At 41.5% G+C, this 72089-nt stretch overlaps 2 pseudogenes across 1 annotated transcript; one reads left to right on the forward strand and one right to left on the reverse strand.

Annotated features, from left to right (window-relative positions):
• Positions 1 to 11313: 11313 nt before the first annotated feature.
• LOC696937 (keratin, type II cytoskeletal 8-like) lies at positions 11314 to 36028 on the forward strand (annotated as a pseudogene). The gene is made up of 5 exons (XR_013399691.1): positions 11314 to 11532; positions 13903 to 13949; positions 21485 to 21549; positions 31346 to 31421; positions 34381 to 36028. The product of XR_013399691.1 is annotated as a keratin, type II cytoskeletal 8-like (transcript).
• On the reverse strand, positions 21953 to 22997 carry LOC100430852 (carboxy-terminal domain RNA polymerase II polypeptide A small phosphatase 2 pseudogene; annotated as a pseudogene).
• Positions 36029 to 72089: the final 36061 nt, after the last annotated feature.

Consider the following 72089-nt stretch of genomic DNA (forward strand, 5'->3'; position numbering starts at 1 on the left):
AGTCCATTTTTACATACTTGTAGAATTATCAGAGAAGGCCTTTGTGTTGTTTTTGCTTTGCACTAGGCTGTATTTATTCATATTACTACAGTTTGTATTGTTTTAATTATTCACACCTGGTATCATCTGTAGGAGGCAGTTTCACTGTACTGCCAGACCTCCTGCAAGACTTAACAGCCACCACTATCACTACTACGTTACAAAAATAGGGAAGAGTTTACATGAAAAAGGGGTTACATTGTTCACTGCATTTGTCTGCAATGTGTCATCTCAGAGAACACATCCCTGTAGCCCATCAGGGCAGAAGCGGTGCCCTCACCTGTCTTTGTAATGTTCCATAATGGAGGTCATTTCCCAGAATGGTTTAGCCTTTCAGTGTCGATTTTTTCTGATCCAAATGGAATAAAATGAGGAATCAATAACAGAAGAAAATGAAAATGTCAATGTATATATGGAAATTAAACAACTCACTTTTGAGCATGCTCATGTTTAAGGGTTGTGAGACTTAATATTGTGAAGTTTGTTCATGATACCTAAGGCAAGTTGCAGATTCAATGCAATCCCTTTTAAATTAACAATATTTTTTAGAAATAGAAAAAGCAACCAACAAATTATATGGAATCTCAAGCGACAGCAAAGAGCACAAAAATGTTTAATAAAACAACAATGTTAGTGACCTCACCTTTTCTGATTTCAAAGCACATTGAAAAGCCACAATAATGAAAACAGTTTGTTTCTGGCATAAAGACAGAAAAATTTTCCAATAAAACAGAAGATAACACAAATGTAAACCTCGCACATGTGAGCAAATAGTTATTTGCACACCTATATTCATTGCAGCATTATTTACAGAGGTGAAAGGAACACAAACTTTCCTCACAGAATGAATAAATAAATACAATATGTAATATAAAAGTAATGGAATATTACTCAGCTTTTAAAAGCAGAAAGTCTTGTAACATCCACAATAAAGATAAATCTTGAGAACATGATGCTAAGTAAAATTAGTCACAATAAAATAGGTTCTCTATGATTCTACTCTATTCTGCCTATCAAGTTTTTCAGTCTAGTTTTTTGTATAATTATGTTTTACCCCTCATAGGACTTGACGTTGTAAAGCAGAAAACAGGTGACTTCTCTCTCTGGTGTTCTGGAATTTCTAAACCAAATCCCAATGCCTCCACAACTCCCTTCACACACTTCTGACTTGAGGAACCACAGATTTCTAAAAAATGGCATAACAGAAGTCTCCAGAAGTGTGCACAGATTTTCCCAGATCCCTAAAAGCAATGACAAAGTAACCAGATCATTTAGGTTCTCCAAGATTGTGGGAGGACTTTGGCTTTCAGTGTGAATGCACTGGAAGATTCTGGAAAGGAAAGAAAAACCCTTAGAGGATTACAGAGTAGAATAAGCATAAGACAGGAAATATTCCTCCGTAACAGCAAGAAAAATAAAAGTAGACTTTTCCAAAACAATTTCCATTGGAGCAGAGATGACCAAACCATATTCAAACTCTGGCGTTTTCCGTGACCTTTGGACCTCTCCTGTGTGTTACCTGCTCATTTATTTTCACCATGCATTGTATATAGCTGTTGTCTCATCTCTTTTTACACTCCAGGAATTTTTTCATTGCTGCAGAAAGTTGGTCAAGTCCAGCTTACAGGCTGTCCACTGCAGTTTCTTTTCTTTCCCAGAACAGTAATTGGGCTCATCAGAAAATGCCCAACTAGCGGTGGCTCAAGCCTGTAATCCCAGCACTTTGGGAGGCCGAGGCGGGTGGATCACAAGGTCAGGAGATCGAGACCACAGTGAAACCCCGTCTCTTCTAAAAATACAAAAAATTAGCTGGGCGCGGTGGCGGGCGCCTGTAGTCCTAGCTACTCAGGAGGCTGAGGCAGGAGAATGGCGTGAACCCAGGAGGCGGAGCTTGCAGTGAGCCGAGATCGCGCCACTGCACTCCAGCCTGGGCAACAGCGTGAGACTCCGTCTCAAAAAAAAAAAAAAAAAAAAAAAAAAAAAAAAAAAAAAGAAAATGCCCAACTACCAGTATCTCCCTCAGGAGAGAATTAAAACAGTAGAATATGTGTTGAAACGTTTGATTTTTGAGAGATTGTCTAAGGAGAGATTCTGTCTCTCCTGCTGTGGAATGCTCAAGGACATGATGTAGTCATATGGATGACAGTTTGTGTCTGCTGAGAAGAAAGATGAATGCTTGTTACAGCACTAGAGAAACTGCAATACCACAGATAGCCAATTGGGGAAGAAAATAGAGATTAGAATCTAAAAAGCATCGAGAAAAAAATTCTCTTTAACTTAGAAACACACACAAGTCCAGAGAAAACATATTTGAGAGTGTGTTTGTGAAGCACCTAGAATCTGTAGCCTGGCCTAAGGGTGTCAGTACCCATAGACCCTTAGTCAAGACTGGCTTCACTAAGCCAGTCTTTAAATGCTAGATTTGATGACTGCTGTATAGAATCCCAGATCTCATAAAAAAAAAATCACAAGTCACAGAGAGAAGGTAGAAAATATTCCCCATTGGAAGAAAAACAGAAATATCCAGAAATTGAATCTTAAGAAATAAAGATTTTTTGCCTCTCTGATAGAGAAATTAAAACAATCATCTTAAGCATTCTCAATGAACAAAAGTATAACAAAAATAGACAACTGAGTGAAATTTAAAAATAATGAATGAGCAAAATATGATATCAACAAAGAGATAAAAACTATTTTTAGAAACACAACAGAAATCATAGAGTTGAAGAATACAATAATTGAGTTTTATAAATTCACTACAGAGACACAACAGCAAACAATGGAGCAGAAAAAAGAAAAGTGAACATATATTATTCACAAATATTGAGTTCTGGAAACTAATATTTTAAAGAATGGGAAAAATACAGGTGAAATATAAGACTTACTGAACACCATCAAGTAGACCAATACATTCAGAGAAGAAGTCTTTTAAAACAATATAGGGAGAAAATTGTTTAAACATTATTTAGGAGAAAAAGCGGGGATGCTGAGAACTTTCCACATGTCAGTGATGAAATAAAAAATACTAGCAACCAGGAATAATTGACCTGGGAAATATTGTACTTCGAAAATTATAAAAAATTAAAGACTTTCAAAGATTAAAATAAAAAAGCTAAGGTTGTTAACTACTAGAATAAACTAAGGAAAAAAAAGGGGTAAGTTCTCATTTTCTGCCATGTGGCTTGTCCACAGAGTTGCTTGGGCTTTCTCCCTGAAGGTGTCCTCCAAGAGGATGGTGCAGATTTACCCATGGTCCATGAAGACATGTGTCACTGCACCTGCTTCTCACTGCACCTGGACAGCAATATGCTGGCCCACTTCTCGGAGATGTGCAACATTGAGGAGCTGCAGGAGGGCTCAGGGCTGGGCGTGAGTGAAGGCTGGTTTGGAAGTTGGGTGGACTGCCTTGGGGAGGGCCCCCAGAAGCAGGGCAAGGCAGCACTTTCCCACTCCTCTGAGGGGTCTGCGTCACGTATGAGGGCATGAGGGTGGGATTGGAGAGTAGGTCTTCTTCTTGGCTGTCACATCAGCACCTTCTAACTTCATAGCCCATGAGTTAAAGAACAGAGTTCTGATTCTAAGAAAAAAAAATCAGGCAGTACTAAGCCAGGCTTGATATCAGCCCAATCAAATTCTATAAAGAAAAATGATGTATTGAACAAAAAGAAAGAAAAAAGGAAGAAAAGCTTCACCGCCTTTGAGTAGGGAAGTCTGCCTGGTGCAGCACTGACAAATACTGTGGTGAGATTGGCATGGTTGTAATGCAAAAGCTCTCATGCAGTCAAGTTACCTGTGAGGAAGCTACTCACGTTTCCAGGACCTACCTGCTTGTCCCATAGTTGATCACAGAACCTTTCCTTTTTCCCAAAAGAACCACGACTAAAATATCATGAAACACACATTGGAAGACAGTGCTGACGTTGGGGGCCCTGAAAAGTTCTTAGGACACCCCTGCATGAGATCCGGCCCAGGACAGCGGGGCAAGGTTGTAGAGGCCTCAAAGTTCTGAAGCCTACCCAAGACACTAGCGCACAAAGAGGAAGTGGCCTTGTGGCTCCCCAAGACCTGCCTGTGCTTCAGACCCATTTGGCAGAAGGTTTTTTTGTGAACAATAATCCTTGCCCATAGCAGGAGGGAGAGAGTAAGAGAGAAAGAGAGAGAGAGAGACAGAGAGAATGTGTGTGTGTGTGTGTGTGTGTGTGTGTTTTGAAACAAGAACCCCACCTTATGTGTTTATTGTGGAATTTGAAAATGGAAGCCTAAAGTTGAAAATTAAAATCATGTATGATAGCACCCTGCAAACTATTTTCTGTGCTAGATGGTTCATTCCAGGGTGTAGGGCCCTGGTAACACCATTTTCCCTTCCTTCCTGAAAGAGCTACACACACTGCTCAAAGCCTGCCCCACATGTACCACATGTACCACGTCGAAGACCAGCTCAAGAGTCTGGACCCATCTGCCACCCTCAGCAGGGTTGACTGCAGCTGCTTTTGCTTCCTGAGCATCTTCTGCAATCGTGACCTGAGAGTTGCAGGAGGCATTGGGGCCAGGATTGAACGGAGGAAAAGGGAGCATGGAGGCTGAGGCTGAGGACCAGGCCACCTCACCTGGAGTGTTCTGGCCCTGAGACACCTAGACCAGCATCACATTTAGGTGCAGACAGCTGGCCCTGGTTGGCCCTGTGCTCACCAGCAGCTTCGGGTCCCTCAAACAGTCTGATATGGAAGAATGGCTTGGAAATGGGCCCGTCGACTGTGTGTCACCTGAGCACATTCTGCCATGGGTCCAGGAGGGGCCATCGTGTCTCCAGAACCAGAACTGGAAGGTGAAACTGCCAGGGAGAGCAAGAAAGCGGGTCCTCAGTGGGGTGGAGGACCTCATAGCAAGATGCCTGGCTTAATGAAGCTTGGCCATTCCTCAGGCATGTCCAGTGACTAAAAGCACTTACCATAAGCAGCTGGAACCCACTCCCTGAGAGCTGCAAGATGCATGGGGACCTCATGTGTCTCTTTGTAATTACAGTCAAGGACCAGCACGCAGCATTACTGCATCCACATGGGGCTTTTACTGGAACCAGTAAGTCTCTGCCAGTCCCTCGCAGGCTCCTGGGATGTGGCAGTGGCATGATCTCGGCTCACTGCCAGCTCTGCCTCCCGGGTTCACGCCATTCTCCTGCCTCAGCCTCCCTAGTAGCTGGGACTACAGGCGCCAGCCACCACACCCAGCTAGAGCTGAGCTGCTTGGGTTTGCTTGTTGGCCAGCAGTCAGGTGGACTCTGGCTGCGAGGTGGTGCCCACCCTGGATCTACATCTCCCACTCCCTCTCCTTAGTCCCTGAGTAACCAACACAAGGCAGTGCTAATGAGCATGTGAGTGATTGGCATCGGGTACCCCAATCCTCTCCGGGAAGATTTGAATGCCATCTGGGCTGGGGCTGTTGGGAGTAGGGGTTGTGGCTGCCTTGGCTTGTCATGATGGCACCCACAGATGTGTCTGCCCTCTGTTGCTTCTCCAGCAGCTGGCTCTCCATGGCCTTGAGTCTGTAACACCATGTTTGCTACCTCATGCTGCTTATGTCTGAAAAAAGTATCCAGAAATGGTGCTGTTGGATGTGAGTGCTGTAAAGGGGGCATCACCTTTGTCCTGGGGGATTAGGAGCTGTCCAGATTCCTCCTGACCCCCTTCCAGAACAAGTGGGGCTGGTGCTGCCATTAATGATGCCCCCACAGAAGACGTGTTTGCACTGGCTGAACGAATATAGTGTGCAGAGACCTAAATGAAGACACGTGAATGGGGTGTGTGGACATCAGTTAGCAGCTGGGAAACAGGTGTCTGTCAGGCCTCTCATCCTCCAGCAAGTGTGGAATGTGCCCGTGCCCATGAATGTATACATCTGGAGTGTATATATCTGGCTGCTCCTTTTGCTGCCACTATACCCAGGCCCCATCTGGCTTAAGTTCCAAGTTTTAAGTAAAAAAGATAAGAGGCTTTTCTGTGTCCTGGGATAGGAACCAGGGATCTGCATAGGACTAGGATAAGGTGCACATTCGTTTTCTGACAGGATGAGAGCTTGACGTGGTTGTATTAATCATGATAGCCTGTCCAGGTTGTAGTTCCAGGTGAGGGGGAGGGAGTGAGCAGTGGTGGTCCTGGAGACATCCACACGTCCAGCCCTGGCCTGCCTACCCTCAGGCACAGCAAAACACACTGCCACAGGCCCCGACTTCCTTCCCTACTCTCTGCACCCTAGATGGGAATATTTGGAGGCCACAGTCTGAATGTATTTTTCTCCCATTTTAACCCGAGCTGCCTAACACAGAGTGGGGGTAGCACGGGTGAAGGGCCTGGGGTAAAGCAGGGCTGGATCATGGATCCTGGGGGAAATTTAGAGATACAGAAGTGGTTGTCACCTCTCTGTGGAACCCAGCTCCATACCTGGTCCTTGCCACACAACCCCTTCTACAGAGAATAGCTCTGGAGAGTTTGGGAATCCATACGGTCCCTGGTGGCTCCCAGTCCCCCGCTGCCTGTGCTCCTTCCCTTACCTGCTGTCAGAGCCTAAACATGGAGGAGGAAGTCGCCACCATGTAAGCCTGAGGGAGCTGTGTCTGACTGGGCCTTCTGCCTGGGGTTTTGCAAACAGTTACTTATGAATATGGTCTGTCCAGATACCTTGTTTGAAAGGAAGTGAGCATGAGCTAGCGAGTGTAGCAACCCCACAGCTGATGAACAGCTTTGTCTTGGTTTTAAACCATCACTTCTTCATTTCACATTGGAATAAAATAAGTGAAACCTGTTACTCCAGCTCGCCCATGTGTTCTGTAACCTAGACTCATTTGGTTGTGAGGGCTGTTGTTAGGAATGTTATGAAAAGAAGAATATGTGTAAATTGGATCAAATGTAAAATTATGCTTATAATGTCACTTGAGTGGGAGGTAAGAGGATAGAGTCACAGGCACTCAGCTGGGGTTTACCCAGCTGCCACTTACCAGGCTCATGAGAGTGTCACTGAACATCTAACTGCCTGGGCACCAGGCCTTTTCACATCAGTTGAGGTAAGAGGATGGGGGGGGCACTCTCTTGAAGTCACACTGCACTGGGAGAATAGAGGAGAGTCTACGACGTACCATCCTAGGGTAGGTTTTAGAGTGAGCTGGACTCTGTTGGAGAGCTCATGAGATGGGAGGAAGGCGGTCCCCCAGGTGCACCTGACAGCCAGAGCCCATGAATTAAGGGTGTGTGTGTGGGGGGTGACCTGTCCCTATGAGAGGAGGAGTTTAAAGCTATTACAGCTGGTGGCTGCTGCTCAGTCATCCCTCTGCAGAGCAGGCAGGCCCTCTCCTGCATGTATATCTGAATGTCTTTTGGAGTTTTTAGAGAGTCCTCTATGTCTTAGAAATTTTGAAAAGGAAAACAGATTTCAATTCTAATGTTTATTAGTTTCCCTGAGCCAACAGGAAAAAAAAAATGTCCTTCACCTCGAAGTTTTAAGTGACACCCAAGGGTAGCCACCAGTGTCTTGGCACTGAATCCTCATGCATGATTCCACTACCAGTTTGATTTGCAGACTCATGGTTGTGTTGTACTAAATATTCTTTCTTCTGGACTTGTTTAGTGAACATGGTTCACATGGCTAACTCCAGTTCTTGAGATACAGGCACCACGTAAAACTGAGAATGGATTGGGGTTAGTTACCATTGTGCCTCCTCCTCACTTGAGAGGCCCATTTTTCCTGGTTGATTCATTAAGATTATTAGTGCCATCAGTCTCCTTTGGAAAACTGAAATGACAAGTGGCTGTGGTTTCATAAAGAAAATGAAGGCTTTAGATGTGAAACCCTCATTTTCTCTTCTCCTCATCTTAGGTGAAAGACTTTATTTTTAAAAAAATGGTACATAGTGGTATCCCAGCAGGTGTAGTGTGAGAACTGGTGTGTGCTAGGCTATGATTCCAGTGCTGATGGGCAGTTCTTCAAGATGGAAAACCAAGTCTCACTGAGTTGCTAGAACCACACTCACCTTTCTCCACATCCCCCACCATGGGCTTCTACTTTTCTCCCACACTTGAGTTTTTTTCACATTCATATTGTTTATACACACACATACACACACACACACACACATCTCACTCTGTCAGTGCAGTAGCTGAATCATGGGTCACTGCAGCCTCAAAGCAGCCTCTCTTAGGCTTGAGAGATCCTTTCATATCAGCCTCTCAAGTAGCTGGGACTACAGGCATTCAACACTACACCCAGTCAATTTTTGAAATTTCTTCTAGGGACTGAGCTTACTTATGTTGCCCAGACTCTTCTTGAACTCCTGGGATCAAGCGATCATCCCATCTTGGCCTCCCAAAGTGTTTAGATTACAGTTGTGAGTTACCAAACTCAGCCAAAAATAGTTTTTAAAGAACTGTTACAATGAAATTATGAGTTATGATTGCACCACTGCCCTCCAGCCTGGTCACCAGAGCAAGACCTTGTATCCAAAAACAAAACAAAAGAAAACAAGAATAAAAAATCCTTATAACCATCAGTGTCCCGCCCTGCCTTCCAAGCTGTCACTGTTAAATATAATGGTTATTGAGAATACGGTTAGATATTATTAAGAAATTTCTATATGTTCTCCAGCTGGAAATAGGTAGTCTGATGTGGCCCAAACATTTTCTCACTGCTACCTTCTGGGTCTAAACTAGCAAATCAAATCAGGACACCTGAGAGGACAGTGGCTGTTTTCAAATAGAGAAATACCCCCATTGATGACAGTAATCCAGTGATTTTCAAAAAGACAAGTCAGACTGAGATGCAGCGCAGTCAGGGCACAATTACCCTGGATTAATCACTTCACAGAGTATGGTTGTAGCACATTTCTAAGATGAGTAAATTTGGTCAACGTAATTCTTGCTTATTTATTCCCAGCCCCCGCTGCCCACCTGATTCCTAATGGCCACCCCATGATGTGGTCAGCAGTGGGGTGCAGCATGGTGAGAAAGGGGCTCAGGGATGGGATGAGGGTCTTTCCTGCATTATCAAAACACTTAAAAGTCATTTAAAAGATGTCCAAATATTCTACTTCCTATCTTTAAATAGCTGCTAAGATGCATTACACAACAGAGCCAGGTACGGGAAAGAACATGTGCATTTCAAGTCTCAACTCAATTCTTAATTAGCTGTGATACTCTGGGCATGTGACCCCAACTATTTGAGCCTGTTTTCCTGTCCACCCAAGACAATCCTAAGCAACAAAACAAAGCTTGATGCATCATGCTACCAAACTTCAAACTACACTACAAGGTTACAGTAACCAAAACAGCACAAAATATGCTACCAGACTTCAAAGTATACGACAAGGCTACAGTAACCAAAATAGCATGGCACTGGTACCAAAGCAGATATATAGACCAATGGAACAGAACAGAGACCTCAGAAATAACACCACACATCTACAACCATCTGATCTTCGACAGACCTAACAAAAAGAAGCAATGGGGGAAAGGATTGCATATTTAACAAATGGTGCTGAAAAAACTCCTTGGCCATATGCAGAAAACAGAAACTGTATCCCTTCCTTACACCTTATACAAACATTATCTCAAGATGAATTGAAGTCTGAAATGTAAAACTCCAAACTATAAAAACCCTAGAAGAAAACCTAGGCAATACCATTCAGGATATAGGCATGAGCAAAGACTTCACGACTGAAATATCAAAAGCAATTGCAACAAAAGCCAAAATTGACAAATGAGATCCAGTTAAAGAGCTTCTGCACAGCAAAAGAAGCTATCATCAGAGTGAACAGGCAACCTACAGAATGAGAGAAAATTTTTGCAACCTATTCATTGGACAAAGGTCTAATATCCAGAATCTACAAGGAATGTAAACAAATTCCCAAGGGAAAAAAAAAAACATCAAAAGTGGGTAAAGGATATGAACAGACTCTTCTCAAAAGAAGACACTGTGGCTGGGCATGGTGGCTCACACCTGTAATCCCAGCACTTTAGGACGTGGAGGCAGGTGGATCACGAGTTCAGGAGTTCCAGACCAGCCTGGCCAACATGGTGAAAGCCCGTCTCTACCAAAAACAAAAAATTAGCCGGGTGTGTTGGCAGGTGCCTGTAATCACAGCTTCTCGGGAGGCTGAGGGAGGAGAATCACGTGAACCTGGGAAGCAGATGTTGCAGTGAGCTAAGATCCTGCCACTGCACTCCAGCCTAGGTGACAGAGCAAGACTTTGTCTCAAAAAGAAGAAGAAGAAGAATAGGAAGAGGAAAGGAGAAGAAAAAGAAGAAGAAGCAGAAGCAGAAGAAGAAGGAGGAGGAGGACGAGGAGGAGGACGAGGAGGAGGAGGAGGAGAAGGAGGAGGGGAGGAGGAGGAGGAGGAAGAAGAAATTTATGTGGCCAAGAAACAGAAATGGAAGTCAAAACCACAATGACGTACCATCTCAAGACAATTGGAATGGCAATTATTAAAAGGTCAGAAAACAACAGATGCTGGTGAGGCTGTGGAGAAATAGAAATGTTTTTACACTGCTGGAGGGAGTGTAAATTAGTTCAACCATTGTGGAAGACAGTGTGGTGATTCCTCAAGGATCTAGAACCAGAAATACCATTCGACCCAGCAATTCCATCACTGGGGTATACACTCAAAGGAATATAAATCATTCTACTGTAATGACACATGCACATGTATGTTTATTGCAGCACTGTTTACAGTAGCAAAGACTTGGAACCAACCCTAATGCCCATCAAAGATAGACTGGAAAAAGAAAATGTGGCACATATACACCATGGAATTCTATGCAGCCATAAAAAAGAATGAGTTTATGACCTTTGCAGGGAGGTGATTGAAGCTGGAAACCATTATCCTCAGCAAACTAACACAGGAACAGGAAACCAAACACCTTATGTTCTCACTCATATGTGGGAGTCGAACAATGAGAACACATGGACACAGGGAAGAAAACATCACACACTGGGTCCTGTTAGGGGTTTGGGGTCAAGGGGAGAGAGAGCATTAGGACAAATACCTAATGCATGCGGGGCTTAAATCCTAGACCGCAGGTTGATAGGTGCAACAAACCACCATGGCACATTTAAAGCTATGTAACAAACCTGCACGTTTTGCACAGGTATCCCAGAACTTAAAGTAAAACAAAGAAACAAAAATACACTAACGTTGAGGGTGAGCGGGGGTAGAGGCAGGGGTGGGGCAGGGGTGAGTGGGTCCTGGTGTTTTATTCAATCAGCGGCGCTGGTGTGGAACCGCCCAATCAGGTGCGCAGTTGGAGAGGAGAGGAGGGCGTGGCTTCTGGAGTTTGGCGGGGCCTTTGTCTCTCTCTGGTGCTGGCGCAGGAGCTTGGGTTCTGTCTCCACTCTTGAGCCTCCTGCACCTTGGGAGCCCCGGGAAACTCCCTCACAGTCCCTGTTGCCCTGTGCGCTGTGGATCCTTGGGGACGCATAGTTAAGTTGCCCGGACGTCCCGGAAGCTGGAAAATGGTGAGTATGCAGAGTTAGGCATCCCGAGAGGGGAAAGTGATCTGTGAAACCGGCGTTACCGGCCTCCCCACAGTCAGATCCGGGTCTCCGGCAGCTTAGCCCTCAGTCCCCTGTGGCTGCAAGATGGCCTCTGGGCCAGCAGCGGGCACCCCCGCGACCCTCCCCTCTCGTCCGGTCCAGTCTTTCGGCAGCGCCCTGCTCTGCGCCCACAGCCCTGAGAATTTCCCAGAGTGTTCAGGGATGCCAGGTGGGTCATCAGGGCCGCCGCTGGGTGTGTGCCTGGCAGGAGCTGCGGCCCGTGAGGTCCCCAGTCTCTCTTGTTAAAACTTAACGGGAGTCCGTGTTAAAACGTTAACCAGTTTATTTGAGCAAACAGCGATTGGTGAAATGGAAAGCACCCAGCCATGATTTGTGGTCCACCCAAGGGGCATGAAGGAAAGGCTTTTATAAGGTGCGTAAGAAAGAAAGCAACCCAAGTTCAAAAACTGGTTACAGTTATGTAGTCGCCCTATTTGAACTATCCAGATGGAAATTTCCTGGTGATATAATCAGAGGTTAATTGCAGGTGTATAATTGGTTAAGACTGCATTTTGTTTCAGCCTGAATAGTGATTTTTAAGAAAGGTATTTGAGTTAGGTTTTAGATTTTTTTTTTTTTAAACCTATGAACACAGGGCATTACAGCCACTTTAGTCTAATTTTCTGCTCTTTAATTATTTTAACACTCCAGAGGAGTAATGGCTTTCCCCTGTGTTTTTCTAATATATGGTAAGCGGGACCTCTAATCGACCACCCTGATTTCCAGCTTAACTCAGGCTTGCTGTATAAGTTCCCACTTTGTCACATTCTCAAATGCAACAAATGAGGCCAACTTCCCCTTGCCAATTTACAATGCTATCAACTATTTGTCCTTTATTGTATATTTCATTAAGGTTTTCTATTATTGGATTTCTTTCTACTTCTCCCTACAGTTCTGTCAATATTTGCTTTTTATATTTAGAAGCCTCACTTTTGGATATATAAATATATATAGTAATATTCTCTTGACAAATTAACCTCTGTTATTATTATATGGTAAACTCATTTCATACTTGTGACAGATGTTGTTAGAAAGTCTATTTTGTCTAATTTAAGCTTAACTACCAATGCACTCCCTTGGTTATTATTTGCATGGAATATCGTTTTCTATCCTTCCACTTTTAGCCAATGCTCTTAATTCAGAAGTGAATCTCCTGTATGCAGCATATTATAGGGTTTAAAAGATTCATTCATCCACCCTGTCTGTTTTAGTCTCTTTTCTGCTGCAATAGCATAATATCACAGACTGGTAATTAATAAACAATAGAAATTTATTTGAGTCATGATTCTGGAGGCTGGGAAGGCAAAAGAACATGACACTACTATGTATCGAAAGTCTTGTTGCTGGTTAATAACTTGGCCAAAGATGTCAGGGAGAGAGAGTTTTGTTTTGTTTTGTGTTTTTTTTTTTTTTTTATAACAGACCCATTTTCGTTATAATTAGCCCATTCCCATTACAAGACCATTAATCCATTCATGAGGGCAAAGTGCTTATATTTTAATTAATTCTTAAGGGTTCCATCTCTTAATTCTATCACATTGGCTATTAAATTTTCTCCTAAAGTTTGGAGATGACATTCAGTCTATAACAGTATCTGTTTAGTAGATAAATTAATCTTTTTATATGTAAAGTAGTGATAGGTAAGCGGTTACTATTGTATGTAGTTTTCTGTCCATTTTACATTTGCTTCTTATTTTCTTGTTCTGTCTTTCCTGTGGTATTGTTGATTTTTGTTGAGGCAAACTTATGCTTTCTTGCTCAGACTGAAGTGCAGTGGCACATCACAGCTCACTGTAGCCTCAACCTCCTCTGCTGGAGCAATCCTCCCACCTTAGCCACCCAAGTGGCTTGGACTACCGATGGGTACCACAACACCCAGCTAACTTTTTTTGTAGAAAAAAAGGTTTCCTCATTTTACTAAGGTTGGTCTCAAACTCTGGAGCTTATTATTCTTCCACCTTGGCCTCCCAAAGTGTTGGAATTATAAGCAGGAGCCACCATATCCAATGTTTTGTTTTTATATGTTTTAATTCCTTTCTCTTTTTCTTTACTACATTTTTTTTTTCTAATGGTTATCATGAGACTTACATAAAACATCTTGTATTTTAACAGTCCAGTTTAAGATGATAACAATTTAAAGTATTCTGAATTTCAGGATGTATTTACCATTTTTAGTGATATGTATATTTTATTATTTTTCATATAGTTAGTTAGCATTTCATCATATCAATGTGAAGATTTCTTGCAGACCATGGCTAGAGAAATAAAGGATGTGTGTTTTGCCTGATTCAGGGACACAGAAACAACAAAGTTCTGCAAGCCTGTCACCGAAATCTCATGTGAGTATGAATTCTCTTGGGTTTTTGGCAGATTGTTGCAGTGGCCGGACCAAAGCCAAATAAGTTATAGCCAAGTCTAAAGTAAGATGTGGCAGTGTTCTGTTTTGAAGCCGGGACCATGATTGGCAAGTCTGCCACTTGGTCATAAGGAAGGAGACCACTACTACTCCTGCTGCCCTCCTCCCCCCACCTTGCCTAGTTCACAAGACAGGAGAAAAGAGAGAGAGAAACAAAAGTAAGATAAATAGCCAGACAACCTTGGCACCACCACCCAGTCCTAGGAGTTAAACAAAGTAATAAGAATAACATCAACCCCTGGCCTAAACTACTTGTGTTATCTGTAAATTCCAGAGACTGTATGAAAAAAGCATTGTAAAACTTTCTGTTCTGTTAGCTGATGCATGTACCCCCCAGTCACGTTTCCCACACTTGCTCAATTTATCACGACCCTTTCACGTGGACCCCTTAAAGTTGTAAGCCTTTAAAAAGGCCAAATATTTCTTTCATGGGGAGCTCAGCTCTTAAGATGTCAGTCTGCTGACACTCCCGGTTGAATAAAAAACCTCTTCCTTCTTTAATTCAGTGTCTGAGGAGTTTTGTCTGTGGCTTGTCCTGCTACATTTCTTGGTTCCCTGACCAGGAAGTGAGGTGATTAACAGATGGTCAAGGCAGCCCCTTAGGCAGCTTATGCCTGCCCTGTAGAATGTCCCTGTGGGGGACTCTGGCCAGCTTGAGTGATGCAGATCCTGAGAGCACTCCTGGGTAGGCATTTGCCCTGGTGGAACGTCTCCTCAGAGCAGTGTACAGCAGGCCCCCATGGAGGATCAACATAGTGGCTGAACACCGGGAAGGAACTGGCACTTTAAGTCCGGACATCTGAAACTTGGTAAGACTAGTCTTTAGAACTTGCCAACTCCATTTGAGTGGAAGCGTGGCCTGATCACCCATGGCATGCCTGTACCAGCACTTTGGTTTTTGTTTTTGACTTGAATTGATTGCTTGATACTTTGGTTTTAGTTTTTGACTTGACTTGAATTGTTTGATACTTTGGTTTTGGTTTTGACCTGGCTCTGATTTCTGGATAGTCTGATTTTGCTTTTGATTCTGGTTTGGTATAAACTGAAAATGTGTGTGTGCACCCTTTTTACCCATTCTTTGTTTTGTGGTGTGTGTGTGGTGTGAGCGTGGTGCTTTGTCTTGAGGAAACATGGGTCAGACACAAAGTGAGCCCACTCCACTAGGAACTATGTTGAAAAAATTCTAAGAAGAGATTTAATGGAGACTATGGGGTTACTATGACACCAGAAAAACTTAGAACTTTGTGTAAAATAGATTGGCCAACATTAGAAGTGGGTTGGCCATCAGTAGGAAGCCTGGTCAGGTTCCTTGTTCTAAGGTATGGCACAAGGTAACTGGTAAGTCAGGACACTCAGACCAGTTCCCATAGATAGACACTTGGTTACAACTGGTGCTAGACACCCCACAGTGGCTAAGAGGGCGAGCAGCAGCAGTGCTAGTAGCAAAGGGACAGACAGCCAAGGAAGGATCTCACTCCACTCACTGTGGGAAATCAACTCCTGAAGTTCTGTTTGACCCAACATCAGAAGATCCATTGCAGGAGATGGCACCATTGATCCCAGTGGTGCCCTCCCCTTACCAGGGAGAGAGGCTCCCCACTCTTGAGCCCACAGTGCTTGCGCCTCCACAAGACAAACATGTCCCTAGGCCACTCAGAGTAGACAAGAAAGGAGGTAAAGTCTCCGGAGAAAACCCTCCCTTGGCAGCTGGTTTATGACACAAAACTGAGGTACAAATGCCCCTAAGAGTAACCAGTGTGCTTATTGTAAAGAAATGGGACATTGGAAGAACAAATGCCCTCAGCTAAAAGGAAAACAAGGAGACTCAGAGCAGGAGGCCCTAGACAAGGAGGAAGAGGCCCTGCTCAACCTGGCAGAAGGGTTATTGGACTGAGGGGGACCCGGCTCAAGTGCCCCCAAATAGCGTATGGTCAGGATGACAGTCGGAGATAAAGACATTGATTTCCTTGTAGATACTGGTGCTGAACATTCTGTAGTAACCACCCCAGTCGCCCCCTTATCCAAAAAGACTATTGACATAATTGGAGCCACGGAGGTTTCAGCAAAGCAAGCTTTCTGCTTGCCTCAGACTTACACTGTAGGAGGACATAAAGTGATTCACCAGTTTTTGTATACATGCCTGACTGTCCCTTTCCCTTGTTGGGAAGGGACTTGCTTAGCAAGCTGAGAGCCACTATCTCTTTTACAGAGCATGGCTCTTTGCTGCTAAACTGACCTGTAACGGGAGTCATTATGACCCTTACGGTACCCTGAGAGGATGAATGGAGACTTTTCTTAACTGAGCTGAGCCAGGAGATAAGACCAGCTCTGGCTAAGTGGTGGCCAAAAGTGTGGGTGGAAGACAACCCCCCAGGGTTGGCAGTCAACCAAGCCCCCGTACTTATAGAAGTTAAGCCTGGGCACAGCTAGTTAGGCAAAAACAGTACTCAGTCCCCAGAGAAGCTCTTGAAGGTATCCAGGTCCATCTCAAGCACCTAAGAACCTTTGGAATTACAGTTTCTTGTCAGTCTCCATGGAATACTCCCCTCCTGCCAGTTCCCAAGCCAGGGACCAAGGACTACAGGCCAGTACAGGATTTGCACTTGGTTAATCAAGCTACAGTGACTTTACATCCAACAGTACCTAACCCGTACACATTGTTTGGGTTGCTGCCACCTGAGGACACCTGGTTCACCTGCTTGGACCTGAAAGACACTTTCTTTAGCATCAGATTAGTCCCTGAGAGCCAGAAGCTGTTTGCCTTTCAGTGGGAAGATCCGGAATCAGGTGTCATTACTCAGTACACTTGGACCTGGCTTCCCCAAGGGTTCAAGAACTCCCCCATCATCTTCGGGGAGGCATTGTCTTGAGATCTCCAGAAGTTTCGCACCAGAGACCTAGGCTGCGTGTTGCTCCAGTACGTTGATGACCTTCTGCTGGGACACCCCATGGCGGTCGGGTGTGCCAAGGGAACAGATGCCCTACTCTGGCACCTGGAGGACTGTGGGTATAAAGTGTCCAAGAAAAAAGCTCAGATCTGCTGACAGCAGGTACATTACCTGGGATTTACTATCCAACAGGGGGAGCGCAGCCTGGGATCAGAAGGAAAGCAGGTCATTGGCAATCTACCGTAGCCTAAGAGCAGAAGGCAAGTGAGAAAATTCTTAGGAGCTGTGTGATTTTGCAGACTGTGGATCCCAAACTTTGCAATATTAGCCAAGCCTTTGTATGAGGTCACAAAGGGGGGGACCGGGAACCTTTTGAATGGGGATCCCAACAACAGCAAGCTTTTCATGAGTTAAAGGAAAAACTTGTGTCAGCCCCAGCCTTGGTGCTACCCGATCTGACAAAACCTTTTACATTGTATGTGTCAGAGAGAGAAAAGATGGCAGTTGGAGTTTTAACCCAAACTGTGGGTCTGTGGCTGAGGCCGGTGGCCTACCTCTGTAAACAACTAGATGGGGTTTCTAAAGGATGGCCCCCACGTTTGAGGGCCTTGGCAGCAACTGCTCTACTAGTACAAGAAGCAGATAAGCTGACTCTTGGGCAAAACTTGAACATAAAGACCCCCCATGCTGTAGTGACTTTATTGAATACTAAAGGACATCATTGGTTAACTAATGCTAGACTCACCAAGTACCAAAGTTTGCTCTGTGAAAATCCCCATATAACTATTGAAGTTTGTAACACCCTGAACCCACCCCCTTGCTCCCAGTATCAGAGAGCCCTGTCAAGCATGATTGTGTAGAACTGTTGGACTCAGTTTACTCTAGCAGGCCTGACCTCTGGGACCAGGCTTGGACATCAGTAAACTGAAAAAGAGCACAAAGAAAAAGACTACCATTAAGTGTAAAAAAAAAGAGAAATTAGTCATGTGAGAAGACGTGGATGTGGATGTAAATGTAAAAGCAGTCAAGTTAGGCAAGGATTCAAGAGCCGGACAAGGCTAGAGAGAGATTAATGTGCGAGATGCAAAAGGAAAGGACACTAAAAAGGTAAATGTTCAAAGAGGCCATCAGCCAAGGGCTGCCGCACCTTGTAGGAACCAAATACTAATCTGATCAGACTGACAGGAGCTGAAGAATATAAAGACTAGGGCGGACTAAGCACCTTTTCATTAGGCTCCCAGGAGCCCATGGTCACATTAAAAGTTAAAAGCAGCAAGATTCTGCCGTATCTGGATTCCAGTAACTCACTGAAGGCTAAGCCACTAAATAGAGTTACAAAGGGGGAATGGGGAGGAAAACCCCCTCTAAGTAACTTAAACAGTAAGAAAAGCCATACCTTGTGAAAACTTGCTTATAGAATTTACAGAACTGCCCCATGCTGGAGACTATTGTACGTGCTAGTACTTGTTTGCTCATTTAAGATAAAATTAAGTTTTTGCCTATGGTCCTCCTCTGAGTCAGGTGCACCCCCACCAAACAAACTAGGTATTTGCCCTATAAAATTTTGTTTGGTTGGCCACCCCCAAATCGTAGGTCAAATTAAAGGTGACTGCCAGAAACTAAAGAAATTAACCTTAAGAAAGCAAATGCAGGCTTTAAAAATAGCCATACAAAGTGTTCATAATAAAATAAATGAAAATGCCTATAAGTCTGACACCCCTTTAAATCTAGTGACTCTGTTTAAAGTAAAATCTAATTTTTCTATGACCCATATAGGATGGGCCCTATACTGTAACCTTGTCCACTGCCACTGCTGTTAAAGTTACAGGTGTTGTGTCTTGGATCCACCACAGTCAACTAACACCGGCAGCTCAGGAGAAGTGGACAAGCTAGCTGGACACAGATTATCCAACCCAGCTGATCCTGAGATGAGACCAAGCTACTGCTGATGACGACAGCCCTGCTCTGGTCACTCAGGAGGCTGACTAGTCTACACACCGCCGAAGCTTGAGGACTCATCAAGCAAGTAAATGTAGTTAAAAATCTTAAGACTAATAGTTTTCCTGTAATACTGTTTTCCTATTGTTCTGTCACTGTATTCAACCTTTTTCCTAGGTAAGGACCTCTTTTGTCCTTGCTGTACGTTGTTTTGTTGTTGTTACCCCTCCATAACCATGCTAGAAGAAACACCTATATAGGTGTCCCCACTGTACACATACTACTTAGGAAACCCAAACTCGGCCAGCCCAGCAACAATTCCGGGTCTTACAGTCATTCTTTAAACATATAAACCAGAAGGTACCAGAACCTCTTCCTTTAGAGGTTCCTTAGTAGAACCTCTTTCTTTAGTAAAAGCAGAAAAAAAGCCTATTTTCTCAGTTGGCTGAAAACATTGCTGGCAGCCTAGACGTTTCTTCATGTTAAGCTTATTAAAAGGCTAACATAAGAGACCAATGGCTTTGAGAAGCAAAAGAGTGAATGCCTCAAGACAACTTTACTTTAACTCTTTCCCCAAACAGATGCCTCAAGTTCAAGCATCTGGCTCTGAAAAACTTCTGTTATTAAAATATACTGTGTTACTCGCTAAAAAGCTTTTAAGACCCAGTGACAAAACTAACCTGCTTAGGACATGACAAAGTTGATACATGTGCCTGTACAGGTTTAACACAGGTTTGATCCTAGGTCTTCATTTAGAAAACAGTTTCCAGCTATAAAAATTTAACACCCTCATTATACGTATGTTACTGGTAATAGAAAGTTACTTGCAGCTCCCCTGTGTGTTACACTTGTTCCTTCAAATGATAAAAGGTTTTATAGCTACTATGGTTCATCAGAAAGCTTCAGCATAAGTATATTACAGAAACCACTATTGTTCTGTCTTGCAAAGAGACTCAGAAAGTAAAAATAAAAGTGAGAACTGCCACCAATTAGTGAAAATTCTCAAAGTGGGGGATAAGGAAGGAGACCACTACTACTCCTGCTGCCCTCCTCCCCCCACCTTGCCTAGTTCACAAGACAGGAGAAAAGAGAGAGAGAAACAAAAGTAAGATAAATAGCCAGACAACCTTGGCACCACCACCCAGTCCTAGGAGTTAAACAAAGTAATAAGAATAACATCAACCCCTGGCCTAAACTACTTGTGTTATCTGTAAATTCCAGAGACTGTATGAAAAAACATTGTAAAACTTTCTGTTCTGTTAGCTGATGCATGTAGCCCCCCAGTCACGTTTCCCACACTTGCTCAATTTATCACGACCCTTTCACGTGGACCCCTTAAAGTTGTAAGCCTTTAAAAAGGCCAAGTATTTCTTTCTCGGAGAGCTCAGCTCTTAAGACGCGAGTCTGCCGAGGCTCCCGGCTGAATAAAAAACCTCTTCCTTCTTTAATCCGGTGTCTGAGGAGTTTTGTCTGCGGCTCGTCCTGCTACAGTCAAGTGCTTACCCTCTGAAGATGTCTTCCTTGGTCTTTGCCTCCATCTGGGTGTCACAAACTCTGAACTGGATCCCAAGGTTTTCATAAATGCACTTATGTTTGCTGTGGCTGTCGCATTATGTTGTGTGGGATGTGCATGCAGGACCTCCCATTCTGTCCTCTTGCTTATGTTACTCTCCTTTATGTTTCACTTTCTGAAATGCATGTCAAGCTTGTGATTTTTAGATTCAAAAGTTGTAAAATAAATTGTTCAAATTTACACATTATGTAAGTTGTAAATAAAATTTCTTGTAGGTGCTACATATTTATTAAAATTTTTTGTTGTAATTTTAAGCCCACAGTAGGCAGAAAGGAATCATTAAAATTTATATTCTTTTTTTAGTCTGTATCTAAATGATGTTATATTTTAATTCCAAATATTTACTTTATACCTCAGTAATGCTCGTTTTTTGCAAAATTTATGTTGTTCTTTTAATTGAAAATATAAAACTTTTTAGCTCCTGAAAGCTATATTATAGTCATATAGTTTTATTACATTTTGTGGTAAGAATAGTAGCAACATATTGAGAACATAATAAAATTCACCTGTCTTTTTAGTGCTTATTTATTAAAATCTTCTCATTAGAACCTGTTGTTAATGATTGTAATATATTTTCTGTATAATTGTACTGCAATTTATTAAATGCCAATGACTTGAAATGTCTGCTTTTCATGAGTACACACAGTTAATAGCTGTAGATATCTAAAGAATTACTTTTCATTGTATATCTATGCTGTATTCAGGATTTTATGCATTAAAGTCTCCTCTTATTTTCAATTCTGTGTTATTTTGTTTCTTTTCTGGAGGGGGTATGTTTTCTCAGATTGGTGAATTGTATTTTTGCTTTTAAAGCTTGATATTATGAGTTGAATGATAATTTTTAACTCGGTACACTTTACAACAATGTGATGTTTAATTTATATGTGAATTAACCATGTCTGTTGCTTATAGACATACCTATGTGTTTTTCAACTATGTAAGTATGACATCTTTTTTTCCTTTTTTTTTTTTTTCAGTTTTGGATAGTCTTTTTGTAGTTGAAAGATAATTTTGAAACAGAGTCAAAAGAACAGAAATCATTTATCTGTTCTCTTGTAGGGCAGGGAGACAACCTGAGCCTTGGGGAGATGCAGAAATGATCCATCTCTGGCACTTGGCTGGAGGTAAGTAAGCGTAGCCTTTGGGCCACAAGACTTGATGACTTGAGTACTGGCCTAGACATAAGTCTCCATCTTCCCTGAAATGTCAACTTTTGTCTGCAACAACTGGCTGGAGAAATATTTCAGAAAGATGTGTGCCTGGAACACCAAAAGGCATACCCTTCCTTTCTCCTTGGCATAGGCCTTGCAACACTGAGGAAAGACCAGATTTGCAATGGAGTGTTCAATAGTCTTCATCCCTTTGGAACTCAGTGGCTCGTAGGGTGACAGGAGAGGAGACAAGCTAACTTGAGAAAAGTCTTGGTCTTGCCGTTTCTCCCCCACTGAAACACTCTACATGTGGGGCCACAGTTCATGGCAAAACACGCATGCTTTCTTTCTTTCTCTCACACACACATCTCGGGAACCCAACAATTTGTTGGCAGGTAGCTCTGGGCATCCTTGGTCTGGCATTCACCCACTCAGCATCTAAGCTGTCCTAAAGCTCTTTTCAATCACTTCTCATTCTTTCCATGCCCATGAGGCTAGGTGCTCCATCTTCCACTCTGTCAGGCTGATCATAAAGGCATAGGGTGTGAAAGTCCCCCATTGTGATAGTCACTGCTGGGAAGCAGGGAAGGCTTAGGGCCCACTGCTGTACAAGGCTAATGTAGATGCTCTCTGCTCCACTCACCTCCTCAAAGATTGATGACAGGTTCAGCAGTTGATATCAGTCGTGTTATCAAACCAGGACTGCACAGGCACTGCATTCTCTGGGTGGAAGATGTAAGAAGCAGGCGAGTTGTCCAGGATGAGAGTTTTCTTCAGGTCCATCCCCAGTTGGCTGAGGTCCTTGACATAGCAGCCCTAGTGGAACAAACACGACTCATGGGATAGGCAGCCCCAGAACACCCCACACCAGTCCAGCGGACCTGTCACAGGATCTGCATACTTATCCAGGTTGGAATGAAGAGAACACATTTAAAGAGTTCCTCCATTCATCTCAGGAACTTACCCATCTAAGGAACTTACCCACATAAGGCCTCTTCAGCACGTGGATATGGTGAGTGGTCCCCTCAATCTCTACAGGCACTAGGGAGTCAGCATTGCTGATTGGCTTAAAGGAGCTATGCACAAGGGTTTCATCCAGGTCAGTGACCATACAGATCCTTCCTTGATCTTCCTCTGTCACCTTGGGAGCAGGTAAGTTCCTGGGATCTGATATAACTGATACTGGAGACCCTGGAGATGATCTGATTTAGCAGTGGTGTTGGCTTCCTCCTTATGTGTGGAGAGCTCAGTCAGGGAACTTGACTGGCCAACATGCTGGGTGCAAGAACGGCAGAAAGGGGCCTTGTAAGATGTGACAAACATGAAGGCTCTTAGGAGAGGACTTTGGAAACCAGGCCTTGCTTGGTAAGGACCAGGGCATCTTCCCTACATGCCTAGGTGATGATGGAGCCATGTTCCATCTAACAATCCTGATGGCTGGGCTGACTGGGTGGGGAAGACTGGTGGGCACACTGTCTGGGCTGGGCTGGGGGACATGGGCCAGGGCCTGCTTTAGTTCCCAAGAGTCTGACTTCCACCGCTGTTCACATTCCCCCTCTCATTTCCATCACTGGCCAGGAAGGGAGGCGGCCTGTAGGGAGTGGCTTCCCAGGGTGCCCCCAGCCCTGATTCCCCCAGTGGCAGCTTCTGGATCCTCAGTTTGGGTCTAACATAGAGAATACACCAGATAGGCATTTTTTTTCAACTTTTATTTGAAGTTTAGGGGTCCATGTGCAGGATATGCAGGTTTCTTACATAGATAAACGTGTGCTATTGTGGTTTACTGCACAGATCATCTCATCACCCTGGTACCAAGCCCAGCATCCACAGCTATTCTTCCTGATGCTCACCCTCCCCTCCCCCATGCCATGAAACAGGTGCCCAGTGTGTGTTGTTCTTCCTGATGTGTCCCTGTGTTCTCACTGACCTCCTTCCACTAATAAGTGAGAATAATAAGTGGTTTTTTTGTTTGTTTGTTTGTTTTTCTGTTCCTGCATTACTTTTCTGAGAGTAATGGATTCAAACTCCAACCATGTCCCTGAAGGAGACATCATCTCATTATATTTTATGGGTTCATAGTGTTCCGTGGTGTATATGTACCACATTTTCTTTTTCCAGTCTATCATTGATGGGCATGTAGATTGATTACCTGACATTGCTATTGTAAATAGTGCTGCAGTGAATATGTGTGTACATGTATTTTTTAAAATAGAATGATTTATATTCCTTTGGGTGTATACCCAGTAATAGTACTGCTGGGTCAAATTGTATTTCTGCTTCTAGGTCTTTGAGGAATCTCCACACTCTCTTCCACAATGCTTGAAATAATTTACTCTCCCACCAACAGTGTAAAAGTGTTACCTTTTCTCCACAACCTCACCAGCATCTGTTGTTTTGGACTTTTTATTAATAGCCATTGTAATTGGTGTGAGATGGCATCTCATTGTGGTTTTGATTTGTATTTATCCAATTATCAGTGATGTTGAGCTTTTCATGTTTGTCGGGCACATGTATGTTTTCTTTTGAGATATGTCTTTTCATATCCTTTTTAATGGGGTTGTTTTTCTCTTGTAAATTTTGTTTAAGTCCCTTGTAGATTTTGGATATTAGACATTTGTCAGATGGATAGGTTGCAAAATTTTTCTCCCATTCTCTATGTTGTTAGCTTTGATGATAGTTTATTTGGCTCTTCAGAAGCTCTTTAGTTTAATTAGACCTGATTTGTCTGTTTTTCCTTTTGTTGCTATTTCGTTTGGCATTTTTGTTATAAAATCTTTACCCATGTCTATATCCTGAATGGTATCATCTAGATTTTCTCTTCTAGGGTTTTTGTAGTTTTGAGTTCTACATTTAAGTCTTTAATCCATCTCGACTTAATTTTTATATATAGTGTTAGGAAGGGTTCCAGTTTTAATTCTCTGCATATGGATAGCCAGTTCTCCTAGCACCATTTATTGAATAGGGAGCCCTTTCCCTAATTCTTTGTTTTTGTTGACTTTGTCAAAGATCAGATTGTTGCAGGTTTGTGGCTCTATTTTGTTTCATTTGTCTATCTGTCTGTTTCTATACCAGTACCATGCTGTTTTGGTTACTGTACTCTTCTAGTATAGTTTGAAGTTAGGTAGAGTGATGATTCCAGCTTTTTTTTTTTTTTTTTTTTCCTTAGGGTTGGCTTGGCTATTTGGGCTCTGTTTTGGTTCCATATGAATTTTAAAAGTTTTTTTTCCCTAATTCTGTAAAGAATGTCAATAGTAATTTAATGGGAATAGCACTGAATCTATAAATTACTTTGGGCAATATGGTCGTTTTCATGATACTGATTCTTCCTGTCCGTGAGCATGGAATGTTTCTCCATTAGTTTTGTGCCCACTCTGATTTCTCTGAGCAATTGTTTGTAGTTCTCCTTGAAGAGGTCCTTCACTTTCCTTCTTAGCTGTGTTCCTAGGTATTTTATTCTCTCTGCAGTAATTGTGAATGAAAGTTCATTCATGATTTGGCTCCCTGCTTGCCTGTTGTTTGTGTATAGGAATGCTAGCTACTTTTACACATTGATTTTATATCCTGAGATTTTGCTGATGTTGCTTATCAGCTTAAGAAGCTTGTGGGCTGAGACAATGAAATTTTCTAAATATAGGATCAGGTCACCTGCAAACAAAGATAACTTGACTTCCTCTCTTTCTATTTGAATACTCTTTATTTCTTTTTCCTAATTTTCCTGGCCAAGGCATCTGATACGATTTTGAACAGGAGTGGTGAGAAAGGGCATCCTTTTCTTTTGCCAGTTTTCAGGGGGAACGCTTCCAGCTTTTGCATATTCAGTATGATGTTGGCTGTGGGTTTGTTGTATATGGCTCTTATTATTTTGAGGTATGTTTCTTCAGTTCCTAGTTTATTGAGAATTTTAAACCTGAAGGAATGTTGAATTTTATTGAATGCTTTTTCTGCATCTATTGAGATAATCTTGTGGTTTTTGTATTTAGTTCTCTTTATGTGATAAATCACATTTATTGATTTGCGTGTGTTGCACCTACCTTGCATCCTGGGCACAAAGCCAACTCGATTGTGGTGGATGCACTTTTTAATGTGCTGCTATAGTTGATTTGCCAGTATTATATTGAGGATTTTTGCACAGTATTCATCAAGGATATAGGCACGATGCTTTGTTGCTATTGTTGTTGTTGTATCTGTGCTAGGTTTTGGTATCAGGATGACGCTGGCCTGATAGAATGAGTTAGAGAGAACTTCTTTGTCTTCAATATTTTTTAGATAGTTTTAGGAGAAAGGATACCATCTCCTCTTTGTAACTCTGGTCAAATTCACCTGCAAATCCATCTAGTCATGGGCTTTTTTTTTTGGTTGGTAGGCTATTTATTACTGCCTCAATTTCAGAACACATTAATGATCTATTCAGGGTTCAGTCTTGGGGAGGATTTATTTTGCAAGGAAACTGTCTATTTCTTCTAGATTTTCTAGTTTATGTGCATAGAGGTGTTTCTAGTATTCTCTGATGGTTGTTCATATTTCTGTGGGATCAGTGATATCTCCCTTATTATTTCTAATTGAGTTTGATTCTTCTCTCTTTTCTTATTTATTTGCCTATATAGTTTTCCATCTATTTTATTTTATTTTATTTTTCAAAAAACCACCTACTGGATTGGTTGACTTTTTTTTTTTTTTTTTGGAAGAGTTTTCAGTGCCTCTATCTCCTTCAACTCAACTCTGATCTTGGTTATTTCTTGTTTTCTGCTTGCTTTCAGGTTCATTTTCTCTTCGTTTTCTAGTTCTTTTAATTGAGATGTTAGGCTGTTAACTTTAGATCTTTCTAGTTTTTTTTTTTTTCCTTTCATCAGAGTGTCACTCTGTCACCAAGGCTGGAGTACAGTGGCATGACCTCGACTCACTGCAACCTCCACCTCTTGGTTTTAAGTGATTTCTGCTGTCTCAGCCTCCCGAGTAGCTGGGATTACAGATGTACATCACCACACCCAATTAATTGTTGTATTTCCTGTAGAGATGGGGTTTTGCTATGTTGGCCAGGCTGGTCTTGAACACCTGGCCTTGAGTGATTTGCCTGCCCCAGTCTCCCAAAGTGCTATAATTACAGCCATGAGCCACCATGCCCAGCCCTTTCTAGCTTTTTGATGTGGATATTAGTGCTATAAATTTCCCTCTTTTCTTGGTTTCTAGTGGTTATTCTGTCTAAGTGAGTAGTCCAGGAAATAATCTTAAATTCACAATCTACTTATAGTTTAAATCTATATAATTATGTGAGAAGAACTTTTTGTTATTTAAAGGTGGTGTTTGAAAGATTTTGTAACTGTGCATTTTAGGTAGTCTTAAATTTCTAATTGTAGTTAAAAACATGTCATTGTCATGTCTAACATTTTAAGTATATGGTTTAGAAGTGGTAAGTATAGTTCTATTGTTTTGCAATAGGTTTCAGATAATTTTTGTCTCACTAAAGCAAAAGTGAATACTCATTACTTTTGAAGGAACTTAGTTAACTTGCCTTAGGTACATAGCAAGAGAAGGGTCCATGGAAAGTCCCTGGCCCTTGGGTCAGTGCCTCATCCCTGCATAACATTAAAAAAAAAAAAAAAAAAAAAAAAAAGCCTGGAAAAAATCAAGCAGCAGGCACTAACAAGGGAACTAGTACATGGTGTTGTGCTTGAAGTCATGCCCACGGCTGCACAGATAGAAAAACCTCTGGCCCATTTGGTTAAAAACTTGCACAAACCTCCAGCTCACTCAGATAAAGGAACAAAATCAACCTGGCATAGAAATGCCTTTGAGCAGGCACAGCAGCTCATGCCTGTAATCCCTGCAATTTTGGAGGCAGAGGTGGGTGGATCACCTGAGGTCAGGAGTATGAGACCAGCATGACCAACATGGGGAAACCCTGTCTCTACCAAAAATACAAAATTAGCCAGGTATGATGCTGCATGCCTGTAATCCCAGCTACTTGGAAGGCTGAGGAAGGAGAATCGCTTGAACCCATGAGGCGGAGGTTTCTGTGAGCTGAGATCACACCATTACACTCCAGCCTGGGCAACAGGAACAAAACTACATCCCCCCCCCCAAAAAAAAAAGAAAAGAAAAGAAAAAAAGAAATGCCTTTTTCCTTTGTACAGTCAGTGGGCTCCCAGGCAATAGTTTCTTCTCCTTTTGTGGGCATGACCACAGTGGGCTCTGAAGCATTCCGGTCAACACTCTCCTTTATTTGGACTGTAAGTCTGACCTCTGTGAATATTAACTTCAGCCTCTGATTGCTCCCGGGCCAAGCTCCTGGGTCAAGTTTTCACCTTAGCTTCTGATAAGTCCTGGGTCAAGCTAAGCAGAATCTATGAATCATCCCTTCAGCTCCTGATTGATCCCAGGCCAAAGTCCTGGGCCAAGCTGAGCCACTTGTTTTTCAAGACAGCCTGTGAACTAGGCACTTTCCCTTCCCTTCCCTTCCCAGTCCATAAAAACCCTGGACCCCAGCCTTATAGAGGGTACCCCGTTCAGACATCTATCTCTGCTGTCAAAGAACTTTCTTTTCTTGCTTATTAAACTTTCACTCTAACCTCACCTTCGTATTCACGCTCCCTAATCTCCTTAGAGGTAGAACAAAGGACTCTGGGTATTATCTCAGATGAGAGACTGTGACATCTTGGTGCACTGCTGAGACTACAACACGTGGTTTCTATGAGTTTGACTAAATATTTTACATAAGTGTAATTATGCAGTCTTCCTTTTTGAGTGTCTTATTTTACGTTAAGAATGTTTTCAAGATTTGTCCTTAGTGTAGTACTTTTCAAGATTTCCTTATTTTTAAGACTGAATGCTATCCCAGTGCAGATAAGTGCACTGTTTTTTGAATCTACTCATTCTTAAAGGCACATTTGCTTCCAGGTAGTATGTTTGTGAGTAATACTACAATGTACATAAATGTGCAAATATCTATTCCATGTTCTGCTTTGCCTGTTTGGGATATTTTTGACACACTGATTTAGTACCATGTGTATTCCCTTGCTTTTGTTGTCTGATCCATTGATATTACCTCCCCCAAATTATTGTCAAGACCAATTGTCATGAAGCTTCACCCTTCTGTATTGTGCTAGGAATTTTACAGCTACAGGTTTTACATTATAGTCTTCATTCATTTTCTAAAATTGACACGTGCAATTGTACATATTTTGGGGAAACAATTTTATATATATATATGTTGTATAATGATAAAAATCAGAGTGCTTAGTATATTTATTGCCTCATGCATTTGTTATTTTTGTGGTGAGAACATTCAAAAGCTTCTTCTCTAGCTATTTTATTTTATCTTTATTTGTTAATTTTTTTTAGAAACAGGATCTTGCTCTAATACCCAGACTGGAGTGCAGTGGTGCAATCATAGCTCACTGTAACCTCAAACCATCTTTGAACCTTAGCTTCCTAATTAACTGAGACTACAGGAACCTGCCACCATGCCTGGGTAATGTTTTTATTTTTCATAGAGATGGGGTTGCACTTTGTTGTCCAGGCTGGTCTTGAACCTCTGCCTTCAAGTGATTCTCCTACCTCAGTCTCCCAAAAGGTATGAATTGCAGGAATGTGCCACCATAACTGGTCCCTTTTAGCTATTTTGTAATATGCAACACTTTTCATTAATTATTATTACTCTACTGTGTAATAGAAAACAAAAACTTATTTCTCCTATGTAATTGTAACCCAATACCTGTTAAACAGCCTTTCCCCATCCTTCTGCTTCAGTCTCTAGTAACCCCTGTTGTATTCTTTGCTTATATCAACCCTTTTTTTCAGACTCCTCAAATGAGTGAGATAATAAGATCATAAAGTATTTGTGTTTCTCTATGTGGCTTATTTTACTTAACATGATATCCTCAAGGTTCATCCATGCTGTTTTAACTGACAGAATTTTATCCTTTCTTATGGCTGAATATTCACTGTATATATATATAGCACATTTTCTTTATCCATTTATCTGTTGCTGTACATTTCAATTGATTCCATATGTCAGCTACTATAAATAGTTCTGTAATAAACATGGGAATGCAAATACCTTTTTGACACAGTGATATCCTTTCTTTTGGATATACACCCAAGAGTAAAATTACTGGATCATATAATAGATATATCTTTAATTTATTTCAGAAACTTCCATATTGTTTTCTATAATGGCCATACTAACTTACAATTCCACCAACAATGTATACGTCCACTCTTTTTTTATATCCTCACTACTACTTGTTTTATTTATTTATTTATTTGTTTTTATTACACCCATTCTAATGGGAGTGAGGTGGTACCCCATTGTGGTGTGGATTAACATTTCCTTGATTATTAGTAACGTAGAGCCTCTTTTTATGTTGCAGTTAGCCATTTTTGCGTCTCTTTTTGACAAACATCATTAAGATTTTTTGCATATTTTTAATTAGATTATGTGTGTTTTATTTTGAGATTTTGAAGTTTCTTATATATTCTGAATATTAGCCTTTTGTCAGATGTATAGCCTGAAAACATTTCCTTTCATCACCTAAGTTGTCTCTTCAATCTTTTAGTTGTTTTTTTAATATGAAAAAGTATTTAAGTTTGACATAATGTTGTTTGCTTATTCTTGATTTTGTTGCCTAGGTTTTGAAGCCTTATTTTAATAATCCTTTCCCAGTCCAATGTTATCAAGCATTTTTTCTACATTTTTCTCTAAGAGTTTCATAATTTGTCATATTACATTTAAGTCTTTAGTTTTAGTTGATCTTCATATATGGCAAGGCACAAGGGTCTAGTATTATTTTTCTGCATATAAATATTTAAATGGCCCTATAACATTTATTGAAGAGATTAGCTTTTCCTTAAAGTGTATTCTTGGTACTTTTGTTGAAAATCAATTGGCTTTAGGTGCATAAATCAACTCTGGGCTTATTGGGCACATTAGTCTACGTGTTTGTTTTTATACCAGTACAGTGCTGTTTTGGTTACTATAGCTTTACAGCAAGTTTTTAAGTTTGATAAAGTGATGCCTTCAACTTTGCTTATTTTGCTGAAAGTTCCTTTGTCTAGTCACAGTTTTTTGTGGATCCACATAAGTATAGAATATTTTTTCTATTTCTGTGAAAAATTGTCATTGGTATTTTGATAAAAATCATGTTAAGTCCATAGATCACTCTGTGTAGCTGTATTCACAGTGTTCTTCCAGTCTATAAACAAAATATTTTTTATTTATTCATTTGTATTTTATACTTTTTATCCACATTTTGTAGTTTTCAGTGTAGAGATCTTTTACCTTTTTAGTTAAGTTTGTTGCTAGGTGTATTAGGGTTCCCTAGAGAAACAGAACTAATAGGAGAATATATATATACACACATATGTAAATGGGAGTTTATTAAGTTTTAATTTACAGATCACAAGATGCCACAATAGGCTGTCTGCAAATTTGAGGAGAAAGGAGAGCCAGTCCACATCCCAAAGCTGAAAAACTTGGAGTCTGATGTTTGAGGGCAGGAAGCGTCCAGAACGGGAGAAAGATGTAGCCTGGGAGCCTAGGCCAGTCTCTCCTTTTCATGTTTTTCTGCCTGCTTTCTATTCACTAGCAGCTCATTAGACGGTGCCCACCCAATTAAGAGTGAGTCTCCCTTTCTCAGCCCACTGACTCAAATGTTCATCTCCTTTGGCAACACCCACACAGACACACCCAGGATCAATGCTTTCTATCCTCCAATCCAATCAAGTTGACACCCAGTATTAACCACTACATTAGGTATTTTAATTTTTGTAGCTTTTGCATATGCAGAAGAAGCATTGGATGAAAATCAACATTATGATGAAAACTCTCAACAAGTTAGGAATAGAAGGTATGTGCCTCAACACAATAAAGGCCATTTATGACAAAGCAATGCTAACATTATACTGAGTAAGGAAAAGCTGAAAGCTTTCTCTCTGAGATCTGGAACAAGACAAAGCATCCCCACTTTCATCCTTCTTACTCAATGTAGGAAGTCCTAGCAAAGGAAAATAGGCAAGAGGAAGAAATAAAAGCTATACTAATTGGAAAGGAGGAAGTCAAATGGTCTGTGATTTTGGACAAAATAATCTTATATGTGAAAAACTCTAAACACTACAGCAAAAACTATTAGAACTACTAAACGAATTCAGTAAAGTTGTAGAAAATCAACAAAGTAGTAGCTTTCTGTATGCTAATAGCAAACTATCTGAAAAATAAAATTTAAAATTCCATTTTAATAACAACCAAAAATTAATTCATTTTGAGTTTATTTATTTGTTTGAGGTGGAGTCTCACTCTGTCGCCAGGCTGGAGCTCAGTGGTGTGATCTCGGTTCACTGAAACTCTTGCCTCCTGGGTTCCAGAGATTCTCCTGCCTCAGCCTCCTGAGTATCTGGAACTACAGGTGCATGCCACCACCCCCAACCCCGACTAATTTTTTGTGTGTGTATTTTTAGTAGAGACATGGTTTCACCATGTTGGCCAGGATGGTCTTGATCTCCTGACTTTGTGATTCACTTGCCCTAGCCTCCCAAAGTGTTGGGATTACAGGTGTGAGCCACCACACCTGATTAGTAGTTGTTGAAGCTGGATAACAGATCTACTATACTATTTTATTTTTATATGTTAAAAATAGTTTTTTTGTTAAAACTTGCATAAATAGACAAAATTTGTCTGTAATGTTAACTTGATTACCTTTGAAAAGGGAGAGAGGGAGTAAGTTATTTTCTTGGTATGAGTAAAGCTAGTTTAATTTCTCAGTTGTTAAAGTTAATGCTCTGTTATAATCCATCAAGTCTTACATGAATGTTTCTGTGTGCATTTCTGTATGTATGTTGCACATCAATAAACAATTAAATATTTTATATTTGCTCAGAAATTTTAACTCAGCGTCTCAGTAGAAAATATTTTATATGCATTTGAAAGATAATTTGTAACTAGTTCACCAAAAGGTCCTGGTTTAAAGAAGTGGTTTTTGGGCTTGGCCACACACTGTAATCAAATGAAGAACTTTAAACACTATTGCTGTCTGGGTTTCAATCCAGAGATTTTTATTTTATTGCTGTGCTGCAACTTGGGTTTGAAGAATGCTTAAAGCCCCTTCCCAGGTGATTCTAATATGCTGCCAGGGTTCAGAAGCACTGGTTCAGGATGAGGAATGCATTAGCTGTTTGTGATTTTCATGTCTGTTGCAGGGATTTGACCCATTGGTATTGCCAGATTAGGGGTCTTGGAAAACAAATTTATTCTATTAAACTCAAAGTACGACTTGAAGACATACTCAGCTGTTTAGTTAAGTTGCAGCAGGAGAAAATGTCTCTTTGAGGATCTGTTTTTATGTCACTTGCTTTTAGAGAAGAGACTGTCTCTGGCACAGTAATTTGATTTAATCTATGTTGAAAACATAAATAGCCTCCACATATATATATATGTGGAGTGCATTCTATGTGTTTTCAAATTTTTCCTATGATGTAAAATAAATAGTATAATGTGGTACCTTGGATTTCTCAGCCCTCAGCCATTTTCTTAAATTATTAAAAGACCTTCCAAGGTGGTTCAGAAGCATTTTTCAGAGGAGATTATTCCTAATGGTAAAGGGTAATAAGAGATGGATAAAAATCTCAAATACATTCTGCCTCTACTTGCAGAACTGTCACTCTCCAGAGCCTCTAAGATCCAGGGAAGTTTCATAAGTTAGTGTAGTCTATGGAGATTATGAACATTTAACAGAGTTGGTCTGGACTGCCATCCTAGTCTCTTAGTAGCTGTGCAGCTTTAGACAATTTACTTGACTTAGAACAGTTATATAAACCTGAGCTGCAAGAAAAATAATAACACTGATTGCAAGAATGACAACCATTTATCATTCCTGTCTGATCCGGGCTCTCTGCAATGTGCCCTTGAGGCTGCTTCCGTGGAGGGAAAGATTTTCTTTCCCCAAATCTTGGATCTGGCTGGCCTTATTTGCTCTGCCTCATTCATACTTTTTGTTCTAATAAATAATTAGAAATGGTTAGCTTCTCTCCAACCTCTATCTAGTTAAAATTATATCTTATAAAATGTTGCCTGTCTTTACTATATTTGGCTATATTCATTTTACTCGATATTCAGGTTTACTAATCTTTTTATCTCTGTTTAATTTAGTGGTTAACCTATACATTGTCTTAATTTTATTATTATTTACATTCTACTGGGCTGTTATTCAAATGTGCTTTTAAACTTTATAGCCTCTTGTTTTTTTCACCAAAATAATATATTCTTCTATTTTTTGTTGTATTTTAACATTTTAAACATAATTTTAATATGGAAAGTGGTGGCATAGTTTTTCTTCAGAGATTTGGTTTTAATTGCTTGTGTTCTTCAGTTTTTAACTTGGTTCCAATATTTGGGAAATATCACATTTGAGATGTCTGTAGTCGTGTTCTGTGCTTATTCCATTTTTCCTTGGAGGAAGGCGGACAACAGGCAGATTTGACATCCTTGTTATCAATCAGTATCTGAAGGGATCACTTTTTTTCCAGTTTGATTACTTCTCTGGCTCATTCTCTTGATTTGCTTTTGCTCTCATCAAGTCCTTATATATTTTTAAACTCTATTCAATGTTTTTAGTGTTCTTGTAACTCCTTGAAGGTTTTTAGTTGTCTACATTAAAATATTTAAAAATATGTAGCCATTTTTTCTTGAAAGCACAAATATCCACAGTGTACACAAGTAGAATATTTCATAGACATTGAGCAGCATACAACATCATCCTATGAGATATTCTATTTTTTCATTCAAAACATCTCTCTCATCTCCCCTCCTTCTAGGATCTCCTCCTGGTTCGGCCCACCTGCCTCCACTCCTGCCTCCACCATGTCCATCAGGGTGACCCAGAAGTCCTACAAGGTGTCCACCTCTGGCCCCCGGACCTTCAGCAGCCGCTCCTACACGAGTGGGCCCGGTGCCGGCATCAGCTCCTCAAGCTTCTCCCGAGTGGGAAACAACAGCTTTCGGGGTGGCCTGGGCGGCGGCTATGGTGGAGCCAGCGGCATGGGAGACATCACCGCAGTCACGGTCAACCAGAGCCTGCTGAGCCCCCTTAACCTGGAGGTGGACCCCAACATCCAGGCCTTGCGCACCCAGGAGAAGGAGCAGATCAAGACCCTCAACAACAAGTTTGCCTCCTTCATAGACAAGGTACGGTTCCTGGAGCAGTAGAACAAGATGCTGGAGACCAAGTGGAGCCTCCTGCAGCAGCAGAAGACGGCTCGGAGCAACATGGACAACATGTTCGAGAGTTACATCAACAACCTTAGGCGGCAGCTGGAGACTCTGGGACAGGAGAAGCTGAAGCTGGAGGCAGAGCTTGGCAACATGCAGGGGCTTGGTGGAGGACTTCAAGAACAAGTATGAGGATGAGATCAATAAACGTACAGAGATGGAGAATGGATTTGTCCTCATCAAGAAGGATGTGGATGAAGCTTACATGAACAAGGTAGAGCTGGAGTCTCCCTGGAAGGGCTGACTGATGAGATCAACTTCCTCAGGCAGCTGTATGAAGAGGAGATCCGGGAGCTGCAGTCCCAGATCTCGGACACATCTGTGGTGCTGTCCATGGACAACAGCCGCTCCCTGGACATGGACAGCATCATCTCTGAGGTCAAGGCACAGTATGAGGAGATCGCCAACCGCAGCCGGGCTGAGGCTGAGAGCATGTACCAGATCAAGTATGAGGAGCTGCAGAGCCTGGCTGGGAAGCACGGGGATGACCTGCGGCGCACCAAGACTGAGATCTCCGAGATGAACTGAAACATCAGCCGGCTTCAGGCTGAGATTGAGGGCCTCAAAGGCCAGAGGGCTTCCCTGGAGGCCGCCATTGCAGATGCCGAGCAGCGTGGAGAGCTGGACATTAAGGATGCCAACGCCAAGTTGTCCGAGCTGGAGGCCGCCCTGCAGCGGGCCAAGCAAGACATGGTGCGGCAGCTGCGTGAGTACCAGGAGCTGATGAACGTCAAGCTTGCCCTAGACATTGAGATCGCCACCTACAGGAAGCTGCTGGAGGGCGAGGAGAGCCTGCTGGAGTCCGGGATGCAGAACATGAGTATTCATACGAAGACCACCAGCGGCTCTGGATGTGGTCTGAGCTTGGCCTATGGGGGCTTCACAAGCCCGGGCCTCAGCTACGGCCTAGGCTGCAGCTTTGGCTCTGGTGCGGTCTCCAGCTCCTTCAGCCTCACCAGCTCCTCCAGGGCCATGGTTGTGAAGAAGATCGAGACACGCGATGGGAAGCTGGTGTCCGAGTCCTCTGACGTCCTGCCCAAATGAACAGCTGCGGCACCCCCTCCCAGCCTACCCCTCCTGTGCTGCCCCAGAGCCTGGGAGGGAGACCGCTATGTAGGGTACCACTGGGAACAGGAGACCCAACTGAGGGCCTTCAGCCCACCCACAGGGGAGTTTACTACGTGGGGACCCCCCTTGCCCATGCCTCCAGCTATAAAACAATTCAATTGCTTCTTTTTTCGATCCAAAATAAAACCTCAGCTAGCTCTGCCAACAACAACAACAAAAAAACAAAAACAAAAAACAACAACAACAACAAAAAACATCTCTCTCAAATGTGTAGTAAGCGTCATTTGTAAACGGTAGTTCTTTTGATACTTAGGATTTTGTTTTATGTGCATTTTTGAACACATATACTTAACTGTAGTGAACAGAACTGACCTAGATAGAAACAGAATCACTGTTTTTGTATAACATTAAGTTGATAGAATGATTTATCTTATTCAAGTCTTTTGACTCGAGTCACTATGCTTCCTTTAGTATTTCCCTTACCTCATAAAAGTAATTTGTGGGATTTTTTATTTATTTTATAAATTAATTAAAATACAATTTGTATATGAGTAAATATTACTTGTTGATTAAAATTTATAATTTCTACTGTCATTTTAGTGTCCTAAAATATATGACCTCTTGAATTTTTGCTTTTATAAAATTAACGATATTGTCAGACCTAAAACTTTGCCATTTATATTTACCCCTCTGTTATTGGAATACAGTGTGTATCTTCTGTTTACAGCTGAAAAATTCTACCAATTTTTCTCTCTCACTGGTAGACAAACTTTCTAATAAAGTTATCATTCCTTGTGTTCATTTAGCTACCGTATGTTAAACATTTAATATATGGTGATCTTAATGTTATTTAATATGATTGTAAATATTTCAATTTGTCATTTTTCACAAATTTCTGTATTCTATGTTTTAGACTCTTAGCTATTAAGTATAGTGTGTGTAAATGACTTAGAATAGTTTCTGAAACATTGTAGGGGTTGCTAAGTACTAATCACCCTGATTCATCAAATTTGTATATGTTATACCATTTTGTATGTTACACCATTCTTGCATTGTCTTCTTTTGAAAAATACCTGCTCTTGTCCTTTGCCAACTTTTTGATGGGATTGTTTTATCCTGTTTGAATTATATAAGTTCCTTATAGATTCTGAATATTAGACCTTTTTCAAATGCACTTAGTTTATGAATATTTTATCCCATTCTGTGGGTTGTTTAAACTCTTGGATAGCTTCTGTTGCTCTGTAGAAACTCTTTAGTTTAACCAGGTCACACAGGTCAATTTTTGTTTTTGTTGCAACTGCTTTTGAAGATGTAGCCATAAATTGTTTACCAAGGCCAATGTCCAAATGGTGTTTTCTAGGTCTTTTTTCCCTAGGGTTTATATAATTTGAGGTCTCACATTGAAGTCTTTAATTTGTCTCAAGTTAATTCTTTTTAATGTGGTGAAAAGCAAGGGTCTGCTTTATTTTTATTTATATTTCTAGCCAGTTATTCCAGAACCACTTATTGACTAGGGAATCCTTCCCCTATAACTTATTTTACTGACTTTGTCAAAGTTCAGATGGTTGTAGATGGGTAGCTTCATTTCTGCATTCTCTATTTTATTCCATTGGTTTATTTATCTATTTTTCTACAAATTCCATGCTGTTTTTGATTACTGTACCTGATATTTTGAAGTCAGGTAATGTAAAGCCCCCAGCTTCTTTCTGTTTGCTTATCCAATTGCTTTGGCAATTAGGGCTGTTTCTGTAGCTCCATATGAACTTTAGGATAATTTGTTCTAATTATTTGAAGAATAACATTGGTAGTTTGATAGAAATAGCATTCAATGGGTACATTGTTTTGAGCAGTATGACCATTTTAACATATTGGTTCTTTCGATCCATGGGCATGGAATGTTTTTCCATGTGTTTGTGTCATCTATGATTCTTTTCAGCAGTGTTTGGTAGTTTTTTCTTGTACAGATATTTTACCTCCTGGTAAAGATATGACAATATCTTTAATTTACACTCTCACCAACAGTGTAAAAGTTTTCCTATTTCTCCACATGATCTCCAGCATTTGTTGTTTCCTGACGTTTTAATGATCGCCATTCTAACTGGTGTGAGATGGTATCTCATTTTGGTTTTGATTTGCATTTCTCTAATGACCAGTGATGATGAGCTTTTTTTCATATGTTTACTGGCTGCATAAATGTCTTCTTTTGAGAAGGGTCTGTTAATATCCTTTGCCCGGTTTTGATGGTTTTTTTTTTTTCTTGTAAATTTGTTTAAGTTCTTTGTAGATTCTGCATATTAGCCCTTTGTCAGATGGATAAATTGCAGAAAATTTCTCCCATTCTGTAGGTTGCCTGTTAACTCTGATGATAGTTTATTTTGCTTTGCTGAAGCTCTTTAGTTTAATTAGATCCCATTTTTCAATTTTTGCTTTTGTTGCCGTTACTTTTTGTGTTTTAGTCGTGAAGTCTTTGCCCATGCCTATGTCCCGAATGGTATTGCCTTGGCTTTCTTCTAGGGTTTTTATGGTTTTAGGTCTTACATTTAAGTCTTTAATCCATCTTGAGTTAGTTTTTGTATAACATATAAGGAAGACGTCCAGTTTCAGTTTTCTGCATATGGCTAGCTAGTTTTCCCAACAGCATTTGTTATATAGGAAATCCTTTCCCCATTTCTTGTTTTTGTCAGGTTTGTCAAAGATCAGATGGTTGTAGATGTGTGATGTTATTTCTGAGGCCTCTGTTCTGTGCCATTGGTCAATATATCTGTTTTGGTACCAGTACCATCCTGTTTTGGTTACTGTAGCCTTTTGTATAGTTTTGAAGACAGGTAGCATGATGCCTCCATCTTCATTCTTTTTGTTTAGGATTGTCTTGGCTATGCGGGCTCTTTTTGGTTCCATATAAAATTTCAAGTAGTTTGCTCTAATTCTATGAAGAAAGTCAATGGTAGCCTGATTGGGATAGCATTGAATCTACAAATTATTTTGGACAGTATAGTCATTTTCACAATATTGATTCTTCCTATCCATGAGCATGGACTGTTTTTCCATTTGTTTGTGTCTTCCGTTATTTCCTTGAGCAGTGGTTTGTAGTTCCCCTTTAAGAGGTCCTTCACATCTCTTGTAAGTTGGATTCCTCGGTATTTTATTCTCTTGGTAGCAATTGTGAATGGGAGTTCACTCATGATTTGGCTCTCTGTTTGTCTACTATTGTGTATAGGAATGCTTGTGATTTTTGCACATTGATTTTGTATCCTGAGTGTAGAGGACTGTGTGCTCACAAACAAGAAGTTCCCGATAAGCCCTGCTCTTGCAAACAAAGCAGGACATTCCTTCTCTGCAAACAAGAAGGATAAAGGAGCCAGCTGTAAGCAGTGGCCTCTGGGAACTGGTCAATGTTTTACTGATCTTGTGAGTCAAGGAAAGGTCAGAGAAGCAACACATGTCCCGTGACTTGGCAACATTCCACAAACGGCTGGATAAAATAAAGCAGTGTGTGCTGTTCGGCGCGGCCGCCATGTATGTCTTGTCCTGTGTTGTCTTATGTGTTCATTCCTTTGTTTAGGAAACACGCGGACCCCAACAACTGGCGCAGCGAGCAGGGTCCGTGGCTCCAAGAGAGCAAGGAACTGGAGAGGGAGCACCCCGGGTTTGTAAGCAAAATAAAAAAAGGGGGACCCACGGGAAAATTATAAGGAACTCCACCTCTCTGGCCTCAGAATATTTATGGCTGTTTCAAGGACTGTTGCTGTCTATAGGAGTAGAAGTGAAAGAAAAAGACTTTGAAGCAATTGTTTGCCCATGTTGAACAACATTGTTACTGGTTTCAGTATCGGACTAAAGTGCAGCTGAATCAGAGATAATGGTTACAGGTAGTAAAAGCTTTGCTTAGAGCTCACCAGTTAGGGGATACTATGCCTCTAAATTTGTGGACCTTGTGTAACTCTATCACTCAGGCATTAGAGTTACTTGAGACTGATTCAGAGTGTGGTGATGTAGCCACAGGAGGAAAGGCATCTGAGGATTTGGGAAAAAATAAATCTGAAATGGAGCCCATTTCTGCCAGGGTAACAGAGGATGGGGGGGATAGCAAAAGGGGGAGAAGAGGAAGAGCCAGCTCTTCCTTCTTCTAAGGAGAATTCTGACATGCAGAGTATTATGGGAATGCTTCAACAGATATTACAGATACATTCTTCTAATTCACCTTTACGAGCTTTCCCTGTTTCTTTTCCTTCTGCCCTGTTAGAAGAGGATTTTCAGTGCCTCCACCCCCCCCCCCCAGCTTCCTTACCTTTGTCTGGCAAAGTTTTCTCATTGCCTTTCCCGCCATTGGGGGAGGGAGAAAAGGAAAAGATAAGAAAATTTAGGGGGTGGAGCAAGATGGCCGAATAGGAACAGCTCCAGTCTCCAACTTCCAGCGCAAGCAACACAGAAGACTGGTGATTTCTGCATTTTCAACTGTGGTACTGGGTTCATCTCACTAGGGAGTGCCGGACAATTGGTGCTGGTCAGCTGCTGCAGCCCGACCAGCAAGAGCTGAAGCAGGGTGAGGCATCGCCTCACCTGGGAAGAGCAAGGGGGAAGGGAATCCTTATTCCTAGCCAGGGGAACTGAGACACACAACACCTAGAAAATTGGGTAACTCCCACCCCAATACTGCACTTTAAGCAAACGGGCAACCAGGAGATTATATCCCACACCTGGCCGGGAGGGTCCCACGCCCACGGAGCCGCCCTCATTACTAGCACAGCAGTCCGCAATCTAACCGCAAGGCAGCAGCGAGGCTGGGGGAGGGGTGCCCACCATTGCTGAGACTTAAGTAGGTAAACAAAGCCGCTGGGAAGCTCGAACTGGGTGGAGCTCACAGCAGCTCAAGGAAACCTGCCTGTCTCTATAGACTCCACCTCTGGGACAGGGCACAGCTAAACAACAACAAAAGCAACAGAAACCTCTGCAGATGCAAATGACTCTGTCTGACAGCTTTGAAGAGAGCAGTGGATCTCCTAACACAGAGGTTGAGATCTGAGAAGGGACAGACTGCCTGCCCAAGTGGGTCCCTGACCCCTGAGTAGCCTAACTGGGAGACATCCCACACTAGGGGCAGTCTGACACCCCACACCTCACAGGGTGGAGTACACCCCTGGGAGGAAGCTTCCAAAGCAAGAATCAGACAGGTACACTTGCTGTTCAGCAATATTCTATCTTCTGCAGCCTCTGCTGCTGATACCCAGGCAAACAGGGTCTGCAGTGGACCTCAAGCAATCTCCAACAGACCTACAGCTGAGGGTCCTGACTGTTAGAAGGAAAACTATCAAACAGGAAGGACACCTACACCAAAACCCCATCAGTACGTCACCATCATCAAAGACCAGAGGCAGATAAAACCACAAAGATGGGGAAAAAGCAGGGCAGAAACGCTGGAAATTCAAAAAATAAGAGCGCATCTCCCCCGGCAAAGGAGCGTAGCTCATCGCAAGCAACGGATCAAAGCTGGATGGAGAATGACTTTGACGAGATGAGAGAAGAAGGCTACAGTCCATCAAACTTCTCAGAGCTAAAGGAGGAACTATGTACCCAGCACAAAGAAACTAAAAATCTTGAAAAAAAAGTGGAAAAATTGATAGCTAGAGTAATTAATGCAGAGAAGGTCATAAACGAAATGAAAGAGATGAAAGCCATGACACGAGAAATACATGACAAATGCACAAGCTTCAGTAACAGACTCGATCAACTGGAAGAAAGAGCATCAGCGATTGAGGATCAAATGAATGAAATGAAGCAAGAAGAGAAACCAAAAGAAAAAAGAAGAAAAAGAAATGAACAAAGCCTGCAAGAAGTATGGGATTATGTAAAAAGACCAAATCTACGTCTGATTGGGGTGCCTGAAACTGAGGGGGAATATAGAACCAAGTTGGAAAACACTCTTCAGGATATCATCCAGGGGAACTTCCCCAACCTAGTAGGGCAGGCCAACATTCAAATCCAGGAAATACAGAGAACGCCACAAAGATACTCCTCGAGAAGAGCAACTCCAAGACACATAATTGCCAGATTCACCAAAGTTGAAATGAAGGAAAAAATCTTAAGGGCAGCCAGAGAGAAAGTTTGGGTTACCCACAAAGGGAAGCCCATCAGACTAACAGCAGATCTCTTGGCAGAAACTCTACAAGCCAGAAGAGAGTGGGGGCCAATATTCAAAATTCTTAAAGAAAAGAATTTTAAACCCAGAATTTCATATCCACCCAAACTAAGTTTCACAAGTGAAGCAGAAATAAAATCCTTGACAGATAAGCAAATGCTTAGAGATTTTGTCACCACTAGGCCTGTCTTACAAGAGACCCTGAAGGAAGCACTAAAACATGGAAAGGAACAACAGGTACCAGCCATTGCAAAAACATGCCAAAATGTAAAGACCATTTAGGCTAGGAAGAAACTGCATCAACTAACGAGAAAATAACCAGTTAATATCATAAAGGCAGGATCAAGTTCACACATAACAATATTAACCTTAAATGTAAATGGACTAAATGCTCCAATTAAAAGACACAGACTGGCAAACTGGATAAAGAGTCAAGACCCATCAGTCTGCTGTATTCAGGAGACCCATCTCACATGCAGAGACATACATAGGCTCAAAATAAAGGGATGGAGGAAGATTTACCAAGCAAATGGAAAACAAAAAAAAGCAGGGGTTGCAATACTAGTCTCTGATAAAACAGACTTTAAACCATCAAAGATCAAAAGAGACAAAGAAGGCCATTACATAATGGTAAAAGGATCAATTCAACAGGAAGAGCTAACTATCCTAAATATATATGCACCCAATACAGGAGCACCCAGATTCATAAAGCAAGTCCTTAGAGACTTACAAAGAGTCTTAGACTCCCATACAATAATAATGGGAGACTTCAACACTCCACTGTCAACATTAGACAGATGAACGAGACAGAAAGTTAACAAGGATATCCAGGAATTGAACTCATCTCTGCAGCAAGCAGACCTAATAGACATCTATAGAACTCTCCACCCCAAATCAACAGAATATACATTCTTCTCAGCACCACATCGTACTTACTCCAAAATCGACCACGTAATTGGAAGTAAAGCACTCCTCAGCAAATGTACAAGAACAGAAATTATAACAAACTGTCTCTCAGACCACAGTGCAATCAAACTAGAACTCAGGATTAAGAAACTCAATCAAAATCGCTCAACTACATGGAAACTGAACAACCTGCTCCTGAATGACTACTGGGTACATCACGAAATGAAGGCAGAAATAAAGATGTTCTTTGAAACCAATGAGAACAAAGATACAACATACCAGAATCTCTGGGACACATAAAGCAGTGTGTAGAGGGAAATTTATAGCACTAAATACCCACAAGAGAAAGCAGGAAAGATCTAAAATTGACACTCTAACATCACAATTAAAAGAACTAGAGAAGCAAGTGCAAACACATTTGAAAGCTAGCAGGAGGCAAGAAATAACTAAGATCAGAGCAGAACTGAAGAAGATAGAGACACAAAAAACCCTCCAAAAAATCAATGAATCCAGGAGTTGGTTTTTTGAAAAGATCAACAAAATTGACAGACCGCTAGCAAGACTAATAAAGAAGAAAAGAGAGAAGAATCAAATAGACGCAATAAAAAATGATAAAGGGGATATCACCACTGACCCCACAGAAATACAAACTACCATCAGAGAATACTATAAACACCTCTATGCAAATAAACTAGAAAATCTAGAAGAAATGGATAATTTCCTGGACACTTACACTCTTCCAAGACTAAACCAGGAAGAAGTTGAATCCGTGAATAGACCAATAGCAGGCTCTGAAATTGAGGCAATAATTAATAGCCTGCCAACCAAAAAAAGTCCAGGACCAGATGGATTCACAGCTGAATTCTACCAGAGGTACAAGGAGGAGCTGGTACCATTCCTTCTGAAACTATTCCAATCAATAGAAAAAGAGGGAATCCTCCCTAACTCATTTTATGAGGCCAATATCATCCTGATACCAAAGCCTGGCAGAAACACAGCAAAAAAAGAGAATTTTAGACCAATATCCCTGATGAACATCGATGCAAAAATCCTCAATAAAATACTGGCAAACCGGATTCAGCAGCACATCAAAAAGCTTATCCACCATGATCAAGTGGGCTTCATCCCTGGCATGCAAGGCTGGTTCAACATTCGCAAATCAATAATCATAATCCAGCATATAAACAGAACTAAAGACAAGAACCACATGATTATCTCAATAGATGCAGAAAAGGCTTTTGACAAAATTCAACAGCCCTTCATGCTAAAAACGCTCAATAAATTCGGTATTGATGGAACGTACCTCAAAATCATAAGAGCTATTTATGACAAACCCACAGCCAATATCATACTGAATGGGCAAAAACTGGAAAAATTCCCTCTGAAAACTGGCACAAGACAGGGATGCCCTCTCTCACTGCTCCTATTCAACATAGTGTTGGAAGTTCTGGCTAGGGCAATCAGGCAAGAGAAAGAAATCAAGGGTATTCAATTAGGAAGAGAAGAAGTCAAATTGTCTCTCTTTGCAGATGACATGATTGTATATTTAGAAAACCCCATTGTCTCAGCCCAAAATCTGCTTAAGCTGATAAGCAACTTCAGCAAAGTCTCAGGATACAAAATTAATGTGCAAAAATCATAAGCATTCTTATACACCAGCAACAGACAAACAGAGAGCCAAATCAGGAATGAACTTCCATTCACAATTGCTTCAAAGAGAATAAAATATCTAGGAATCCAACTTACAAGGGATGTAAAGGACCTCTTCAAGGAGAACTACAAACCACTGCTCAGTGAAATAAAAGAGGACACAAACAAATGGAAGAACATACCATAATCATGGATAGGAAGAATCAATATCGTGAAAATGGCCATACTGCCCAAGGTTATTTATAGATTCAATGCCATCCCCATCAAGCTACCAATGAGTTTCTTCACAGAATTGGAAAAAAAACTGCTTTAAAGTTCATATGGAACCAAAAAAGAGCCCGCATCTCCAAGACAATCCTATGTCAAAAGAACAAAGCTGGAGGCATCACGCTACCTGACTTCAAACTATACTACAAGGCTACAGTAACCAAAACAGCATGGTACTGGTACCAAAACAGAGATATAGACCAATGGAACAGAACAGAGTCCTCAGAAATAATACCACACATGTACAGCCATCTGATCTTTGACAAACCTGAGAGAAACAAGAAATGGGGAAAGGATTCCCTATTTAATAAATGGTGCTGGGAAAATTGGCTAGCCATAAGTAGAAAGCTGAAACTGGATCCTTTCCTTACTCCTTATACAAAAATTAATTCAAGATGGATTAGAGACTTAAATGTTAGACCTAATACCATAAAAACCCTAGAGGAAAACCTAGGTAGTACCGTTCAGGACATAGGCATGGGCAAAGACTTCATGACTAAAACACCAAAAGAAACGGCAGCAAAAGCCAAAATTGACAAATGGGATCTCATTAAACTAAAGAGCTTCTGCACAGCAAAAGAAACTACCATCAGAGTGAACAGGCAACCTACAGAATGGGAGAAAATTTTTGCAATCTACTCATCTGACAAAGGGCTAATATCCAGAACCTACAAAGAACTCAAACAAATTTATAAGAAAAAAACAAACAACCCCATCAAAAAGTGAGCAAAGGATATGAACAGACATTTCTCAAAAGAAGACATTCATACAGCCAACAGACACATGAAAAAATGTTCATCGTCACTGGCCATCAGAGAAATGCAAGTCAAAACCACAATGAGATACCATCTCACACCAGTTAGAATGGTGATCATTAAAAAGTCAGGAAACAACAGGTGCTGGAGAGGATGTGGAGAAATAGGAACACTTTTACACTGTTGGTGGGATTGTAAACTAGTTCAACCATTATGGAAAACAGTATGGCGATTCCTCAAGGATCTAGAACTAGATGTACCATATGACCCAGCCATCCCATTACTGGGTATATACCCAAAGGATTAGAAATCATGCTGCTATAAAGACACATGCACACGTATGTTTATTGTGGCACTATTCACAATAGCAAAGACTTGGAATCAACCCAAATGTCCATCAGTGACAGACTGGATTAAGAAAATGTGGCACATATACACCCTGGAATACTATGCAGCCATAAAAAAGGATGAGTTTGTGTCCTTTGTAGGGACATGGATGCAGCTGGAAACCATCATTCTTAGCAAACTATCACAAGAACAGAAAACCAAACACTGCATGTTCTCACTCATAGGTGGGAACTGAACAATGAGATCACTTGGACTTGGGAAGGGGAACATCACACACCAGGGCCTATCATGGGGGGAGGGCGGAGTTGGGAGGGATTGCATTGGGAGTTATACCTGATGTAAATGACGATCTGATAGGTGCTGATGAGTTGATGGGTGCAGCACAGCAACATGGCACAAATATACATATGTAACAAACCTGCACGTTATGCACATGTACCCTAGAACTTAAAGTATAATAATAATAAAAAATAAAAAAACAAAAATAAAAAAAAGAACCTAGAAATCAAAAAAAAAAAAAAAAGAAAAGAAAATTTAAGGAGCTGCATCTGTTTCCCATTATTCATGCTTCTTTTGCTCCTAATGCTCAGTTTCCAAATGGTGGCAATAATGTCCAATTTAATGCCTTACAATTTAAATTTTTGAAAGAAATGAAAGCTGCCATTTCTAACTATGGACCTCAATCTCCTTTTATCCTTGGTCTTCTTGATGCTTTTTCATCAGAAAATTTGATGATTCCTATAGACTGGGAGACTTTGGGAAAGGCTTTTCTTGATTGTTCTCAGTGGTTACAATTGCACAGCTGGTGGATGGACAAGGTGCATGTACAGGCTAGAAAAAATGCTACGTGTGATCCCCCAGGACCCACTGAGGAACAACTCACAGGCACAGGCCAATATGCTACTCTTAATGCTCAGGCTGGCCTAGATGAACTCACCCTTACTCAAATCAAGACTTTGTTTTTAAGGGCCTGGAATAAGGTAGAGATAGCAGGAAAATCTTCCCTTTCCTTTGTGAAGATTTTACAGGGCACAAATGAACCATATCCAGATTTCGTAGCCCATTTTCAGGATGCTGTCTTGAAAATTGTGGGTGTTGGCCCTGCTTAAAAAATTTTGTTACAAACATTGTCTTTGAAAATGCTAATGCTGACTGTCAAAAATTTTTGAGACCGTTAAAGGCCAGTGGGGCCAATTTAGATGAATATATTAAAACTTGTGCTGGTGTTGGAGGGGCTATTTATAACGCTCAGTTATTTGCTGGAGCTTTGTCTAAAGCCTTAAAAGGAAATAACAAACAAGGTGTTTGCTTTCAGTGTGGTAAACCTGGACATTTCAAGAAAGAATGTTGTAAAAAATTGAACACTTTTATCCCTCAAGGCAGAAAGCTACCTTCAGAGGTGTACAAACGTTGTAGTAAAGGTCGACATTGGACAAATGAATGTCTTTCCAAAACTGATAAAAGTGGAAATTTACTGTCTCCTCTCCCAGGAAACGGGAGCCGGGGCCCACAGGCTTGGGGCCCCAACAATTACAGTACAAGTCTACTACAATACCCAGTGAGCAATGGCCTACAACATCAAGGAATGAATTCAAGTCCTCCTTAAGGATTCCACACCTTACCCCAGTTTCTCAGCTTTATGAGGCAACTAAGCAGAGCGCCGCTGCTGACTTAGCTATTACTCAGCCTTATACCTTGTCTCCTAATAGAGGAGTATATAAATTAGCTATTAGAGTGTGTGGCCCTTTGCCAAAAGGACATGTAGGACTTTTGTTAGGTCAAAACAACAGTGCTATACAGGGGTTAATGGTGATTCCAGGAATCGTTGATCCTGATGTTACTAATAAAATTCTTATTATAGTGCAAGTCTCACAATTTATATGCCTAGAGGCAGGGGAGCATATTGTACAATTACTTTTATTGCCTTTTTTCCCCTTCCTATCTAGAGAGGTATCTCGACAGGGAGGGTTGGGTAGCACAGGAAAAACTGTTTTTTGGGAAACTTTAGTTTCTAATCAAAAGCCCTTATGTTCATTGCACATTAATGGAATAGGTTTTGAAGGGTTAATTGATACGGGGGTGGATGTGTCTATCATTTGTTTAAATTAGTGGCCTATACAATGGGAAAAAAGACAAGTTTCAGTTATACTCACTGGCTTGGGTGCTGCTTCTGTGGTTTATCAAAACGTAGAACCTTTAACCTGTGTCGGTCCTAAAGGTCAACAAGGTCAAGTTTTTTTTATATTGTTCCTATCAATATTAATCTTTGGGGACAAGATCTTTCACAACAATTTGGTGCTTTTTTAAACATTCCTCATATTTCCTCAGCTGCCAAAAATATGATGTTCAAAATGGGCTACGATCCTTTAAACTCATAGCCACTGTTCACCAGCCTCAAGTTTTATAATTAAAGTGGAAAACTACCGCTCCTGTTTAGGTGAAACAGTGGCCATTATCTAAAGAAAAACTTAGGGCTTTAAAAGAGTAAGTCAAAAAACAATTGGCCGAGGGGCATATAAAGCCAAGTACTTCTGCATGGAATTCCCCTGTCTTTGTCATGTTAAAAAAAAAAGTGAAAAATGGCGTTTATTAACTAATCTTAAAACTATAAATGTTTACATTCAACCTAGGGGAAGTTTACAGCCTGGTCTTCCTAATCCTGCCCTTATCCCACAAAGTTAAAAATTAATGGTCATAGATCTCAAAAATTGTTTTTTCTCTATTCCATTACAACCTCAAGATTGTAAAAAGTTTGCCTTTACTATTCCTAAATATAATAATGGACAGCCCATTCAAAAATATCAGTAGAAGCTTCTTCCCCAGGGTATACTTAATAGCCCTACTTTATGTCAAAAATTCGTACATAGGACTTTAAATCCTGTAAAAAATCAGTTTCCAACTGTGCTAATTTATCATTATATGGATGATATTTTATTGACTACCCCTGATGTAACCCTCCAAAATCAAGTTTTTTAAGGTTTTACAACAACAGTTAATTCATTAAAATTTACAAATATCTCCTAAAAAGGTACAAACTCAGTTCCCCATTCAATATTTGGGGTGTCTATTGGCTAAAAAAAAATCCGCCCACAAAAGGTTCAAATTAGGAGAAATCAACTTGTGACCCTTAATAATTTTCAAAAATTGTTGGAAAATATTAATTGACTTCATCCCATCTTAAATATTCCTACTTAAAAATTACAACATTTGTTTGCTACCTTAAAAGGAAATTCAGATTTAAACAGTTCTCGACAATTATCCCCTACTACAAAAAAAAAGTCTTTTATAAAACATAAAATTAGTAAAGCTCACTTTGATTATATTATACCCGATCTTCCACTCTCTTTATGTCTTTTTCATACTCCTCATTCACCAACAGCCATCTTACATCAGGATAATAATATTCTGGAGTGGCTATTTTTGGCTAATAAAGCCATTTTAAAAATTCACCCTTATATTGATAAATTGGCTGAATTGATTATTAAGGAGCGACATAGAGCTCGTCAATTGCTTGGAAATGACCCTGTAAAAATCATTACCCAATTATCTAATCAATACATTGAATCTTTACTAGAAACTCATGAAGGATGGCAAGTGGCTTGCGCTGAATATACTGGTTCCTTTTCTCAGCACTATCCCAGTCATGGATTATTTGCTTTTCTACAACAATATTCTTTCCTGCCCTATAATCCTATTTCTGATACTCCGGTTAAAGGTCCCACCTTTTTTACTGAGGCTTCTAGCAATAGAAAAGCTAGATACTGGGCACTGGATAATTCAAAAATTTCTCATTATCCATTTAAATCTGTACAACAGGGAGAACGTTTTGCCATTCTTATGGTACTACAAGATTGGCCTCAAACCTCTTGTAATATAGTTAGTGATTCCCAATATGCTGTATATGTGACTAAGTATATTTCTCAAACTTCTTTACCGTTACTCCCAAAAACCCCTTTACAAAAACTATTTTCCTTATTGTTCTTGACTCTTACCTCCTGTACAACCCCCCTTTTTATCACTCATATTCATTCACATTCAACTTTACCAGGACCTTTAACTTTTGGTAATAGCCAAATTAATTCTTTACTTGTTAATAATGTCCAACAAACTCAAGATAAACATCAATTACATCATACTAACAGTTTAAAATTACAATGGCGATTTTCTATAACACGCCGTCAAGCCCAAACTATTGTCAAAACCTGTCCATCTTGTGCTCCTATTATTGCACCCTTTTTAGTCCAGGTATAAATCCCCAAGGCACTCAACAAAATCATATTTGGCAAATGGATGTCACTTATGTTTCTTCTTTTGGTCGTTTAAAATATGTTCATCATACAATTGATACTTGGTCACACTTCCAATGGGCTACACCATTACCCTCTAAAAAAGCTGATTCTGTTATTACTCATTTACTTACTTACTTTGCAGTTATGGGAATTCCTACTAAATTAAAAACTGACAATGCTCCTGCTTATTGCTCTCGTAAATTGGCTGCCTTCCTCTCTTCATATCACATTCGTCATTCCACTGGTATTCCATTTAACAGTCAAGGTCAAGCAATTGTTAAAAGAGCTAATGCTACCTTAAAATTACAACTTTTAAAACAAACAGGGGGAAATGGACGAGATTCCCCAAAACATCAAATTCTGAAAGCTCTTTTTACTCTAAATTGTCTTAACTATTGGCGCCAATTACAGCAATCTGCAGCAGTGAAACATTTTCAACAACCATTAGAAAAGCCACAAGCTAACAATTTGTGGGTGTACTATCCTTCATTACAAGGCCAATATTTAAAAGGAAAAGTTTTACAGTGGGGTCAAGGTTATACTCTCATTCGTACAGGTGCCGGAGATGAGTGGTTTCCATCCCGACGGTTAAAGCAGTGCTATGGTGAAGAGGAGCCGGCCGGACCACTTCCTGGTGGCATTTCAAAAATTAAATCTGAGTACTCAGAAAACCTTCACCTATGAAACTCGTCAAGCAGAACCCCCGACATGGGGTCAACTGAAAAAACTTACTCAAGAAGCTGAAGGGGTTGTTCAACAAGCTGGACAGCCCAAAACCTCACTGACCTTATTTCTGGCTATGCTAGCTGTAGTGAATTGCCAGGTAACAGGTGGAGAATTCACATATTGGACTTATATTCCCTTTCCTCCCTTATATCAAGGTGTAGCCTAGGGAGACAAAGAAGTCTTAGTATTTACTAATGATACTACTTGGATGCCATCACCTTTTTAAAATCAGGATCCTGAGTTAGACACAGGTGCAGTAAACAGTTCATATCAATTTGGGGTGGAAGGGTTACCTATGTGTCTTGGGAACAGTCCACATTGTTTACATCCTTCTCATAAGGCTTGGGCTGTGCGCTAAAATCATAGTCACATTGCTGCATTTACTATGATTATTGTTACTCAGAGTTTTAAATATAATCATACTGCTCTACTTAATAAAACCTTGCCTACTACATTATCCTTATGTCCTATTCCTGACGTGTCCGGAGGTGTTTCCCAATTAAAGTGGACTAGATGTAAAAGAAGTAGACCACGATTATTGTTAGAGGTAAAAGGTAGACATTATAGATACCTTGTCACTGACTAGAGGGTGCATGGAAATTTTCAGACTAAGTTTAGCCACTTTAGCCTACGATGGCATAAAAATAATCACAACATTTATGCTGATGGTAACGAAACTATTATTTGGCATGATGGTGGCTTGTCACCCCCTATGCCACATTTGGCCAACACCTCACAAATACAAAGTCATATATGGAAGTTACTAGCTGCTGGCAAACCAATGTCTACTTTTACGGGAAACATGTCCTTAGATATCACTAATCCTTCTAATCCTTTCCATATATCTTTACATCAAAACAGATCTAGATATGTCATTGCTTGTGTTAAAAAACCTTAAGTGTTGTTAGCGGGAATCTTTAAATGGGATAATAATACAGGAGTAGTTAACTGTATGGGCAATTGTACATTTTTAAGCTGTATAAATACTACTTGGTGGCATAATAATTGGAATGAGACTCACTCCGATATATATATTTTAAGAGCTAGAAAAGAAACCTGGTTACCTATGAACTTGACATGCGTCTGGAGTAAATCTGCTGGGGTTACTCAAATTTACTAAGTAATGCAAGATCTTGTCCACCGCAGCCGGAGAGCAGTTGGGATCGTCATAACAGCAGTAGTGGGACTTGTGGCCATTGCTTCCACTGCCGCTGTTGCTGGACTGGCGTTGCATCAGAGTATCCAGAATGCAGAGTTTGTGCAACAATGGCATGAACAATCTCACTTGTTGTGGCAACAACAACGAGACATAGATGCTCATTTGACTGAACGAGTAGATAATTTAGAACAAGTGGTTTCTTGGATAGGGGATCAGCTGATAGTGTTAAATACTCGAGCCTTGTTAAAATGTGACTGGAATACTACTCAATTTTGTATTACCCCTGTTCCTTTTAACAGCACTGTACATAATTGGACAGAGATAAAAAGGCTTTTAATTGGTCATAACAATCTTTCCCTGGAAATATAAGAACTAACACACAATATTTCTGAAACATTTCATAATCAGTTACCATTGTTGACTGGTGCAGATTTAATGACTGGTATTGCGCAAAGCTTGAAATCTTTAAACCCTATGTGTCCTGTAAAAACCTTACTGACTTCTGTTTCTAGTAATGTATTGATTGTTGTTTTTGCCTTTGTCATTTTCACAGTCTACTGGAAATGGTGTCAAAGGGCAAACAGCAAATCCCAACGAGCCCAACATGTGATGATGGTTTTGAAAAAAATTCAAACCTGTAAATAAGAAGGGGGAGATGTAGAGGACTGTGTGCTCGCAAACGAGAAGTTCCCAATAAGCCCTGCTCTGGGAACTGGTCAATGTTTTACTGATCTTGCGAGTCAAGGAAAGGTCAGAGAAGCAACACATGTCCCGTGACTTGGCAACATTCCACAAACGGCTGGATAAAATAAAGCAGTGTGTGCTGTTTGGCACGGCCGCCATGTATGTCTTGTCCTGTGTTGTCTTGTGTGTTCATTCTTTTGTTTAGAAAACACGTGGACCCCAAAACCTGAGGCTTGGCTGAAGTTGCTTATCAGCTTCAGGAGATTTGGGGCTGAGATGATGGGGTTTTCTGAATATACAATCACACCATCTACAAACAGAGACAATTTGACTTCCTCTCTTCCTATTTGAATATGCCTTATTTCTTTCTTTTGACTGACTGTCCTGGCCAGAACTTCCAATACTATGTTGAATAGGAATGGTGATAAGGGAGGAGACCACTACTACTCCTGCTGCCTTCCTCCCCCCACCTTGCCTAGTTCAAAGACAGGAGAAAAGAGAGAAGAAACAAAAGTAAGATAAATAGCCAGACAATCTTGGCACCACCACCCAGTCCTAGGAGTTAAACAAAGTAATAAGAATAACATCAACCCCTGGCCTAAACTACTTGTGTTATCTGTAAATTCCAGAGACTGTATGAAAAAAGCATTGTAAAACTTTCTGTTCTGTTAGCTGATGCGTGTAGCCCCCCAGTCACGTTTCCCATGCTTGCTTGATTTATCACGACCCTTTCACGTGGACCCCTTAAAGTTGTAAGCCTTTAAAAAGCCCAACTATTTCTTTCTCGGGGAGCTCGGTTCTTAAGATGTGAGTGTGCCGACGCTCCCGGCTGAATAAAAAACCTCTTCCTTCTTTAATCTAGTGTCTGAGGAGTTTTGTCCATGGCTCGTCCTGCTACATTTCTTGGTCCTGCTACATTTCTTGGTTCCCTAACTGGAAAGTGAGGTGATTAACGGAGGGTCGAGGCAGCCCCTTAGGCAGCTTATGCCTGCCCTGTAGAGCATCCCTTCGGGGGACTCTGTCCAGCTTGAGTGATGTGGATCCTGAGAGCGCTTCCAGGTAGGCATTTGGCCTGGTGGAATGCCTCATCAAAGCAGTGCACAGCAGGCCCCCGTGGAGGATCAACATAGTGGCTGAATACTGGGAAGGAACTGGCACTTTAAGTCCGGACATCTGAAACTTGGTAAGACTAGTCTTTGGAACTTGCCCACTCCATTTGAGTGGAAGCGTGGCCTGATCACCCACGGCGTGCCTGTACCAGCACTTTGGTTTTTGTTTTTGACTTGAATTGATTGCTTGATACTTTGGTTTTAGTTTTTGACTTGACTTGAATTGTTTGATACTTTGGTTTTGGTTTTGACCTGGCTCTGATTTCTGGATAGTCTGATTTTGGTTTTGATTCTGGTTTGGTATAAACTGAAAAGATGTGTGTGTGCCCTTTTTACCCGTTCTTTGTTTTATGGTGTGTGTGTGGTGTGAGCGTGGTGTTTTGTCTTGAGGAGACATGGGTTAGACACAAAGTAAGCCCACTCTGCTAGGAACTATGTTGAAAAATTTTAAGAAAGGATTTAATGGAGACTATGAGGTTACTCTGACACCAGAAAAACGTAGAACTTTGTGTGAAAGAGATTGGCCAACATTAGAAGTGGGTTGGCCATCAGAAGAAAGCCTGGACAGGTTCCTTGTTTCTAAGGTATGGCACAAGGTAACTGGTAAGTCAGGACACTCAGACCAGTTCCCATACATAGACACTTGGTTACAGCTGGTGCTAGACCCCCCACAGTGGCTAAGAGGGCAGGCAGCAGCAGTGTTAGTAGCAAAGGGACAGATAGCCAAGGAAGGATCCTGCTCCACTCGCCAAGGAAAATCAACTCCTGAAGTTGTTTGACCCAACATCAGAAGATCCATTACAGGAGATGGCACCAGTGATCCCAGTCGTCCCCTCCCTTTACCAGGGAGAGAGGCTCCCCACTCTTGAGCCCACAGTGCTTGTGCCTCTGCAAGACAAACATATCCCTAGGCCACCCAGAGTAGACAAGAGAAGAGGTGAAGCATCAGGACAAACCCCTCCTTTGGCAGCTCATTTACGACCCAAAACTGGGGTACAAAAGCCCCTAAGAGTAACCAGTGTGCTTACTGTAAAGAAATGGGACATTGGAAGAACAAATGCCCTCAGCTAAAAGGAAAACAAGGAAAGACATTGATTTTCTTGTAGATACCGGTGCTGAACATTCTGTAGTAACCACCCCAGTTGCCCCCTTATCCAAAAAGATTATTCACATAATTGGAGCCACGGAGGTTTCAGCAAAGAAAACTTTCTGCTTGCCTCAGATTTGTACTGTAGGAGGACATAGAGTGATTCACCAGTTTTCGTATATGCCTGACTGTCCCTTGCCCTTGTTGGGAAGGGACTTGCTTAGCAAGCTGAGAGCCACTATCTCTTTTACAGAGCACCGCTCTTTGCTGCTAAACTTACCTGCAATGGGAGTCATTATGACCCTTACGGTACCCTGAGAGGAGGAATGGAGACTTTTCTTAACTGAGCCGGGCCAAGAGATAAGACCAGCTCTGGCTAAGTGGTGGCCAAAAGCGTGCGTGGAAGACAACCCTCCAGGGTTGGCAGTCAACCAAGTCCCCATACTTATAGAAGTTAAGCCTGGGGCCCAGACGGTTAGGCAAAAACAATACCCGGTCCCCAGAGAAGCTCTTGAAGGTATCCAGGTCTATCTCAAGCTCCTAAGAACCCTTGGAATTAGTTTCTTGTCAGTCTCCATGGAATACTCCCCTCCTGCCGGTTCCCAAGCCAGGGACCAAGGACTACAGGCTGGTACAGGATTTGCACTTGGTTAATCAAGCTACAGTGACTTTACATCCAACAGTACCTAACCTGTACACATTGTTGGAGTTGCTGCCAGCTGAGGACACCTGGTTCACCTGCTTGGACCTGAAAGACACTTTCTTTAGCGTCAGATTTGACCCTGAGAGCCAGAAGCTGTTTGCCTTTCAGTGGGAAGATCTGGAGTCAGGTGTCACTACTCAGTAAACTTGGACCCGGCTTCCCCAAGGGTTCAAGAACTCCCCCACCATCTTTGGGGAGGCATTGGCTCGAGACCTCCAGAAGTTTCCCACCAGAGACCTAGGCTGCGTGTTGCTCCAGTACATTGATGACCTTCTGCTGGGACACCTCACGGCAATCGGGTGTGCCAAGGGAACGGATGCCCTACTTTGGCACCTGGAGGACTGTGGGTATAAAGTGTCCAAGAAAAAAGTTCAGATCTGCTGACAGCAGGTATGTTACCTGGGATTTACTATCCGACAGGGGGAGGGCAGCCTGGGATCAGAAAGAAAGCAGGTCATTGGCAATCTACCGGAGCCTAAGAGCAGAAGGCAGGGGAGAAAATTCTTAGGAGCTGTGGGATTTTGCAGACCGTGGATCCCAAACTTTGCAATATTAGCCAAGCCTTTGTATGAGGTCACAAAGTGGGGGACTGGGAACCTTTTAAATGGGGATCCCAACAACAGCAAGCCTTTCATGAGTTAAAGGAAAAACTTGTGTCAGCCCCAGCCTTGGGGCTACCCTATCTGACAAAGCCTTTTACATTGTATGTGTCAGAGAGAGAAAAGATGGCAGTTGGAGTTTTAACCTAAACTGTGGGTCCCTGGAAGAGCCTGGTGGCCTACCTGTCTAAACAACTAGACGGGGTTTCTAAAGGATGGCCCCCATGTTTGAGGGCCTTGGCAGCAACTGCCCTGCTAGTACAAGAAGCAGATAAGCTGACTCTTGGGCAAAACTTGAACATAAAGGCCCCCCATGTTGTGGTGACTTTAACGAATACTAAAGGACATCATTGGTTAACTAATGCTAGACTCACCAAGTACCAAAGCTTGCTCTGTGAAAATCCCTGTATAACCACTGAAGTTTATAGCACCCTGAACTCACCACCTTGCTCCCAGTATCAGAGAGCCCTGTCAAGCATGACTGTGTAGAACTGTTGGACTCAGTTTACTCTAGCAGGCCTGACCTCTGGGACCAGCCTTGGGCATCAGTAGACTGGAAAAGAGCAAAAAGGAAAAGAAAGACTAAGAGTAATGTAAAAAAAGAGAAATTAGCCATGTGAGAAGACGTGGACATGGATGTAAATGAGAAGGAAGTCAAGTTAGGCAAGGATTCAAGAGCCGGACAAGGCTAGAGAGATATTAATGTGCGAGATGTAAAAAAAAAAAAAAGGACACTAGAAGGATAAATGTTCAAAAAGGCAACAAAGGAAATGGCCAACGACTGCCGCACCTTGAAGGAACCAGATACTGCTCTGATCAGACTGACAGGAGCTGAAGAATGTAAAGACTAGGGCAGACTAGGCACCTTCTCATTAGGCTCCCAGGAGCCCATGGTCACATTAGAAGTTAAAAGCAGCAAGATTCTGCCGTATCTGGATTCCAATTTCTCACTGAAGGCTAAGCCACTAGATAGAGTTACAAAGCGGGGGTGGGCAGAAAACCCCTCCTCTAAGAAACTTAAACAAGAAAAAGAGCCATACCTTGTGAAAACTTGCTTATAGACTTTACAGAACTGCCCTATGCTGGAAACTATTGTACATGCTAGCGCTTGTTTGCTCATTTAAAATAAAATCAGGTTTTTGCCTATGGTCCTTCTCTGAGTCAGATGCACCCCCATCAAACAAACTAGGTATTTGCCCTATAAGATTTTGTTCTGTCGGCCATCCCCAAATCATAAGTTAAATTAAAGGTGACCTCCAGAAACTAAAGAAATTAACCTTAAGAAAGCAAATGCAGGCTTTAAAAATAGCCATACAAAGTGTTCATAATTAAATAAATGAAAATACCTATAAGCCTGACACCCCTTTAAATCTAGTGACTGTGTAAAATCTAATTTTTGTAAGACCCATATAGGATGGGCTCTATACTATAAACTTGTGTACTCCCACTGCTGTTAAAGTTACAGGTGTTGTGTCTTGGATCCACCACAGTCAGCTAACACCGGCAGCTCAGAAGTGGACCAGCCAGCAGGACACAGATCATCCAACCAGACTGATTCTGAGAAGAGACTAAGCTGCTGCTGAGGATGACAGCCCTGTTCTGGTCACTCCGGAGGCTGACCAGTCTACGCATGGCTGAAGCTTAAGGAGACAACAAGCCCTGCTCTAGTCACACACTGGCAGCTGACTAGTCTATGCACAGCCGAAGCTTGAGGACTCATCAAGCGAGTAAATATACTTAAAAATCTTAAGACTAATAGTTTTCCTGTAATACTGTTTTCCTATTGTTCTGTTGCTGTATTCACCTTTTTCCCAGGTAAGGACCTCTTTTGTCCTTGCTGTACATTGTTTTGTTGTTACTACCCCCGATAACCATGCTAGAAGAAACACCTATATAAGGTGTCCCCACTCTACACATACTACTTAGGAAACCCAGACCTGTCCAGCCCAGCAACAATTCCGGGTCTTACAGTCATTCTTTAAACATATAAACCAGAAGTTACCAGAACCTCTTTCTTTAGTGAAAACAGAAAAAGCCTATTTGCTCAGTTGGCTGAAAACATTACTGGCAGCCTAGATATTTCTTCATGTTATGTTTATTAAAAGGCTAACATAAGAGATCAATGGCCTTGAGAAGCAAAAGAGTTAATGCCTCAAGATAACTTTAACTCTTTCACCAAACAGATGCCTCAAGTTCAAGTATCTGGCTCTGAAAAACTTCTGTTATTAAAAAATACTGTGTTACTCACTAAGAAAAAGCTTTTCAGACCCAGTGACAAAACCAACCTGCTTAGGACATGACAAAGTTGATACGTGTGCCTGTACAAGTTTAACACAGGTTTGATCCTAGGTCTTCATTTAGAAAATAGTTTCCAGCTATAAAAATTTAAAACCCCCATTATAAGTATATTGCTGGTAATAGAAAGTTGCTTGCTGCTCCCCTGTGTATTACACTTGTTCCTTCAAATGATAAAAGGTTTTGTAGCTACCACAGTTCATCAGAAAACTTCAGCAGAAGTATATTACATAAAACACTATAGTTCTGTCTTGCAAAGAGACTCAGAAAGTAAAAATAAAAGTGAGAACTCCCACTAATTAGTGAATATTCTCAAAGGGAGGGAAAAGGGAGGAGACCTCTACTACTCCTGCTGCCCTCTTCCCCCCACCTTGCCTAGTTCAAAGACAGGAGAAAAGAGAGAAGAAACAAAAGTAAGATAAATAGCCAGACAACCTTGGCACCACCACCCAGTCCTAGGAGTTAAACAAAGTAATAAGAATAACATCAACCCCTGGCCTAAACTACTTGTGTTATCTGTAAATTCCAGACACTGTATGAAAAAAAACATTGTGAAACTTTCTGTTCTGTTAGCTGATGCATGTAGCCCTCCAGTCACATTTCCCATGCTTGCTCGAATTATCACGACCCTTTCACATGGACCCCTTAAAGTGGTAAGCCTTTAAAAAGACCAAATATTTCTTTCTCGGGGAGCTTGGCTCTTAAGACGCGAGTCTGCCGATGCTCCCAGCTGAATAAAAAACCTCTTCCTTCTTTAATCCGGTGTCTAAGGAGTTTTGTCTGCAGCTCGTCCTGCTACAGTGACAGAGGGCATCCTTGTCTTGTGCCGGTTTTCGAAGGAAATGCTTCCAGTGTTTGCACATTCAATATGATATTGGCTGTGGGTCTGTCATAAATAGCTATTATTATGTTGAGATAGGTTCCATCAATACATAATTCATTGAGAGTTTTTACCCATGAAGAAGTGTTGAATTTTATGGAAGGCCTTTTCTGCGTCTATTGAGATAATAATGTGGTTTTTGTCATTGGTTCTGTTTATGTGATGGATTACCTTATTGATTTGCATAAGTTGAACCAGCCTTGCTTCCCAGGGATTAAGCCCACTTGATCTTGATGGATAAGCTTTTTGATGTGCTGCTGGATTTGGTTTGCCAGTATTTTATTGAGGATTTTTACATCAATGTTCATCAGGGATATGGGCCTGAAATTTTTATTTTTTGTTGTGTCTTTGCCAGGTTTTGGTTTCAGGATGATGCTGGCCTCATAAAATGAGTTAAGGATGATTCCCTCTTTTTTTATTGTTTGAAATATTTTCAGAAGGAATGGTACCAGCTCCTCTTTGTACTTTTGGTAGAATTCGGCTGTGAATCTGTCTGGTCCTGGACTTCTTTTGGTTGGTAGGCTATTAATTACTACCTCAATTTTAGAACTTGTTCTTGGCCTATTCAGAGATTCGACTTCTTCCTGGTTTGGACTTGGGAGGGTGTATGTGTCCAGAAATTTATCCATTTCTTCTAGATTTTCTAGCTAATTTGTGTAGACGTATTTATAGTATTCTCTAATGGTAGTTTTTATTTCTGTGGGATCAATGATGATATCCCCTTTATCATTTTTTTATTGCATCTATTAGATTTTTCTCACTTTTCTCCTTTATTAGTCTGGCCAGCAGTCTATTTATTTTGTTGATCTTTTCAAAAAACCAGCTCCTGGATTCATTGATTTTTTTTTTTGATGGATTTTTTTATGTCTCTATCTCCTTCAGTTCTGCTCTGATCTTAGTTAATTCTTGTCTTCTGCTAGCTATTGAATTTTCTCTTGCTTCTCTCGTTCTTTTAATTGTGATGTTAGGATGCCGATTTTAGATCTTTCCGGCTTTCTCTTGCGGGCATTTAGTGCTGTAAATTTCCCTCTACACACTACTTTAGGTGTGTCATATTTTAAATTTTAAGCCCTCAACCTTTGTTTTTCATCAGGGTAGTCTTTACTGTTTTATGTTTATGTAAACTGTAAAATTGACTACACAGTTTTTACACAGTTTTTGCCAAAATATTTTATTGAGAATATACAAACCTGTAAGTCAATTGGGAGGGAAGTTACATTGTAGTAATACATAGCCACAAAACAAAACCCCAAAAAACATCCAAACTAGACTAAAACATTTTAATAAAAACAAAAAGAACAAGCTGGCAACAAATATGTGTAATTTATATTACAGAGATGCTCACATCTCCAGTCTAAAGAGAGCTTTTAGAAGTTGATTTAAAATACAGCAAAACACATTATCCCACACTTCACAGAAAATATAAATTTAAACAGCTGTTAACACATGAACATATTATCAAGCTCAGATATAATCAAAATTAAATATTTGACAACAGATTCTACAGTTTGAAATGGAAAAGTGTTTTTCTTTTATCCAGGCCCACAAGTCCAGTTTCTTGTGCCCCCTCACTGTAATGGGGGTTGTCATCGGCCCCTCAGGATATGGGAAGCACAGAGCAGGTGGTGGCTGAAGGTGGGGTATCCTGTGAAACCGGCTTTAAGATCAGAGCCCTTGGTCCATTGTATTGTAATCAGCTGGCTCAGGAAGAAGACCTGGCTGTCCAGAGTTCTATGCCTATTTGCCCTGGGCATATCAGGAGGCCTGAGCACCCATGAGGACCCAAACCCACCCCACCCCAATATATCATCCAGTATTGAGGACTATGACACCAAATTCTCACAGAGAATATGCTTATGCAGTTTTACATTTAATTTATCATTACAATTGGGAAACTGAGGCACCCAAAGAGGCAGGGACTGGTCCAGATCTCAGGAGTTGGGCAGGCTCCAGAGCATTAGGGAGGAGTCCAGCTTCCTATGCCTTGGCTCTATCTCACCTAACAGGTTTGCTTTGGAAATTACAGTCCATAGCTACACATTTAGGGGAACAGAGAATGAGCAGATACAGGGTTTTGCTTCACATGGGGCCCTTTCCATGTCAGTTTCAAGATGACAGGACTGGGGTTCTGCCATCCACCTATGTGGGCACCTGGAAGTAAAGTGAGCTATGCTCCACCTCAGCCTAATATAATGGCTACAAAAAAGCCTGTTTTCTTCCTCACAAATAGGGTACTTGAAGTGGGTGACCTCAATGATTTCACATACTCATAAGTGTCTGCCAGCCTTGGTTCTTCGTTAGTGAACCAAGACACTTTGCTCTGAGACTGTGAAAAAATGCGTCCACTCTCTGCAGGTCCTTCAAATCAGAGGGTGGCATGGCCACTCCAGAGGCATCTTGGGCAGATGAAGATGGAATAAAGCTAAATGTGCAAGAGCATTGGACTCAGAGTCTGAAGTCCAGGGAAAATCTCAGCTCCTGTTGGGTTCTCAAGGTCCTCATTTGAATGTGGTAGAAAGTTTCACTGGATAAGGGGAGGATTTCTCATAAATATCACATGCCAAAAGGTAGAGGCAAAGAGAAGGCAATGGGGGATGCCAAGGTCACTCATTGTACTTGGAGCCTTCAGATCCAGCTACCTTGTTCCCTAGGACCTTGGAGAACCAGTGTCTTGAGGACACAAAAATAAAGGTACCCGATTTGTTCCATGATGCTCCTGCATGGGGCTGTAGTGTTAGTGATGACCTGGAGGTGGTTACAGCCTGCTGTGTTTCTGGTGCCCACTGAGCTTTGCTGGAGCAAGTAAGAGTCACACACCTCATGTTATCAATGATCTGCATATTATCAAGTGGTCAAAAGAAGAAGGGATATTAGAGATACCCCATATAATCACTTAGCCAGTCTTTTTTTCCCTTGCACTCACCCTTTGCCAGCTACTCTGGTGGGCCCAACACGTGGTACAGAAAATTATTGCATTATGTCTGCACCACCCCACCCAGAAGCAAACAGTGTGAGGACAGCTGGACAAAGGCACTAAAGCATGTATATGTGAAAGAAAAGAGCAAGGACTATAATATAAAGTAGAACGTTGAGAAGAAGAGCTGAAAAATTATTACATGGGGGACCCAGGGCCTCACTGAGGTGACTTTTAATCCATGATGAGAATGACAACAGGGAGGCATCCCTGCACAAGAATGTGTTAGGGAGAAGTCAACCTTGGAGAAGAGACTCACAGATGTGAGCGGGATGGCAAATCCTGGGGCCTGGGAGATGAGTCTAGATATCTGTTCCTTTCTGACAACATTGCCCTAAAACTGAGCACTTTTCAACAACGTATACTATCTCACAATTTGTGTGGACCAGAATCTGGACACAGTTTAGTTGGGTACCTCTGCTTTCAGGTCTTTTATGAGATTGAGGCTGTGGTCTCAACTGAAGCTAGACTGGGAAAGCATCTGCCTTTAAGCTCACTCATGTGAAAATTGGCAGGTGTTAGCATGGACAGAGAGCCTGACTTTCCTTCTCTCTACTGGCCTAAGCACTCCCTCAGCTTTTTGTTATGTGGGTCTCTACATGGAGCATCTCATAGCATTGGAGCTTGCTTCCTCATTTGAGGAATACAATAGAGAGACAGAATTAGACAAAAAGGTTCACACAAAAAGATTGAGGGAGCAAGTAGGAAAAACCCAGTAGAAGATGTTGGGGTGATCAGACCCAACACAAGGTTGTGAGGGTGATGAAGTCTGGCGGAGTCAAAAGATTGAGAAAAAGTTTGAGAAGTAAAGTGGCACAAGGGGGCCACCGCAATCGTGGAGGCTGTGAAGGCCCTGAGCTCTGGGAGCCCATGCTATTTATTGGTAGTCCAGCAAAGAAACAGGTGGTGAGAATGTGGAGGTCAAATGGGCGCATTGCATTAAGCACACGATTTACAGCTGTGATGGTTTAGCATTTGCTCTGCTACTTGAGATAATGGAGAGCAGGTTCTTTAAACTCAAGATACAATGGATCCTGGGAGAGCAAGGAGGAAGGAGCCAGCAACTCTAAACACATTCCAGAGCCACAAGCCCTGGATTCTATCTAAGCCACAAGGAATTTTATGCCCTAGGCTTAGATTATGGTGCATCGGGGTAGCCTTCCACCCTTTAGCACAGAGCTTGGTGTTACTAAGGCCACAAGGGGTTTTAGACCCAGAGCCTTTTACATTATGTCACACATGCAAGCCCTGCCTCAGCTTCTCCCAACACTCAACTGTTCCCAACATGCCCTCCCATTCTCTTTTTTGTAAAAGAGAAGGTATCATTATTACTAGCATAAAAGGTGGCCCCTTTAATTGAGCAAGGCGATTGCAGGCTGTGCAGCCCTTAATTGCCAGTTGGTGATCCAGCTTCATTTTTCTTAGCGCTTATTCAAACTGGAGTCACTCTGGTTTGAATGCTTCCCACATACCTCCCCTTTCCCTTTTATAAGACCCTTAATCCTAGGGGTTGCAGAAGGATGAAGGTCCATCTTCTCTAGCTTCATGTGGAATAGGGGCGATGATATTCCTAACTATTAGGGTCTCTTGTATTCAGGATAGAGAGGAGCTCAGTCAGAAAGCGTTGGTCTGTTAAACATCTGTAGGTAAAACCCTGGCGCTCCAGCAGTTTTTCAGCTTCCTGTGCTGTTTTCTCGATCTGTCCCCACGTTGCGGGGGTTGCACCCACACGGTTCATCCCCTGCAAAACCACAATCATACCCTCACCCCCACGTTAGTAAATCTAATGAAACAGAAGAAAAATCTTGTGACTGTAGCCAGGAGGCCACTGATAATGAGAAAGAAGCCCCTTCTAACCGAAAGCACAGGGAAAGCAAATTGAGGTTTTTAAAGCCTTCAATTCGCACTGCAGAGATGGGTCCACTAGATGGTGTGGCTCATGATAGATCTTCAGATGTTTGGTGGGTACCCACACAGGCACCGGTGGACCTGGAGAGACACAAGCAAATCCTCTTCCCCATATAATTATCTTTCCCTTTTCCCAGCTCTTTGTATGTGACCGTATCTTTTTCTAAAGGTCTGTGGCATTAAGATGAGTTAGAGAATGGAATGCTTGTGTATCAACAAAGACCGCAGACCAATACGTCCACCCTTTAAGTTTAAAGGACCCAACGTTCTTGTTGGAGAGAAAACAAAGAGTATTTTTTATCCTTGCCTCCCTCCCCACTATTCCTTTTATATTTGCCCTTTTGCCATAGCTAATTTCCATAATTCAGAATGTTCTTGTCTGTCCCTGCAAATCTCTGCTAGTCTTTGCTAGTCTCTACTTTTGTATCTCGCTAGGGCACTGATCTTACATTGCTTGTCTTCATATATCCCTATCTGTCCCTGTCTTTTCCTACCTATCTCCATTTCTCTCTCTATCTCCTTCACTCTAACTCTTCCTTAGCTCTTGAGAGACACCTCAACAAACTGAGGCATACCCGGCACACCCAGTGCCCTTAAAAACATGCAATAGTTGTCCCCTGCCACAGCAGGCAGTGCTGCTGTAGACCTCTGCAGCACAACTCCCATCTCCTTACTTCTTGGGGAGTCACCAAAAAAGGTCCCCATGAGAGTTAGGGGACCCTTGCCCTCAGGAACAGTTGGTCTATTACTTGAAAGATCTAGAGGTGTCACTCTGCATATGGGAATGATTGGTTCTGATTATACCAGAAAAGTTCAATTATTAGTTCAACTCCATGGTCTGCTTCCCTAGGAGAAAGAATTGTTCTTCGCAGAACAGTGTCTTACAACTCTGTCGTGAAGTCTTCATTTTTTTTTTTTTGCACCAATGTAGTAGTAGAGGTTGAACATTCCCATCATAAAAGCCACAAACACCACAATGAACACATTCAGCCCATGTCATGCCTGTGTGCTCATTATATCTGTTTTTCTCTAGCAGAGGCAAGTTAACCATGAAACTGAAGCTTCAAAATGACTTTACTTGCCCCATGTAAAGCAGCCCATGATTTTTCTGGGGACTACTGCCAATCAGGCCTGTGTGTCAATCTGTAAGCATCCAACAGCAGGTCTACTGTACAAATAGGTCTTTTGGCAGACACTTAACCCAATATACTGCCTTTCCTGTTGGACTAGTACTGCCAAAGCCTCCTGTTCTTTTCACTGTGCTGCTTCCCAGCTTTATATCAACAACTGAGCAATTCTTTCTCCTAGGGAAGCAGACCACGGAGTTGAGGAACTAATAATTGAATTTCTCTGGTATAATTAGAACCAATGATTCCCATATGCAGAGTGACATCTCTAGATCTTTCAAGTAATAGACTGTTCCTGAGGGCAAGAGTCCCGTAACTCTCGTAGGGACATTTTTGGGGGACTGCCCAGGAAGTAAGGAGATGGGAATTGTGCTGCAGAGGTCTACAGCAGCACTGCCTGCTGTGGCAGAGGACAATTGTTGTGTTTTTAAGGGCACTGTGTGTGCCAGGTATACCTCAGTTTGTTGAGGTGTCTCTCAATAAAAAAGTCTCAAATTCCACTAGGTCTAAGTACTACCAATTGCTCCAGGTTTTAATGTTGCAACTACAGGAGTGGTAAGTTTTGTAGCTAATTCATATTCTCACCCAGTAAGGGGAGAAAGAGGAAGTGGCCATTCACTTAGTTCAGCAGGTGGAGCCAACAGGCTGGTAAAACATACTTCTTTCAGTTTCCCTTTCTTTAATTTCCTCTGGTTTCTGTTCCTCACATTCAGAATCTGAAGTTAGTTTTTTACACTCGTCCTCCTCTTCCTCATCTGAGTCTGCCTCCTCATCTGTTTGAAATGGCTCCAGAACTGCTTTTATTAGCGGCTACATTGACCAAACTTAGACTGGAATTTTTGCTCCATCTTTATATGCTTTTTAAAATCTCCGCTAATTCCTTCCCATTCATCTAACACCATAGTCCCTTGTTCTGGGAACCATGGGCAAAACTGCTTTATTGCACTAAAGAGTGAGTGATAACAAATTTTGAGTACTAACTTTCACTCCCCCTCTTTGTAATAAGCGCCTTAAGAAATATAGAATGGGAGAAAATTTTTGCAATCTACTCATCTGACAAAGGGCTAATATCCAGAACCTACAAAGAACTCAAACAAATTTACAAGAAAAAAACAAACAACCCCATCAAAAAGTGGGCAAAGGATATGAACAGACATTTCTCAAAAGAAGACATTCATACAGCCAACAGACACATGAAAAAATGCTCGTCGTCACTGGCCATCAGAGAAATGCAAATCAAAACCACAATGAGATACCATCTCACACCAGTTAGAATGGCGATCATTAAAAAGTCAGGAAACAACAGGTGCTGGAGAGGATGTGGAGAAATAGGAACACTTTTACACTGTTGGTGGGATTGTAAACTAGTTCAACCATTATGGAAAACAGTATGGCGACTCCTCAAGGATCTAGAACTAGATGTACCATATGACCCAGCTATCCCATTACTGGGTATATACCCAAAGGATTAGAAATCATGCTGCTATAAAGACACATGCACACGTATGTTTATTGCGGCACTATTCACAATAGCAAAGACTTGGAATCAACCCAAATGTCCATCAGTGACAGACTGGATTAAGAAAATGTGGCACATATACACCATGGAATACTATGCAGCCATAAAAAAAGATGAGTTTGTGTCCTTTGTAGGGACATGGATGCAGCTGGAAACCATCATTCTTAGCAAACTATCACAAGAACAGAAAACCAAACACTGCATGTTCTCACTCATAGGTGGGAACTGAACAATGAGATCACTTGGACTCGGGAAGGGGAACATCACACACCGGGGCCTATCATGGGGAGGGGGGAGGGGGGAGGGATTGCATTGGGAGTTATACCTGATGTAAATGACGAGTTGATGGGTGCTGACGAGTTGATGGCTGCAGCACACCAACATGGCACAAGTATACATATGTAACAAACCTGCACGTTATGCACATGTACCCTAGAACTCAAAGTATAATAATAAAAAAATAAATAAAAAAAATAAAAATAAAAATAAATAAATAAAAAAAGAAATTTAAATAAGCAGGATGTCTGCTTTCACTTAGTCCCATTGTTACCCTGGTTCTTCGGAGCTCTCAGCTTTCCTACCTAGCTTCTTTTAGACGTCCTTGCGTGTCCTTTGGTGATGGGCCCTCCGCTTTCACACACTCTAGCGTTCCTTCACTGGGGTCTTTGTCACCCCACGTTGGGTGTCAGGAATGTTGTGGTGATCAGACCCAACACCAGGTCGTGGGGGCAACAAAGTCTGGTGGAGTCAAAGGATTGAGAAAAAGATAATTTGAGAAGTAAAGAGGGACCAGGGGGTCATCACGATTATGGAAGCTGCCAAGGCCCCGAGCTCTGGGAGCCCATGCTATTTATTGGTAGCCCAACAAAGAAACAGGTGGTGAGAATGTGGAAGTCAAATGGGCGCATTGCATTAAGCATATGATTTACAGCTGTGACGGTTTAGCATTTGCTCTGCTACTTGAGATAATGGAGAGCAGGTTCTTTAAACTCAAGATACAATGGATCCTGGGAGAGCAAGGAGGAAGGAGCCAGCCAGTCTAGACACATTCCAGAGCCACCAGCCCTTGATTCTATCCAAGCCATGAGGGATTTTATGCCCTGGGCTTACATTATGGTGCATCAGGGTAGCCCTCTACCCTTTAGCACAAAGCTTGGTGTTACAAAGGCCACAAGGGGTTTTAGATCCTGGACCCCGGACATGTTCCAAGACTTTTACATTATGTCAGACATGCACGCCCTGCCTCAGCTTCTCCACTCAGCTTTTCCCAACAAGGAGAAAAATTACAGCTTTAAAAAAATCTTGGCCTGGCGTCGTGGCTCATGTCTGTAATCCCAGCACTGGGATGCCGTGACGGGTGGACAGCCTGAGGCCAGGGGTTCAAAACCAACCTGGCCAACATGGTGAACCCCATCTCTACTGAAAATACAAAATGATCCAGGTGTGGTGGTGCATTCCTGTAATCCCAGCTACTTGGGAGGCTGAGGCAGGAAAATCACTTGAACCTGGAAGGTGGAGGTTGCAGTGAGCTGAGATCGTGCCACTGCACTCCAACCTGGGAAATAAGAGTGAAACTCTATCTCAAAAAACAAACAAACAAATAAAAACTTGAGAGTTACAATAAATTTTCTCCTGTATTTGTGTTAAAATTGTAACCTCCAGTGTAATGCTATAAGAAGGTAGGATGTAATTAACTCCTGAGGGTGGTGCCTTCATAATGCAGATTACTGGCTTTACACAAGAAACTGCAGAGGGCTCTCATCCTCCTTCTGCAAAATAAGGATAAATTCTGAAGTGTGCAGTCTGAAATTCAGAAGAGAGTCGTCACAAGAACTCAACCATTCTGAAACCCTGATCTCAAATTTTGAATCTCTAGAAGTGTGAGAAATTAAGTCCTGTTGTCTACAAGCTGCCTATCCATGGTTCTTTGGTATAGCATCCTGAACTAATACAAAAGTGATACCCTTTTCTGTATTTCATTGGACGGAAGCTGAATTTGTGTCCCTACACTGTTAAAAAATGACTTAAAAATGGATTTTCAGAATGAAAAATAAGAAATGGCTTGTTGAAACACTAAAATTTTCTCTACTTATAAGATTTTTAAAAATTGGCTGAAATTGGTTGGAACCAATATGGCCAACTGAAGTCCATGAAGAATGAGTTTGCTGATGTTAGAGCCCAAATTTCCATTGTGTGTCTCATACTAACTCTCCTTGAATTTGAATGTGACTTGTGAGGAAGCAAGAAGAGGTGACTGTGCATGTCTTATGACTCTTTATATTCCTACTTTCCTTCCAGCAATCCCCTACAGAACCCACCTCTTATGCCTTTTCTAATCACTGCCTTAAAGTCAGTATAAGAAAACAAATTTGAGCTGGACTCCTATCTCCTTGTTGGCCAACCCACAAGATGATATTTTCCTCAAAACCCAAGTGCCATACTACTGGCATCAGGCAATAGGCACTTTTTGTTCAATAACAAACAGAGTCACTAACCACCTAGTGCTGAGAGACTTTGTGAAGACTTCCCCTGACATAGGTGAGATAAGGCGCATGGATATGATTCTAAATATAAAGAGAAAGCACTAGAAAGGTGAATGCCTGTTTTAGTCCATTCTCATACTGCAATGATAAAGTACCTGAGACTGGGTAATTTATAAAGAAAAGAGGTTTAATTGACTCACAGTTCCGCATAATGAGGGGGCACCTCAGAAACCTTCCAATTATGGTGGCTGACAAGTAAAGTGAATGAGAGTAGGGGATATACCAGATGCTTATGAAACCATCAGATATCGTGAGAACTTACTATCACAAGAACAGCATGAGGAAAACCCATCCCCATAATCCAATCATCTCCTCTTAAGTTTGTCCCTTAACATCTGAGGGTTATAATACAAAATGAGGTCTGGGTGGGGACACACAGCTAAACTATATGAATGCCAGAGGACAATATCTACATTTACTTTCAACTTCTTACTGGAGCAGAATGAAAGTGAGGCCCAGTGGAGAAGTGACTTTCCCAAGATCACCTTGCCAGACCTCAGGCCTGTTTGAGTTGTGGTCCAGGCTACCTCCCACCTATTCTCCTAATGCTTCCATCTCTAAGGGTGTGCATTATCTACAGGTGACACCACACCATGGTTTTTATGTTTTATCTTATATACACCTGATACATTCCCTAGGAAGCAGATGTTAGCATCATCCCCACTGTGCCTACTAGGAGGCTGGGGAAGCCTCAAATACACAATGGCTTTTCTTGGGTCCCAGAGATGGTAAGAAAAACGGGTTATGGCTTAGCTATCTCTTCTATCCTGGAACCCAGGCTGCATTCAGGTCTTTCCAGGGAATTAAGGGGAAGTTGTGTTTTCATAATTGTGTACAAATAAAGAATTGATGTAGGAGAGGAGACTAGTAATCAGTAGCATAGTAGGGCCTTTGGGTAAGTCTTATAAAAAGAAGGGGCCCAGTGGATGGAACCTTGAAGAGTTTAACACACTTCCTTGGTGACAGAACCCAACAGCAGTTAAGAAACCAGGAACCCACACTCTTGAGACAGCTCTGTATCCACCTACATTGATGAGAGGTGCTCAAGAGAGTAAGGTGTTCTTTCATTGTGCCTTGACATTTCTGAGTTTAGCCTTACAAAGGCTTAATGTAAAAGCCTTATCTGATAACACAGATATCAACTCAGCCCTCATCTCTGATGCCCCAGCTATTGGCCGGGTGCACTTACAGATAACACGGGGCAGCCCAGGCCAGGCCCCTCCAGGCCAGGCCTCTCTTGTCAACTCATCTGGGCAGTCTCATGCCACATCTTAGTACCATGAGTAGTAGGGGGAACAAGAGGGGGGACACTCTTCTTGGACTGAAGCAGATTGTCAGGTGCTGGAACTCTTGTGTATCTGTCATATTTATACCCAGGTCATAGCTGGCAGAATAAAAAGAAGAGAGTTGGAGACTAAGTCTGTGTACTCAGATGTGAATTTCAAGACTTTAACTTGTCCTCTGGTTTCCTTCCTTACTAGAGACTTTATACAGATTCTCCTTATGTGCCTAATCTGAAAAGCAAAATTTCTTTTCTTTCTTTATTTTACTTATTTTTATTTATTTATTTATTTGAGATGGAGTCTCACTCTGTCACCCAGGCTGGAGTGCAGAGAAAAGCAGAATTTCTAATGGAGGTGTCACATATGATGAAAACAAGGCAGACTACTGCTTTTTCTTTGCCTGGCTTCTAGACACTTTTTACAGAGCTGCATTCAGATTAATAAGGAGCTGTTTGATGAGGCCAACTCCTCCCTGTTTTTGGAAAAAGAGCAGGTGCACTCCACCAGCAACCACAGTCAGCACTGAGCTGTGGTGAGAGCAGTCACATAGGGGTCTCTATAGACAGAAACCCAAGAAGACCAGGACAGACCCAGGAACCAGACTCAAATATGAAAACTCTCTGGGCTTTGTCCTACGGCCTTCCCATAAGTAACTCATAGTCTTGTTCCAATGGAATCTGACCTTCATTAGTCTCAGTGGTGTCTCTGTTCACATACTTGTGCGAATAACAGTCAAGACTTTTGTGTTGTTTTCACTTTATATTAGTTCGTATTTATACATGTGGCTGGAGTTTGTATTAGTTTCCTGCCCCAGGTATCCCCTGCAGATTACAGCTCCAGTCCTACCAGACCCTCAAAACTTAAAATCTAACTCTATTACTAGAGAGGATTTTGCATGAAAATGGAGAAAGGGTTACACACACAAAGAAAGGTTAAACTACTCTATGCATGTTTCTGCAATGTGTTATCTCAGGAACTCTTCCCTGTAGCCCATCAGGACAGGAGCTGGGCTCTCACCTTTTCATAATTTTCCATAAGGGAGATTCTTCCCCACAGTGTTTAGCCTTCTGATGCTGGTACAGTCTGAGATGATGACATCCTACTTTCATGTCCATCATGCTGCAGGGAATATTCTGTGAATGTCTAGTAGTCTAGAATCATTTGCTAGGGTGAACCCCATCCTTGGTGCTCACTTTTCTGTTATCTTATAATTACCTTTATTGTAAGCAAACCCATGTCT

Source organism: Macaca mulatta, chromosome 10 (genome assembly GCF_049350105.2).
Source record: "Macaca mulatta isolate MMU2019108-1 chromosome 10, T2T-MMU8v2.0, whole genome shotgun sequence".
NCBI lineage: Eukaryota > Metazoa > Chordata > Mammalia > Primates > Cercopithecidae > Macaca > Macaca mulatta.